Source organism: Candoia aspera, chromosome 10 (assembly GCF_035149785.1).
Source record: "Candoia aspera isolate rCanAsp1 chromosome 10, rCanAsp1.hap2, whole genome shotgun sequence".
Taxonomy (NCBI): Eukaryota; Metazoa; Chordata; class Lepidosauria; order Squamata; family Boidae; genus Candoia; species Candoia aspera.
The window spans coordinates 14,053,413-14,125,049 of record NC_086162.1 but is presented as its reverse complement, the minus strand read 5'-3'; the positions used below and the strand labels follow the sequence as shown (position 1 = coordinate 14,125,049).

Below are 71,637 nucleotides of genomic sequence, written 5' to 3'. Positions count from 1 at the left end.
ATTAATTCAATGTCATATTGGCAACACTTTGGCTTTCAGGACACAAGCAGGCAGGAATTACTTGAATCCATCCATGACTGTAATAAATCATTGCTTCATAATTAACAATAATGGTTATTAGCTAGGCAAGGTGGAAAGGAGCAAACAGACTCATTCATCCTCCAGCCCAGCCCTTCTTTGGGGGAGGAGGGGATCAAGACTAACGAAGCCATGAGAACTTGCCCAGATTTAGAAAGTTCTGCACTTCCGTCTTTATCAAGCTATGGAAAAGCAGCACCATCTGCTGCAAGGGCACAGCCAGAAACTACATGCTCCTAACTATTTTTTTTTAACAGATTATGACTTAAAGAGATGAAAAGCTCTTTAGCATGAGAAATTGTGCTTGTTAAAAGAGAAGCATTAACAAAATAATCATAAATCATCTGCCAGTTCTGATTTTCAAATTCATCCATTTTGACCGATATGCTGGCGAATCTCATTTTGCTAAGGTAATTAGTTCCTTAACACATTTGGGGGGGGGGGAGGTCGGCGAGGAGACAGACAGTAGGTGAAAATAAACGCAGCAAAGAGACCGATTTTCTGCATGTAATGATCCTGATGTAGACATCAATAGGCAGGGAAAGCTAGAGATCAGAGGCACTCTGTTAAATATCTAATTCAGCAAAAAAAAAAAAAAAGTAATTTGGGATATTTTTGGTCAGCAGAAGTAAAGATACATAGAATGCAGAGGTATCATTAGCCCAAGATGAGTAGGCAGCAGCCCAGGACTGCAACAGGCAAAATATTACCCAAATGTAGCCGGGTTGACATACCACCGTTTAAACAAGTGAACCATTCACTTTGCTTACTGCAAACTGCAGTCAGCTGCCCCATACAGGCGAATGGAACCCAGGAGTTTCACTGTGAGGTCCAGTTCAAATGGCACCACTGCAAACAGATGGAAGATGTTGACAAGAGAAATAGTTAAGAGGGCAAACAAGTGCTCAATAGGACAATGTTAGTTCTTTGTGGAAAAAGGAGGTTACCTTGATACATCGTAAAGACAAAGAGTTATTACAGCCTAAGCTATTGTAGACTAGACTCCATCTATTATATAAAGGGAAAGCTTGCATAGTAAGACATCTGGAATGCTTTCCTCCTATTTTATTTATTTATTTTCTATCCCACCTTTATTATTTTTATAAATAACTCAAGGCGGCGAACATACCTAATACTCCTTCCTCCTCTTTTCCCCACAACAACAACCCTGTGAGGTGGGTTGGGCTGAGAGAGAGGGACTGGCCCAAGGTTGCCCAGCCAGGTTTTGCGCCTAAGGCGGGACTAGAACTCACGATCTCCCAGTTTCTAGCCTGCTGCCTTAACCCACCACCAGATTGGCCCTCTAGCAGAGGCTATAGGAGACACCTATATTTTATTCTGTCTAATGAAGTAATACATTGCATCTGTTCTTGTGTGTGAGAGAGTATATTTTTGCTTTCCCCTTGTGCTGCATCTGTGTATGTATACGTACACCAGCAGGCTCAGGATGGGCTGCGTATGCTCCATGCTGGCCCACACGGCCAGGAGGGAAGATTACTTAGAATGGAGCTGTCAGCAGTATACCAAGTCACTGCCCGACTGGCTCTCCCATAGAGATGCATTGGGGGGATTTTTTTCTGGAATATTTTTCTCCAGAGCCCAAGCCAGATCTGGCTTACTCAGTCAAGGACTACCTGTATTTATGTGACTTAGTCAACTACCACAATTGGGACCAGAACTTCCATCACAAAGTGAGGTGGTTGTTAAGTGAGTCACACCCAATTTTACAACCTTTTTGCCATGGTCATTAAGCAAATCATCATGGCTGTTAAGCAAACCTGGCTTCCCCCATTGGCTTTGCTTGTCAGAAGCAAGCTGGGAAGGTTGCAAATGGCAATCATGTGACCCCAGGATGCCACAATCATCATAAATACATACCAGTTGCCAAGCACCTGAATTTTGATCACATGACTGCAGAGACACTGACGGTCATAAGTGTGAGGACTAGTCATAAGTCATTTTTTTCAGCACCATCGTAACTTTGAATGGTCACTAAACAAATGGTTGTAAGTCAAGGACTACCTGTAGCTCTGCATGATTTGATAACTGAGTTAATTTTCTCAAGTGCCTGCAGTATATGTATGTTTCAACCCAAACCATATCCCATATACAATGCAGCTGCGTTCAGCTTGTTGCTCACATAATGTAACATTTAATATATCTGACTGTTCTGTTTCTTGCCAATATCATCCCCAGAGAAGGCATGACAAACTTGTTTTGCCTCTCCATGCTTGCTCGTATCAAATGATTTTCAAGCCAACTTTATAAGAGCACTGATTGACAAGCCACAGGAAAAGCAATAAAAGAAAGCACAACATGAAGGATACTTGGTATAACTGGAAATCCAGACTTTCAAACACAGTTTAAATGTTTTTGTTCTATTACTGCAATTCAGTTAAAGCACTAATGCAAAATCAATAAAAGCATCTTAAATTGGTAGCATGCTGTTGAGTTCAGTGGTGGGGCTCTGGACAAGGGCATTTTCTTTTCTCAAGTCCTTGCTAACCTGTAGGTGCAATAAATTTATAGCTATTATGACAGGCAACATCTGCCAAGGAAGATTTCTGGAGCAGGGACATTATGCTTCTGATACTGTAATCCAGGGTTTCTCAACCAGGGTTCCGTGGCACCCTAGGGTTCCATGAGAGGTCACTAGGGGCTCCCTGGGAGATCACAATTTATTTCAAATTTGGGCAACTTCACATTAAAGAAGTAGGTTTCATTCTTTATCTTCAGTTTAAGAACACTGTTAATGCATATATACAGGCCTACCCATGAAGCAAGTAGAATAATTTTGCAACTTCTGGCCTATATTAGAGCCCGAATGTGCAGGGGCCTGAAAAATATTTCAAGGGTTCCTCCAGGGTCAAAAGGTTGAGAAAGGCTGATCTAGTCATTCAGTCACTTGCAGTCTACAAATTTCTTCCCTTTCCCCTTTGCAACCATACAGCAGTTCCACAAGATTCCCAGGACCTATTGGCCAGTACTTACGTTCCTCAGGAAAAATGACTTGAAGTGCTGTTTTCATCCAGTATAGCCCAATTCTTCCTCTTTAGGAGCTCAGTACCTAAAACTATTTTTATATACCCACGTGTGAGAATAAGCAGTTACAGGAACAGGTGTTTCTTATAGTATCATAGATCTCAGTTCCATCAGCAGAATCATGATGACAGGTGTTGCAAGAAGACACTAAAGACATGCTTGTTTATTATGGCTCCCTATTAAAAAAGGGGGATTCAGACTGTTGTGTGAGACATGAGCTGTTTTGATCTGGTGAGTTTTTATTTGAGTCGGTAGACTTAGTTACTCATTTTATTATGATGTTCTGCCACTGTAAAAGTTAAAGACTGCTTATAAGAATAAAAATATATACTGGAGACTGCCATGCGTGGCTTTTACTGTACTTTAAAAAGGAAGCTTACCAGTAGATACCAAAAATGAATTAAACAACACTATAGTCAGAAAGCGTCCCGTAACTACAGAAGCCAGAAGGCAGAAGCCAAGCATCAATAACCCGTCCTAAATTTGATTGTTCACACATTCATAAGGCATAGTGTGCTTAATGGGTGGTTGTTGAATAAGCCATAGTTGACAGGATCCACATAACACACGGGGCATAAATCATGGTTTACAAACCACTGATTGTGTTGTGAAATGATTGTGAAAGTTATATGGTGATTCCAACCATATAACTTTCTGAACAACAACAAAAAATACTGTTTAATCCTATTGTATGATTCAGACTATAGTATTGCTACTGTTATTAAGAATATCTGGAGCCTTTGGAACGTATCCTGGGAAGCAAATCCATTATTTCATAGTGTCTTGTTTTATTTTGCTTTGTTGCTTACCTCTCAGGATCATAACTGGGAAAGTCTACCTAGACCAGTGTTTCTCAACCATGGCAACTTTAAGAGCAGTGGACTTCAACTCCCAGAATTCCCTAGCCAGTTGAAGTCCACCCCTCTTAAAGTTGCCAAAGCTGAGAAATGCTGACCTAGACTATAAAATAAATAAATCCAGTCTTCCTAACAGCAGTCACATGAGTAGGAAAAACATTATTCCAACAACAACTAGGCTGCAACTAATTTGTTTTATGGGTAAGGTTGTACTTCTGCTCTTATAGTTAGAGCTGTGATTGAGAGGATGCTTCCCCATAAGTAGGAATTGTGACATGCTAACAAATGTGCCCTGTACTTTCAGTCTTGGGCCTCAGACCAACCATTCCACTGCCCTTATCTTGATTCTGTTGTGTCTAGAGTAGGAGAATAGGACCAGCCCTAGATCCTTGCTTCTTCCAATGCAATGACATCCTTGAGTTGGGCCCCTTGGTTATGAAGCTTATGGAGATGTGGAAAATATACATAAATGCAGAATTAATCATGCTTACAAACATGTTAAGACTCGCTATACATTTGAGAATTATGAGCTTTGTGGCTTATAGCAAACTAACTGAGTTACTGCTGAGTTCAACAGTTTTGCTATCTATCATACTACATCTCACCAGTATTTTTCTTTGCTATACCACAACTAAGAGTGGAATGAGATTTAACTGCTTTTTCTTGTATTGGTAAAATCCTGCTTTCTTCAAGTGCTCTGGAGGAATCTGGTATTCCCCAGGTGTAATGGTTGCCTACTCCAAAATACTCAGTCTCACAAGCCAGAGCTTAAAGATAACTGATTTATTATAGGAATAGTGTGCAAATACAGAGAAAGCTGAGAATGAGCAAAAGCGCGCCAAATACAAACTAAAAACCCTTGCTTCCAAACCAATCCCGCCCCTATCCCCTCTTAGCAACCACCCCCTCCCAGGTGCTAGCAACCGTTACCCACATCGGCCTGAGAAAGTAACCTTGAACAGAGTTACAAACCCAAACATACATTCCCAAGCAGCAAGATAAGAAACAAAGAGAAACGGAAAAATACCAGCAAGCCTGCAAGCCTGTAATACACGGATCAGAGATGTGACATGTGAAACGTTACGATGTTACCAGAACGTTGAAACGGTGAACATGACACCAGGTATGTTAGCCTTCAACTTCCCATGCTGGCCAGGGATTCTGAAACCTGATGTTCAACACATCTGGAAGACAGCATCATATGCTGGAAGTCACATTAGGAGCGGTTTCCAACAAATACTGCATTTTCTAATCAAGCAAATATAAAAACAAGTAAATCCTTTTGAAAAGCAGTGGACTTTCTTCTAAACAAATGTGGTTGAATCAGGCTGTAAGACATTTGAACCGCCCTGAAATTGCTCATAAACACAATGTCCATAATTAACTCCTAGGCGATTTTTTAAAAGTTTGCCAATCATAAGTATTATTTACAATCTGGACAAATCAGAAAGGGGGTAATTAATTGGAACTGACTTGAGGCAATGGGCAATCAGTGATCTTTGTTTAAAATATAATCTAGATACAGGTTGAGTCTGCTCAATACTTGCTATGATCCCCATACCTTGTGCTTAAAAGTGCATTGCACAAGAAAACAAATGGGCAGAAAGACTGTCTAGATTGATGCACTATATGAATATTAATTCCATTCTTCAATATTCCATTAGGTGAAGATTTGATTATTAGCACCATTCAATGCCAGGAACCCAGACAAGGACACAAAGTCAGGAACGGATGCCAAGATCCAGTCCAGAAAATCTGGGTCAATGAGAAGGTTTCCTTGTATCAAGTACCCAAAGATCTACAGTGCTGGGTCACTTCTTTGGAAATGGCCAAATCTCTCCTAGACCCTGTCTACCACCTTCCGAACAGCTGATCTTTCTCTTAGACCAGGTTCATTCATTACCTAACCTAGGGGTGTTCAAATTTTTTCAGGCCCCAGAACCATTTTTTTCCTTAAGATTCTCAGAACCCATGATAAATTGGCATGCAACTTCTGAATGGCCACTGACAAGCCACTCCACCTTTTTTGTTGTACCTTAGTAACTAAGAGGGGACAAAATCTCTGCAAGGGACTATGCCTCAGTCCCTTGTAGAGAGGATCCCCCTCACTTTACTAGATTTTTCCCCCTAATTTTCCTTGCAGAGAGTTTTTTCTCTCCCTAGTGACTGAAGGAACTCTCCACAAGGGACAAGGGGAAAGAAAACTGTTTGCAGTCTACACTACCCAGAAACATTTCCCTGAGCAGTCAGGCCACTTTCTTAAGGCCAGCAAGATATCTACACCATATAACTGTCCCTCAACTCCAGAGATAGCTAACCTTAGCATGCTTTAATGTCCTCTCCATGGTAGTTCTTGAGGGCAGATACAAAACAATCCTTGTGGAAAAGGTCCATAGTCCACGTCCTGCTATATTGCATGCTTTATAAGGGTACACAACTCCATCTTATCATCCCTTATTTAACAAGGTAACCAAGCAATTCTGATCTATTTTAGGTACAGCTGCTGTTATTAGACCAGAATGATTCAGTTTCTATGAATGTGGCCAAATTTTGTTATACTGTTTGTAAAACCAGACACGCTTTGATTGGATGGATGATCTAACTGTAAACTCAACTGTTTTATTTGGTTCCATCTGCTGTTGATTTGTTGTATTCTGGTCAGTGACCGTAATAAAGGACTAACTAAAGAAATAACTCTCTGCAAGAAACTAAGGATAATTTTTCCCCCTTAGTCCTTTGGAACCTACTCAAATCCATACAGAATCATAGGATTCCATGGAACCCAGCTGGAAAAATTTGACCTAACCCATGATGCAGTATGTTTGGCTTTGGCTTAACAAGTTGTGTGAACCCAGCCACTGTGGCTGGTGGCAGTATTTACTGAATAGGTTTTTTTTTCCCAGGGTAAAGTAGGGATTGTGGGAAAAAGCTTAGAGATTCCACTTCAAGGGAACCTGATGGGACAAGCCATCACATCCCAGACATATGCTCTGCCAAAATTGTTCTTGTCATTTCTCAGTTGGTTTCTCTCCCCATGAAAGAGGCTCTTTTTATTTTGTTTAAAAACCTTATTCTTAGCATGCTTGAAAATTTCTTTGAATTTCTCGTAGTGAGTTTTTGGAACTTCCTTGATTGTTGATGGTGGTAGATGGTTTACTGTTGCTGGTGGCTGCTATGCTTTCCATCATTCTGAAGTTGCTGACACTTCCCAATCTGGAAAAAAACCCAGTAGAGGAGTTCTGTTCCCTTGGGATTGAAAGAAACATGGATGCTACAGGTTCTTGCTGGTTTCATTACTATGATGAAAGCAGCATTATAATATTGTACTTGCCCTTTTCATACATGCTTATGGCATCATGACTCACATACTGTAGGAAGACATGGAAATGACCTTGGAGAAGGCATCCAGAAGCCATGAGGACAACAACAGAGGCAGAAGAAACATGTCTTTTTTTATTGTTAATTTTTATTGAACAATTTTTTTACAGAATAAAAAGAATACGGAATTAAAAAGGAAAGAAAAGTGATAAGTAAGAAAGAAAGAAAAGGGACTGAAAAGAAGAAAAAAGAAAGAGGAAAAGGAAAAGGAAAAGAAAAGATATAAAGGAGTGGCTTCCGATCTTTAAAGCAGTTATGAATGCATTTATATTTCATCGTCTCTCTCAGAGGATGAGAGGAGGAGGAGGAGGTCTTAAGACCAGTGAAACAGGAAAACATTAGAAAGAGACTCAAAGTGCTTCCCCCCAGTTTTCTGGGGTATAAGAGGGAGGGAGGGAAGGGAAAACATGGGCAAACTTGAAAAAAATCTGTTCCTGTACCCTGTCTCAATAAAGTATTGTTCTAGTCATCTTGTGAAGACAGTTTCTAGGTTTGTCAAGTTTGTAGGGCTGACAACTACGGAAGGGGTGGGATTCCATCACGATGGCATGATGCCGTTTTTTGTCATTCCGACTCCCCTTGCCCGCCCCTATGGATGCTATCGGAATGAAGATGACAGAACTAGCAGAGATGGGAAAATTGACTTGTTTGATTAGAGAAAGATCAACAACTACACTGGTCGAGTAGTAGGTACTACTAGTATACTAGTGCCAACAACTACATTGGCCTAGTGGTTTGGTCTAGTGGTTAAGGTGCTGTTGTTGTGGGGAAAATAGGAGGAGGAAGGAGTATTAGGTATGTTTGCCACCTTGAGTTATTTATAAAAATAATAAAGGCGGGATGAAAATTAAATTAAATAAAAATAAATAAAAAATGTATCAGTGATTGGAAATCCCTTATGGACTTTTTGCTGAAAAAAGAGAAAAATGAACTTGTGATTTATGGGTTTGAAGATTAGACAGGGTAGTTATGGAAAGAAGGAAATTATAATGCCATATATATCTTTTTTTACCCTTAGACAGAGAGGGTAAAATATAAATGCATTTATAACCAAAGAACTTGGAAGCCGCTTCTTTATAATCTTTTCTTTTCTTTTTTATTTCTTTTTCTATTTTCTTTCCTACTTACTCACTATTCTCCCTTATTTTCTTTGTTTCTTTTCTAATATTTGTACTGTTTTTATCTTGTTAAAAAAATTCCTCAATAAAAATGATATTAAAAATATATATATTCCTCTGAAATACTCTTTCCTTTTGAAAGAAATTTCAGAAGTCAAAGCCCTGTTAACAAACTGTGAGAGGAATGTTCTGCACAGCATCCAGCCCAAGTGGGGAGGGCTGGAATCCAGAAGATCTTGGTACTCCAATCCAGCTTCCTCAAAACACCTTCCTGCCGACTTTAAGCCCATTTTGAAGCCGGAGTTCAGGGTTTGGGGAGGGCAGTTGGGGGGGGGTGTTTCTGGTTGCTTTTTTTTATTTTTAAAGTTGCTTGGAGAAACTGAAAGAAGACAGACTGCTGGAAGCTGTGTGAAGGATAGGATGGTAGGGGGAGCACATTTTCATCCAAGACAGAAAATAAAAAGCCTTGCCTTTGAAATTAATATTTGTGCAGAGCCGTGGAGTGCAGAGGGGGGAAAAGATATACTGAAATGTGCTTTTTGAAAGTTGTTTTTTATCTTCTGATAGTCAGCTCTTGGCAAAAGCATATAGCTGGATTCCTCCAAGGGCAGATATGAAAAACTCAGTCACAGCCCTGCTTCCAGGGCCTGGCAGCTTATGCATTGTATTGTTATCAGCAAGTTTGAACTCCCATCCCAAACTATTTGTTCTACTGCTTGGAGGCAGCTAAGCATCACCGGACTTTTTCAAAGAAGTGTACTGTGCCCAGAAAGCTAGGACTGAGTTCCCTACCACCACCGCTACCACCACACACTTGCAAAATACTGCACTGTAAATCAGAACTTAAACATTTTAGAGCACTTGGCATAATAATTAATGTCCCTACAGAAGTTTCCAGCTGCTATGAGTTCTGTGCAAAATGCCCCGTGTGCACCTCTAGGGGCTAAACAGGAAGAAGGATGTTTTCTAGCCCAGTGTTTTTCCAACTTGGCAACTTTAAGACAAGTGGACTTCAATGCCCAGAATTCCCTAGCCAGCATGGGGTGGGGAATTCTGGGAGTTGAAGTCCACATGTCTTAAAGTTGCCAAGTTGGAGTGACGCTGCTCTAGCATCTAGCTTCCCCATCCTTGCGCTAGACGCTGAGCGGAGGTCAGAACAAAGAGGCAATGCCATCCTTTGCCATAAGAGACATCTTTACACCAAATTATCGACTTTTTAGAAAAAGAGCTGAAACATTTTCAAGTCAACCTTGTTTGTTATCTTGAACTGAAAGTTACATCATCTGTCAATATTCATCAGACTCTTGTCTGGGTTCACACAACATGGTGAGCTATTTTTTGCTTCATCATGTTTCATTGACTAAGCCACAACTGGCTGGGTTCACACAACCTGCGAAGCTGTCAGTTTCGTTAGCTGTTTTGACATGCTTTGAGCCCCGCTTACTGTGGTTGTAAACCGTAGTTTCTGGCTTAGCATACAGTGCAAATCCAGCCAGTTGTGGTCAACTGAGCAAGTCATAGCTGAACAAGCACTGGCAGAGGACACTGCATGAACTAGATGCTTGTTTTGGGAGATCACAAAGCACCATCGAACAGTAGTAAATTAGCCCAGCTTTTTTTTCAGCCTTCTTCCTCCCAGCTGTGTGGTGTGTATCACTGTTCTCAAGCTGGCTGAGATTTATGGGTGTTGTGATTCCTACTACCGCTAGACACAAAGATGGGAAAGTCTAAGGTAAGTAATTGATGCCAAATCCAAAAACCTTGACAGTTTTTGGGTGAACTGTGGTTTCTGTTTGAACATTCTTTACTTTGAGATTGCCCTGAAATAAGCATTTAAAAACTTAAAAATATAATACAATATTCTTGCTTTCAAAAATCTGCACACAGTGCCCTGCAGTCTCTTTATGTTTTTAGACATGGTGAAACCTTTCTCCGCTACGGTCATAAGCCATGTTTAGGGACCTCGCAGGCAGGAACTTATCTCCAGTGACCAGAGGGAGCCAGGCTTTAGATCTGCCAGCAGAACTTGGCAGCTAGTTGGGAAGAAAACTCATTGAGCCCACCCCAGGCTTGTGGCATGGAAAATATTGTGCTCCTGGTGAATGCTGAACAGAACCAGAGGGAATCAGATTTACTATTCAAATTGTTAATTAACCTCTAGGAAGCTTATACTGAGCTCATCAAAGACATATTTACTTGGGTGTATTTAACAAACCAAACAGGCTGTTTTCTTGATCTGGTTTGGTATTTATATAGCTTTCAAGCAATTTGACACTTGCAGACAGGAGAGCTGTAGATATACTGTACTTGGCAGTAATATCTCACTTGCGCATGGGCTGGTTCTCTCCTTTTGTTTATTGGTTACATTTATATTCTGCCTATCTATGTTAAATAAATAAATTTTAAAAAACATAATAATTATTTATCGGATTGATATAGCCACCCATCTCATCTACGTGACTTCGGGCAGCTTACAGTTAAAACAATGTAAAAACAACCAACAGTATCTCAGTGTGTTGATTGTTTGGCTCGCCAGGCGTAACAGTTAAGGTAAATTGGCCAAACATTAATAAAATACATGAAAACATGCAAAAATCAGTAAGAACATTAAAACATTGCCAAACAATATCTATTTATCTATCCGGAAGCTTGCAGCAGAAGAGAATACTGTAGCTCAGGGTTGAACCGTGGAGTCCTTGGTGCTCTCCGAGCTTGGCTGTTTGCTTGCAGACATTTCATGACCCGACTGGGCAGCATGATCAGTGCTGGTGAGTGTGGGGTTTGCTCCCTGTTTATATACAGTCGGTTGCCCTGCCAGTGTTGGTGAGGGTGTGGTTTTCTCCTCGGTAGTTACTTTATTAGGGCATTGTTTTCTGCTTGATTGCTTGCCTGCTTGATTGTTTGTCTCCCTGGTCGTTCCTTGGCCGGGGCATTGGTTTCTGCTTGATTGTTTGTCTCCCTGGCCGTTCCTTGGCCGGGGCATTGGTTTCTGCTTGATTGCTTGTCTCCCTGGCCGTCCCTTGGCCCGGGGGGCATCGGTTTCTGCCTGATTGTTTGTCTCCCCGGCCGTTCCTTGGGCGGGACATTGGTTTCTGCTTGATTGTTTGTCTCCCTGGTCGTCCCTTGGCCCGGGGGGCATCGGTTTCTGCTTGATTGTTTGTCTCCCCGGCCGTTCCTTGGCCCGGGGCATTGGTTTCTGTTTGATTGTTTGTCTCCCTGGCCGCTCCTTGGCCCGGGGCATTGGTTTCTGCTTGATGGTTTGTCTCCCTGGTCGTTCCTTGGCTGGGGCATTGGCTTCTGCTTGCTTGTTTGTCTGGTCTTAATCCCTGCTTATCTGGGTCTTGGCTGCTGGAGAGGATGTGCTCTAGTCTTTTTGTTTCCTTCTTAGCTTTTTTTCAGTGTCTCTTTTGAATGGAATGTAAACATGGTTTATCTCTGGGTGTCTGTTGATGGCTGACTTGTCTGAATGCCAAGCTTCCAGGAATTCCCTAGCGTTCTTGGATTTAGCTTGGTCTAGGATGCTCATAGTTTCCCAGGTGAACTATGGTTGAGTCTGTCCATGTGTTGTGAGATTAAGGAGTTTTCATTGTTTCTTCTCACAGCTCAGCTCTCGAAGCTTGCAGCTCTGCTCTATCTTCCTCCCCTTTCCTTCATAAGACCCCTATGAAGCAGGCTTGCTTGGAAGCTAATAATGGATTTACTTGGCCTGAATGGGGATTGGAGGCTGAGCCACCGCCTGACAGTCCAGCTGCCTGGTTCCTCAACATTATCCCAGCGTTATTCCGCATAATGGCATAAACCAGAAACAATAAGTGTACATGGTAAGCCATATACAATGGCTGAGTAATGACAATAGCTCTGTTCACAAACCACATTCAGCCAAAACTACACTTAGGACATTGTGTGAAGAGTGTATATGTAGCTCTTCAAGTTCATTCACTGCCATAAACCACCATACAGTGTGTTTGATTTTGTCTTAATGGGTATGAAGCTGATGTTGTAAACCATATTTCATGGGTTTGTGTCTGAACCTAGCCAACTGTGGTTAACTCAACAATGGTAAAGGGAACCATGGATTTGCACAATGAATGTTTGCACTTGCCCATGGTTAACATAAGCATAGCTTGTTCATCTAATTCACGGTACGGGCTGAATCAGAAACTAAGCACACTGCCTGGGATCTCACAATATGCTAGGATAAAGTGGAGTTTATGGTTCAGTAGGTACTGCTTCGGCGGGCAGGTAATGGCGTTCCGTTTAGTCATGCCGGCCACATGACCACGGAAGTGTCTACGGACAAACGCCGGCTCTTCGGCTTTGAAACGGAGATGAGCACCGCCCCCTAGAGTGGGACACGACTGGACTTAATGTCAAGGGAAACCTTTACCTTTACCTAGGTCATATAAACATATCCAAAGTGTTAAGCCAGCCTCCTTCTCTCCTTCTCTCCCCCATTATGATGGTGGGCAAATTTTCCTTTGCAGTATTCCAGACTGTCAGCTGCATGTCACCTAGATGGCAGAATTGTCCAATACACATAAGCAAGATCCTCTTTTTTTTCTTTTTTTTTCAAAGAAACCCAAAATCAAAATTCCATCTTTTTCAGTTACATGCAGAAAGTCCACTGAAGAAGAATGCTTATTTTAGCAAGTAGCAAAAAGGAGATCCATCAATCCCACCCATTTCTTTAGAGGAAAAGCATTCATCTTTTAAAAATTAAAAGAAGCACCATGCCTGGGCTAGGGGAAAAAGCAATTGTTTCTGAGCCTCTGATTAAAAACCAGAATCTCCTAGAATCTGGAAAATTTCATAGAAGCAAGCAGGAAAATTTGTGGCTGTAATTCCTTTATCTCTAAGGATTAGGTAACAAGTTTGAGCTGGAAATACTGTATAAGGTTATTTTCATTTTCAAATCTGTAGTGCTATTAAGCTTTATGGTCTCTGATATCTGTTTTCTCTGATGTCTATTTTCTATGCAAGCTCAGGGACTGTGTGTCTTAGATAACAGACCAATCTTATGTATTTTTTCCATTAGACATTCTCTTGAGATCTGTCTGTGGGTTTCATAGCCTTCTACTTTTATTTCCTCTACCACTGGTTATTTCATGTGCAAATGCATAAGGTTAACAAGGATTTTTTTCTCTCTCAACCCCCTTTGTTTTAAATAAATTTTGTTTATACCTTGTGAAGGTGCTCTAACTTCCTAGTCACATACCTCATGCTATGACAGTGTTTCTGAACCCTGGCAACTTTAAGACATGTGGACTTCAACTCCCAGAATTCTTAAAGTTGCCAAGATTGAGAAGCACTTGATTAGACCAAGATCACCCTATTCCCTACACTTGAGCTCAGTTCCTGGTGGACGCATCCATGGCCGAGTTTTCTTGACAACAGTTAGGAAATGGCTTACTATTGTCACTTTCCAGGATACATTTTTTACTTCCCAGGCTTGTCTATAGCCCAGGGAATTCCTAAAGTTTCCCAAGAACTAACCAAGTTTGGTCCTGCTTTGTTTTTTGAGCTCAGTCAAGTTTGGCTCAGTGCAGCTGCGACATGCTTAATGGTGAAGAAGTGATTTGAACCTCCATCGTCCTTGCCATAATCATTATCCAGTCCAGATTTTTTCATCCGGGTAACCTATGGATGGATTGCAAGCCCCATCATCCCAAGCCTGAAAAGCACCATCCTGGAAAATGTTGTCCAGGCAACTATCCTTGCAAGGATGAAATTCTGACTCCTGAAAAATGAGCTTGCATTCAGACAATATGGTGACCCAAGTTTCAATCAACTATAGTTTATGGAATTGATCCTGTTTTCTGGGTTCTCACCACCCATTGAACTAAGAACTAATCAATATGGGCTGGGTTTGCATAACATCCTAAACCAAAATGTCGCTGGAGGTCCTGGCAAATCTGCATGCCTCATTAGCATGTAAATGAGTTCATCCCATGATGCAACTCTCAGTGCTTCTTAAGGAAGCAGTTTGTTGTCCCTCCCACTTCCTCTTTCTTCCTCCCTTCATCTTGGCCACATACTTGGGCCTTGAATAAGGAGTTTTCCCCTTTTCTCCACGCAGCCTTCAGCAGCAATTAGGACTGAGGGTAAATTAAGTTTAGGGAACACAAAAGAACGAGAAGTCATCTTTCCCAAAGGAAAATGGACCAAATAAAATGAGTAAGATACTCTTTTACTTACTTTTAAACCCGCTTTGTCTAAGTGTGTGATTCTTTATGCTTGGGTGGCTAAGTGTGTAAGATCAATAACCTGTATTTCTCTAATGTGCTCATTAAAGCTATTTTATATAATATTCTTTTTCTGTGCGCAGCTTCTCTGTTGTGTTAAGCTCTGCTCCATTCAGTGGTCCTAGCCGCCCACTAATGGCTTCAAATGTAATTGTTTCGTTTGTGGTTCAGTGTGTCTTGCAAACAGTGCGAATGCAAAGCAGTTTCTAGCTGATAAGTGTCAGCGGGAAAAACCTCCCAGAAGAATTCCAATCCACAAGGTTCGATGATGCAGAGAAAAGAGTTTATTTGTAACGCGTTTGCAAAGGCGGGTCCCTCCATGCAAGAAGGAACCCTGAATGAAGTTAACACAAAACTTTTATACCCTATCTATCCTCCCCCTCTCCAGGGGCTCAGCTCACAACCTTACTTCACAAGTATCCTTGATTGCTGGATTTTACATGTCAGCAGGATGTTCCTGCCACTCTTATCACACTTATCACCTACTTGTTTCAGGGTCTCATCCTACTCAAGCATATCTTTGCTGGCACCAGCCAGCAGTTTATACACAATTAACTACAAATTTCTAACCTAAATAACTTTATCTAACACCCATATCCTCCACCCCATGAGTTCAGGGTCCGGTGGCATATTTCCCTTTTTCATGAGTTTGAGGCACATAGAGGGGTTTTTCTTTACCTTGCCCCCCCACTCACATAAGGATGCCCACATGTGCTGTGTAATGGCTAAAGGAAAAGGACTATGAGCAAATGATCACTTATAATATTGGTGCAGAATTTCTCAAGTGGGTGAGACCTGTCCTCCTTCATTTGCTTGTTTGGAGCAGTAATATTTCATTGTTGGGGGGACTGCAGAAGGGGGCTACCTGGATGTTACATATCAAAGTCACTCTTGCCAAGAACTTTCACAAATTCACAAGCTCACTTCCGCTATGCCTGCAGAAAGAATAGGTAGGGAAGCAATGATTTGATTGCCCTTTGTTTTCTTTCTATTAGAAGCCAATGGCACCAAAGCGATGAATGTCAACAGTGGGAAAAGAAAAATAATAGACATCTTATGAAGAATTTGGCTGGGTTGCCGTTTTGTGCTAAGCCATAACGTGGTTTTGTCAAGCTCTTGGCATCTGCCTAACCAAAAGTAATTATTTTCCAAGCATGGCTCTCACAGAGTCTCTTTAAGAAGTTTTATTGAGAAGAAAGGATTGGGATTACAAAAATTCCAGCAATTGACCAATTCCCATCTCCAATCATATATCCCACAGGACGCTGGGGCAGCACATTCTTTATCTTATCTCTAACTGCCTTCTTGGGAAGTAGCAAAGTGGTGTGTCTTCACTGATAACAAAGGAGCCTGCAGCTGGTTGCTTGGTCTCCAGGACCATGAGAAGTCTGAAAACCAACCGGTACAGTCTTCTTCAGCTTGGGCTTTGCATGTGGATGAACCCAGCCAGCAATAACAACATACAGTAGTTGTCCAAATCTAACCAGTTCTGGATTATTCAGTAAAGCTGTGACTGAGTAACCTATGTGTTAGCATTAAGTGTGAACCCAGCTGCTGATCTATGATGCTTTTCCCCTTGTTTGCTAGGAGACCATTTTGCATAAATACAGCATTCCTTTGCACCATTTTCTGTCTATTATATGCAGAAGAGCAAAGCGAGATTTCAACAGAATGTCAATTTTCAGCTTCTTGGTGCTGAGTATTCTGCTAATGGGCTTCATTTGGCCCAAAGAAAGTAGCACATTTGCATCCAGCTGATTTAGAAGCATTATGAAAATGATGTGTTTATGAACTTACATTAAAGCAAAAGAGGTCATTAATGTTTCATTTCTTTTTCCAGATAAGTCGGGAAATTACTAAATGCAAGATTTTAACCACAGCAATAACTTGGCTCCTTCTGAACATCTGGAGCTGATCCAGCAGTTTGTTTATTTATTTATTTAGGCAAAAGGAGTTGAAATGCTTGGGCTTGAGCACATGCAAGCCAGGGACCTTGAAACATATTGCTATTTTTGATGCAAGTCAACAGCCTGTTGAGGAAAGGAAAAGAAGTCCAAAAATGGAACACAATGAAATAGTAGACGTTTGTAATCTCTCCCAGGATACTTTTTCTGGCAAAGCAGCTGCAAATGGAAATAAATAGATAAGTGATCAGTTTTTCAAGGACTGGAAAGGTGTTCATGTAACTTGATCAGGTAACAAACACCCTGACTATATTTGATGGCTTCCTGCTGGGTAAGGCTATAGAATAAGCATCACGTCCAGTTAGCAGTAAGAGGAAGTTAAAAACAATTATCATTTGTTAATCGGTTTCAACAATTCCAGGGAATGCAAATTGGAAATGCAAATCCAGTCCTGGTTTGGATAAGACACTTACCCAATGGAACACCGCCAACTGTGGTTAAGGGGGATAGGATGGGTATACTGTGGGGAAGCGTTCTTTCTGGGCTTGATGGACCAACAACTCGAAAGAAAATATGGGACTTTGTTTTTGTATATGATAACAGCAGCAAGACTTTTGTATGCACAAAGATGGAAAGATGCGCAAATTCCCACCCCGGAAGAATGGATGGTGAAACTAATGGAGTTGGCTCAGATGGCAAAACTGACAGCACTTATAAAAGACCACAGTGGGATAGGATTTGTTTCTACTTGGAAACCATTTTTGGACTATTTGCTTGTAACTGAAAAAAAAATGAAGTATTGATTTTGAGTTTTGATGACTAATTGGTTGTTTTGATAGAAATAATGTTGGCTAAGGTTGAATTAGTGGGACGCAGTGGCACTGCGGGTTAAACCGCTGAGCTGCTGAGCTTGCTGATTGGAAGGTTGGCGGTTCAAATCCGCGTGACGGGGTGAGCTCCCGTTGCTAGTCCCAGCTCCTGCCAACCTAGCAGTTCGAAAACATGCAAATGTGAGTAGATTAATAGGTACCGCTTCAGCGGGCAGGTAACGGCATTCCGTTTAGTCATGCCAGCCACATGACCACGGAAGGGTCTACGGACAAACGCCGGCTCTTCGGCTTGAAACGGAGATGAGCACCGCCCCCTAGAGTTGGACACGGCTGGACTTAATGTCAAGGGAAACCTTTACCTAAGGTTGAATTAAGAGTAAGAGATTAAGATAGTTTACAAAGTATTTATATCTGTTGGAAAAGGTCGGAAGTCACCTTCTTAATTTCCTTGTTATTCTTGCACTTTTTAATGTTTTCTTTGTATTTTTTATCTCTGTACTCCAACTTTTCTGTATTTTATATTTTAACTTCTTCTGAAACTCTAATAAAGTTCTTATAAAAAAAGAGAGAGAAAATAAGGGCTTCCCAGTGTACCCAGACATATCCAGACACAACTCAATGGGAGAGTAGAAACACACACAGCTGCAATACAGTTTGTTTATTTATTTGTTTATTTATTTGTTTATTGAAAAGATTTATATGGCCGCCCATCTCAAACAACTCTGGGCAGCTCACCACAACAGTAAAACCAGTAACTATAAAACAAACATAAAACAGTTGTTCCTTATGCAAAGGAAACTGCCAAAGCCTCTTATGGACACTGTTTGTAAAAGGCTGGAAAGGAGTCCTGCTTTGCATAATTTCCCCTGCCTTGTTTAAATGTACATCTGGACCAATCTTGGGGGGGAAATAAGTACTGTTTTGGTCACCGGGAATGTTGGAAACAGTGCAGGGAAAAATAACCAAAACAGGAAAAGAAAAGGGGTTGAAGCAGCCTCTCTCTGAAAAAAAGACATTTTGGAACTGTATTTGTTTTTCTTTTCCTTTGTTTCATTGATTATGTGCCATCAAGTCATTTTTGACTCCTAGCAACCACACTGGTAGATTTTCTCCATGATGATCTGTCCCTAACCTGATCCTTCAGGACTTCCAATAATACTCCCAAAGCTGTTCTGAGTCTCACCTGGCTGCTGGCCGTCCTCTTCTTCGCTTTCCTTCCACCTTTCCCAGCATCAGAGCCTTTTCCAAAGAGCTGGGTCTTCGCGTGATGGGTCCGAAGTAGGATAATTTGAGCCTGCTGGAACTGTTTGGGTCAGAACAAAATGAGAATAAGAGGGGTAATTATAGAGGTTTATAAAATGATTCATGGCATGCCAAAAGTAGATGAAATATTTTTCCTTTTGCATACAGGTAGTCCTCGCTTAACAACCATTCGTTTAGTGATGGTTCAGACTTACGATGGTGCTGGAAAAAACAACTTATGACCGCTCCTCACACTTATGACCATCACAGCGTCCCCTGCGGTCATGTGATCACGATTTGGGCACTTGGCAACTGGTTCACATTTATGACCGTCGCTCAGTCCTGTGATCACATGATCACCATTTTCAACCTTCCTGGCAGTTTCTGGCAAGCAAAATCAATGGGGGACCATGTGATTCACTTAATAACCACGAGGTTCGCTTAATACCCATGGTGATTTGCTTAACGACCGCCACAAAAAAGTCATGAAATCAGGTTGGATTTGCTTAATGACCACTTCACTTAGCAACCAAACTTCTGGTCCCAATTGTGGTCATTAAGCGAGAACTACCTGTAGTGTAATAGAAAAACCTAGATATGGCTTTGGGAATTCTTTCTAAGACCTTCCTGGCAGCTGTGCTCTGGGAGGTGGGCTAAGAATGGAAACTCACCATTATTGCCAGGCGCTGCCTAGCTGTCTCTCCCATAGAAAGTCACTGAGCACTGATGGAATGGTTTCTGGGTTTCTTTTTCTCCGCAGCCCATATTTGAACTCAATCTGTCTTTTGTTGACTTCTCCAACCACAGCAAACTTGGTCCCATTTTACTCTGATTTTGGACAGTTATCCCACTGACGGTCCAGAACGCTTTACAAAATTACTTTTCCAACGTTTTGGGTTGGAAAGAATAAAAATCGCCTGTTTTGCACTCTAAGTATGGCAACCACGCTAAGCATCCAGTCGGGGAAGGGCACTTTTAACAAGCTCTGGCTTTTAAAAAGGTTTATTTTTAAAAGGTGCGCCACTGAGTTAAGTGGATTGTAACAATATTGGTGTCCTGCGATGCGGTTTTCATCCTCTGCGGCTATTGATATGTTCTTGTTTTTATGGCTGCGTTTTATTGTTCTGCTGTTGGAAGCCACGCGCAGAACTTGGTTTAATTTAATTAAGAAAATATTGCTGCAGCAAGAGACCGTTCGTTTCCTTCTCCGCTGAAACGCGCACGCTGCTGTATATATTCTTGTCTTTGCAATTACGATTGCATTTCCGTTTTAGGTTTGTCAGTTATTATGATAGGTTGCTACTGCGAGTCAACCATAAAACTTCGTTCCCTTTAATTTAATAACGTCTCGCTGCGGTATATAAGAGGCTGTTTTCATTCTGCGCGGAGAGACCCACACCCTGCGCTATAGGTTGCGATTTATGGCTGCATTATTTCACTGATTCCTGTTATTGCAAATCACCCAGAGAACTTGATGAGGGCATACAAGCACAGCTAATAAATAAATGAATACGCAGCCAATAGCACCTCCCCTTCCCCAAAACGCGATTTTCCCTCTCGCAGCCTTCTCCGAGGGGGCGGGGCTACTGCGCAGAAGGGCGGAACCGAGGGAGTCAGCTACACCGAAGCTTGCTGATGACGTGCACTTAAACGGCCCGCCGAGTAAAGTGGCGGTCGTCATCGCCGGTGCGCCCGCGGACTCCAGCGATGGTTGCCATGGGCATGGCGGTGGCGGGAGGAGCGCGGGCTCGGGCGCTGCGGCCCCTCTTTGGTTACGGCCTCCGCGCTCGGTCTGCCGCAGCAGCGACCCAAGCGGGGCCGCGAGGGTTGGTCTATGAGCAGCATGGAGAGCCAGCTCAGGTCCTACAGTAAGCAGAGAAAGGCCGGGCTTGGCGTCCTTTTGCCGCGAAGCGGGGCTGTGTTATTTGGTCATCTGTTGTTCCTCGGGGGCAAAACGCAAGATGCATAATTATTGTGGTTGATCGCACAGCCAGATGTTTAGACTGGATTTGGCATTTTTGTCCACCTATCAAGTCCTTTCCAAGGACTTGGGATGATGATGATGATGATATTTTATCCTCCTTTTATCTATCTATATCAAGGTGGCGAACATACCTAATGTTCCTTCCTTCCTCCTACTTTCCCCACAACAACAACCCTGTGAGGTGGGCTGGGTTGAGAGAGAGGGACTGGCCCAATGGCCCCCATCTGGCTCTCATGTGTAAGGGAGATCTAGAACTCATGGTCTCCTGGTTCTAGGCCAGCACCTTCACCACTACACCAAACTGTCTTTTTATTATTTGTATTGCCCCTTTTTATTTTTTTATTTTTTAATGTTGAGCCCCTTTTCCCCAGGGGCTCAACATTAGCCAGAGTAGTGGTGAAAGCAGGCTGTAAATGTACAAAGGACACTGTGCACCAACACTACTTTCACGAGAGGTGGATTACAGCAGGACAAAGGGGCGATCCCATGGATTGCTTCCCACTTTGCTAAACTGTCCTGTGGTGTGTTTGCTTTGGGTGTAGAGTGTTAACATTATTCCTATAATGAGGGGGTGCCTGCTACAATTGAGAACCATCAACCATGGTTAGGAAACCATGATTTAGAGTTGTGTGATGTGTATGAACCCAGGCAAATTATGGTTGAATCAATTAAGCAAAAATGGTTGTGTGGGGGGTGAACGGAGCCTCTGGTCACTCTTGGATTTCCTTTCATGGCCTGGCAGATAACTAAAGACTCAGAGGTATCTTGAATCTTCCATTTTATGTGATGGTGGATATGCAGATCTTCATCCCCCATCTACCATGTTCCTTTCAAAATCGATAGACCCAAAGGAGATCTATTGCTTACCTTGCAGGAGATCCTGAGTTCAGTCTTGAAAAAGTTGTCTGAAGTCTTAGGGAACTGTTACCCATCAGCGGCTTGATTCATAATGTGAATTGAAATGAAGTTTTCTGGTTTGTGATATAGTGTGGAGGGAAAACCAAGTCATTGTTTAAGTTTCAGAATATTGTGAGAATCAGTATCATGGTTATGTGAACAGTAGTATTACATGATGGGCAAACCCTGTTTCTTTTATTTTTTAAAATAATTTGCTTTTTACTACTTAAAAATAAATCCCAAAATTAAGTACCTGGTCCTCATATTGCACCAAGCCATAAACTGCTTAATTTCAGTAATACTGAACTGGGTAGTTCTTGTTCTTGTGTTGCAAAGGACTTCCTGTAGAGAGAACTTAAAGGGTATATAGCTTAACTACTGCAAATATCACACATAGTAATAATCCGTGTAGGGACTATATATTTTTAAAAAAAACAGGACAACTTTCTGTAATTTTGAGATTTTAAATTTTGATTGTAAAACTTTTCCTCAAAATTTGTAGCAGGTAGATCATTCTGACCCGATAAAAACATCTGCAGCTTTGGAATAGAGCTTTTGATTCAGGTCAAATATTGAATGCAATTTTTCTGTGTCCAATCTGGACCTAAGTTTTGGGTTTTTGGCATATTTTGTAGAAATTCTAAATCCCTATTGTAAGTAGTCAAATTGCCAAATTTTATTTATTTATTTATTCATTCATTCAATTTCTATAGCCATCTCAACCAGTGACTCTGGGCAGCTCACAACAATAAAAACCATAAAACAATTACAATTAAAACAATTACAATAAAAAATAAATATACATGGCTGCCAAGTAAACAATGTAAGATGTCAATACAACCAAGGAACGGGACCATTACCACACTCGGGGCCCCAGGCCCAGGCACGTAACCAGGTCTTCACGGCCTTATGAAAGGCCAACAGGGTTGGGGACATCCTAATCTCTGAGGGGAGAATATTCCAGAGGGCAGGCGCTATGGCTGAAAAGGCACGCCTTCTAGTCCCCGTCAACTGACATTCTTTAGCCGACGGGATCCAGTTAATTAATTAAAGGTGATGTCTTCATTTGCTTGGATAATGGATGTCAATTTTAGTATAGCAAGTTTTGAAGGCCTGAGGTTAAAAAAATGGAATTATCAGAAATTATATCAGCATTTTGTTGACGTTATAGAAAGCTGTGCTAGTTTAGAGTAATCAAAATCTAGAGAAGTCTGGTAGCACCTTTTCAGTCTAACGAATTATATTAAACAGCTTGTGTTTGATCTGAATGTTTGCTGTGTGCCTTGACCAAAACTTAAGTGTTGTAAAATGTGTAATGTTGTTGTTCTTCAAGCGATTGTAAAATGTATTAAGAAAGAGTCAAGAGATGTGTGGATTACCTCTGCCTAGTCAGACTAAACAATGTACAATTGACAGCCAGTGTGGTGTGGCGGTTGAAATGTTGGATTAGAACCGGGGGCGGGGAGGGGGACCCCCTACCATGGAAGCATGCTGGGCAGATAAAGCCAATAAGACAATAGTTAAGGTTGGTTTACATTACAGGAGTCCAGCAGGATTTCCTTTTCAATAATGATAGGAAAGAAAATTGAGAAGGAAGAAATGTTACTAATAAGGCAGTCTAAGGGGCTCAGGGTATATTAGGCATCTTAAAGCTGTGATTATTGAGCAATCTGCAGAAACAGGTAAGAACTAGACCAGTGTTTCTCAGCCTTGGCAACTTTAAGATGTGTGAACTTCAACTCCCAGAATTCCCCAGCCAGCATGGGGAACTCCCCATCTTAAAGTTGCCAAGGTTGAGAAACATCGAACTAGACTGACTAGGGATTAAAAGAGAGAGAGAGAGAGAGAGAGAAAACCAGCAAGATGAAATGCTGTTAACAAAGTCTAAGGTAAGAAACTGGGGACTGAACACTTGTTAGTACATTTTGCTTAGCTGTCATGAAGATTTCAGAAAATGCTGCTCAGGAGGCTTATTCTCTTTTTATTCAAGAGAGTTGTGCTTACAGTACAGTGATCCTATGCCACAGTTTCTCAAACTTGTTGGGTGGGGAATTCTGGGAGTTGAAGTCCACACATCTTAAAGTTGCTAAGGTTGAGAAACACCTTATTCCATCACCCTTTCTTTGCAAGTGGTGCAACACCTTATTCCATCACCCTTTCTTTGCAAGTGGTGTAATGGTATTTAATTTGTGTACAGAAACGAAATCAAATATATTGGCCATAAAATTCCCTGCCCAGCATCTCATAGATTAAGCAATAGGTTTCTTACACAATTTACATGATCCGTTGCGGCAAGTGACCATTATTCAGCTGAGTGGCATAATATATTTGAGCAAATTTGGACAATTAGGTTTCTGTCATACTTTGTGGGCAATGTGGTAATTAATGATCTGTCAGCATTTCCATTATAACATCAGTTTTTCAAGGGAGCTATAAATTATTGATTAAAAAATATGGTCTCTGCAAAAATAATGAGATGTGTCTCATGTGGAATTTTTCTCGATACTGGCTTTATTATACTTAATTCTTCATTAGCCACAAAACCTATTCATCCAGCATCTCCTACAAGCATAGTAATTAGTCACATACCTATACTGGAGGGGAAGAAGTCAGCTGACAAGCATCCTAGAATTGAGCTGTGAAAAGAAAAGGTTTATGCAACACTTCTGTGCTCTGAAATTTCCACTTATGGCAGCCTTTGCTTAGGCTGGGAAATGGTTTGTTTTGACTGTGGTTTGAATAGGCCAAAACTGCTTTGTTCACATCACAACAAACTACAAATCATGGTTTGCTAACTGAATGATTAGATTCATAGCAAACCACATGATTTAGTGCAATATGTGAATCCTATTATTAGCAATGGAATGCTTAGGAAGGTGGGATTGGAGATGGATGGATGGATGGATGGATAGAACTGAACACTGCAGAATGGATCCTTTTCTTTAAAGTATTAAGAGACTAGCATGTGCATTATTGGTTTAACATTAGTAGGACATACCTAAGACTTTGTTAATGACTTTTTCCTGGATTTGTACCTCTTCAGGTTGCAAATCAAAGTTAGTATAGTTGAATGCTACTCCATTAGCAAACTAAACATGTCCTCCCCATCCCAAAATGATCTTACATGTAGAAAGCTAATGTGGATAGACGTTTTCCTTTTGTCCCTATGTTATCTCTTTTTCATCTATAGTATAGGCAGAATATTTTGAAGGGACAAGATTGAAATGTATAAACTGATACATGCCTCCTAAAGTGGTTCAATCCAGATAAGGGCTTCTCCGTTATTTCTTGCATCATTTATGTCTGAAGTCATTTCCAATATTGTGACATGTTTAGCATCCCCCCAAACGCAATCTCATTTTGAGTTCCACAGGGAACAAATTTTGCTACAAGCCCACATTCAAAGATTTCTCCACAATTATCCCTATTTACTTGATCTCTTTTTTGAAATACACAAACTGACTTTGACTCAAGATGCCTTAGATGGATGTGTTGTATGTGTGTATTTATATATACACACACACACACACACACACACACACATACATACACACACACACACTTTCTACGTGCAGTTGCTTTATGAAGAAGGTTAGATCAAGTGGACTTTCCCAGCCTAAACTCATTCCCAAAGCTTGAGAAGCACCAGGGATAGAATCTCTTCTAAGGGAGCAGGTTGATTATTACATTTGCTCTTTTTAGCTGTTCGGCACTAGACTTTTTTTTTTTTTTAGGCCAATACAACTAGTTAGAAGTGTGTGCTGTTTTCCAGAACTTACAGCAAATGATCCCCTTTAAAAAAAATCTGAATGCTGCTTGTGTTACATTTATTTATTTATATTTCAAATTTCTGTCACCGCCCATCTCCCCCAAGGGGGGACTCTGGATGGTTTGCAACACAATAACAAATTAAAACCATAAAGCATAAATTACAATACAAATAACTATTATAAACAGATAAATATATGACCCTCGTGGCTAAAAGCTCTCATTCAATAGGGAGGGTTGCCCTTCCCATCCCAGTTTACTGGGTAGTCTTTGGATATTTTTTACTATGCGATTGGATTCATGCAGTGCACTAAGCCAAAATCGAACAAACCCTCTTATGTTTTAGGGTGATGTGGGAACCCAGCTGGTCCACTTATAAGTCCTGATCTTTTAACATGAATAAAGGGGGAGCTGGAAACAGGAGCTGCTTAAAAGAAATTGCTGAATGCCTGATGTGTAGTAACGATGAGTCTGTAGTTATAGGTGAGCTACTGGAAAGCCCCCAAGGATCCAGTGCTGCCAACAAAAACTGAAAGCTCACCGTAACATTCACGCCTAGAATATTACCCTTAATTTTTTTTCCCTTTTCTCTGGGTTTAAAACCAGCATCAGAGACATGTTGGTTGCTTGCGGATATAATATCAAGTCCTCGGCAAGCGTTGGAGATGAGCTTTTTCAGCCACGTCCCCTTCTTTGTGCAGCTTGGTCACAAGGGAGGAAGGGCTTTTTTTTTTCCCTTAAGGCTTTAAAGATCCATTTGTTTCTAATTACTTTTAGCTGAGATGCATTTCTTTTATTATTTGTTTGTTTGTTCAATGTACATATGTGACTCTGGGGGACTCACACAAATTCATTATATGGGCTGCCCTGGATTAATGATGGGTTATCTTGTGTTGGTAAGCTTATTATTTAGTGTCCTGCGTCTTTTGTATAAGACACGTTATATAAAAAGGCAATCTAGAAATACTTGAAATATATTTTAAATTAGACCAGCGCCATCCCAGTTGTTGAGTCTGTGAACTACTTGTAATTGAAGGGGAAATTATTTGTGGTCTCAGGGGAGGATAGAATTGAAAAGCAGGGAAATATAAAATAGAGTGCACGCTTTAATGATAGAGCAGGGCTGTGGTTCTGGGAGAAAGTAACCACCACAGCCATGTGGGTGATGGATAACTCTATTCTAATTAAGTTCCAACAGATGAGCAGTAATTCCAGACTGAAGTAAGCCATAAAACCTCATTGAGTGCAGCACAGATGTTACTTGGGATTTGAAAAAGGCTTTGGGTTCCTGTACTGAAGAACTTATACAAACATTCCTATGACTTTAAGAGTTGAAGCTGAGCAGTTGTGGTTGGGATCAGTTGGTTTAAAACCACCTCAGTCTGAACGCCTTTGAGTTCTCAGGACTGTTCTGTTGAAACAGCCAGTCCTATTTTAATTCTAGCAGTATGTGGCTTTCCTCTTTATGAAGAAATTAAACAATACTTTCTGTGTTCAAGTCTCCTGAGTAATAAGAGGTCTTGTGTTATCTGGCACGTCTCAGATGTCTGAAAACGGGTGTGATGGAGGGGAGAAATAATCTAAAACTAGATTACTTTATAATCTGATAGCAGGTTAGAGAATCTGATCCCTGTGGTCTTATTTGAACTGATTTTGCCAACCTGTACTGTATTAAGTAGTGTTGAAAGAGCTGGAATGTATTCTTTCTGTACATTGCTTCCTGTATGTTGGTCCTGGCTGAGCAATTTGTATTGAGAGATTCAAATCCATAAATAGGTATTTTAATGCAACCCATGAACTTCCAGGCTTATTGAGAATTATTTTTTATTTTTGTAATAGAATCAGCTGGCTTCGGAGACACTCCTTTCAAAATGAATCAGGAAGACAAAACCAGCTGAGCTAACAGATAACAATTTTAAAATGTTTAAAACTAAGTATAGCGCTTAAGAGAATAAATATAGCGCTTAAGAGAATAAATAAATAATAATATAGCATTTAAGAGAAACATAAATATACTAAAACTGCATTCCCCAGTCCTCTGTGTTCAATCTGATATCTTTGCTGAGATGTGACATTAACGTTACTTCTATAGTTTGGGTACTTTTCATTTCTTTATTTAAAAAGGTGGTTGACTCTAAACTTTTTCAGTAGTATTTTGCTAGAATTTAATAAGCTGACGTTGTACTAAATAGGGGATGGAAGAATAATAATCAGAAATTAGATTTTAAAGGGGGAAAAAATGGAAGGGCAACTTAAGAAAAGAGGCTAGCAGCTGTATTTTCTGGGTTGTCCGTCTGTCAGAATTCATCCTAGACTAAATATTAAATCTGTAACTATACATGAAACTGGTTTTTAAATGAAAGAATAAAACCTATAAATACTGACATTGGCATAAAAGGAAGAATGGTGCTTAAGTGTATTGCTGGGTTCCCATCACACAAAAGCAGGCTGTAGTATGGTTTAGTATAATCTGTATGTGCACCTCATGTATGTTTTCTTTTTTGTAAAAAAGGTTGGTGCTGATGAGCAAGCTGATAGAGCTTGTCTTCTGACAAACTGCCCCCAAGTGAAATGCTTGCAAATCTCTTGGCTGGCAAAGAGAAGCTTAAGAATAATAACTGTATTTTGCCTCCTTTCCCTTGCAGCCTAAAAGACATAGGTTTAGCAAAACTGGGGGGTTCTGGAGTCCATGTGAAAATGATTGCAGCTCCTATCAATCCATCAGACATCAATATGATTCAAGGTAACTTTGACATAATGCACATGGTTTAATTCTTGCCTCCCATATTCTTCCTTTATATGGTGCTGTCAAGTGACAATTAAGCAACTAGATTGTCCACATTTAATGGTATCCCCAGTGAGATAGTACACAGGATCGACAGAGTTAGCTTTCCTACTCCTGCTGCTACCTCCATCAATTCAACTTAGGCTATATTACTTTGCATCTCTGGAAACATTCCGAAGAGCCAGTAATAAAATGACTAGGTTTGGAAATTGCCACATGCAGAGGGCCTCTGAATGTGGCAATCTAAATAGCATTTTGAGCACAAAATATACATACATGTCAAAGCTACGTAATATATACACACTATCCATAGTAAGTGGTATTATTCATATAAACTTGGAGATGGCGATTATACCAAACATTGAAGAAGAGAAGGGTGGGGGGTGTTTCTTTTTTGTGGGAGTACAGCTGTCTATTAACCCTGCAGGATCTTTTCTAACCAGAGTTCTAAAACCAGACCTGATTGGCTAGCAGAATCAGGAACTCCAAGGAGAAATTTCAGCCACTCCATGCCTGGATATACACGTTACATTAAGATATAATATGATTTGCTTGATTTAAGTTTTTTATGGTGTGTGAACCATTATGTTTTTTAACCTATGGTTTTATGGCTTAGCGTTATAGTATGAATCCAGTCCAATTGTGTTTTAAAAGGCAAAATTGCCTAAAGTTTTGCTTAATGGAAATACTTAACTGAGGCTTAATAGAACATTTCATCCATTAAGAACCCTGAAACCCTCTTCCAAGATTGGAATCTAAGCCCCACCCATTTGAGAATGCAGCCTCAGCCTACTGGGTGATCCCAGTGTGGCCCAGGGCTGAGAGTCATAAGTGAACTGATTCAGTATTATTCCACCTTGAGTTATTTATTTAAAAAAATAATAAAGGCAGGATATACATACATGCATGCATGCATGCATGCATGCATACTTTGTTGTGATCTAACTTGGAAACCTTTATGGCTGTATGTGTTATGTGCTATTGGAATTTTCTACTGAATAAGAAAATCATATAAATGTCGAAGCAAGCTTGGATTAATTAATTCATATCCCAAAATTGCTTTTGTTGCCTTACAGGAACCTATGCCATTCTTGCTGACTTACCTGCGGTTGCTGGGAATGAAGGAGTTGGGCAAGTGATGGACACAGGGAATTGTGTGACTGCTTTGAAACCAGGAGACTGGGTGATTCCAGCTGATGCAGGACTTGGTGAATTTTTAAGTTACCATCAAACTTTTAAAAAAGAAAAAAGGACTAGATCTCACCACTTAATAAGGGAACCAGGAAAGAAGGGACCTCAACAAGATGCAGAGCTTATCAGACAGTCAGATTCTCCAAATGAGAAGCTTCCTCCATCTGCTGCACTCTTGCCAAGAGTCCAAGCAGCTTGCCTATAGAGGCTTCTATCGGTTATCCTCTGATAGAACGTTTATATCTACTTCATTTTTGCAACAAACTAGAAATTTAGCTGTACAATAGGTAGACTGAGATAGTGTTGTTCAGTGGATAGTACTTTTGAATTTGGCCATGATTCAGGATGCAACTGTTAGCAAATGTATTTGTATCCTTCCCTACCCTAATATATGGGCCACAAAACAGCTTTGAGATAGTGAGAAGCCTTATGTTACGAAAAAAGCAGAGAGAGAAAAGGTGCTTCTTTAGAAAAGTGCCCTGTACCATAACCCTGGTCCCGGTTAGGAGACCTCATGGCTTTGTTTAACATTTTAACAGTGACACAGGAGAGCAAACCGTAGTTCTCTCCATAATTCATCTCTTCTACTAAACTGTTGTTTCCTTAACCATGGCATATTGGGTAAAACATAATTGCCTGGGCTCACACAACAAACTAAGTTAGGGGCATGTAAACGGTTTCATACGTAAAACAGGTGGTTCACGCCAAACCAAAATGTGCTTTTGGTTTGGATGCAGAATGAAACAGGACTGTTTAGTTCCAGACACATACCAGGACCCAGATGTTGGGCAGAAGTGTTTTGTGGGGGGGAAAGCAAAAGCCAACACTCGGGTGTTTCCTTGGTAATGGTGGAGTAGGGAGTAGCAGTGCCAAATATCCTTCTTTTGCAAGTACAGGAGAAAGGAGGTGACATACACTCTCCTTGCCCTTCAACCAATAAAATCATTCCAGGATCCCTGTGGGTTTGGTTTCAGCCAAAACCTGTGCCAAACCACAACTGATCCAGAATTGTTTGGCAGAACTCCTGGAACACAATGTGCTTTTTGGGAATTGAAGCAAAACACATTTGTCCATTTTGTCCAGTCCCTCTGCTAAGCCTTAAATCTTTGTCTACAAATCATAGTGGCCAGATCGGCAGAACACGTTAAGCCAAAACTGAGGAAATCATGAAAGCTGGCTGGGTGACCTTGGGCCAGTTGCTCTCTCTCAGCCCAACTCACCTCACGGGGTTGTTGCTGTTGTGGGGAAAATAGGAGGAGGAAGGAGTATTAGGTAAGTTCGCCACCTTGAGTTAATTATAAAAATAATAAAGGCAGGATAGAAAACTAAATCAATGAATAAAATTTTTATGGCATAGCCCAGTGTGTGAAACACAGTGGCTGTTTGGAAACCATAGTTTATAACTTAGTATGTTGTGCATACCCAACCAGTTATTACCTTTTCAATGGTTTATCTGTTGAGTATTTCATGGCAGTACTTTAGACCTCTTACTAGAGCTGAGAAGTTCCAAACTGTAGTTAGCTGTTCCATAACCTGAATCATGTCTTTCTTCATCCGTTACAAAAGGAACTTGGCGGACCGAAGCGGTATTTGATGAGAAAACTCTGCTGAAAATCCCACCGGATATTCCATTGACTTGTGCTGCCACATTGAGTGTTAACCCCTGCACAGCTTATCGGATGTTGTCTGATTTTGAGATTTTGGCTCCAGGTATGTATTTATTTAAATGAAATTTAAATAAATAAAGGGACGCGGTGGCGCTGCGGGTTAAACCGCTGAGCTGTCGATCGGAAGGTTGGCGGTTCGAAACCGCGCGGCGGGGTGAGCTCCCGTTGCTCGTCCCAGCTCCTGCACACCAAGCAGTTCGAAAACATGCAAATGTGAGTAGATCAATAGGTACCGCTTCGGCGGGAAGGTAACGGCGTTCCGAGTCGTCATGCTGGCCACATGACCCGGAAGTGTCTATGACAACGCCGGCTCCAAGGCTTAGAAACGGAGATGAGCACCGCCCCCTAGAGTCGGATTCGACTGGACTTTCCGTCAAGGGAAACCTTTACCTTTACCTTTATGTATTTATTTGATTGTTTGTTTATAGAATTTATATGGCCGCCCACCTTGAAAATTGCAACTTTGGGCAGCATACAGGAAAACATACAAAAAAAAACCCTTCCAAAAGCATTTGCTGTAGCTGACCAGAATAACTTCACCTTTACCGACGTGAACATTCATATAGCTGTTAGTTAGGCAAAGGGAAATTAAGGGCTAAGGCTTATATTTTTTTAAATTTCATTTAAAATGCTGGGCCTTTTTTTAAATATGCCAAGATTAGTCTGCAAGTTTACAGCCCAAACTTTCTTGGGAAACAGAGCGGTTACATGCTTGAGCAATGGTCAGTTCTGTACACTTAGCACTAGTTTGTGCGCCTTTTGCACAGGTTCTTGGTTTTGTCATTCATATTTTGATAGGTATGCTAGCGAGCAAGAGCTATAGCAGATTTCCAAGAAATATCTGGCCTCGAGAGGAGCCTTGAGGGGCCTTCATTCTGAGTCAGTAGGCTTGTTCTTTTAACAATTTGTGAAATATCTGTGGAATTTCCAGCCATGAGGCCTGAGGGAATATGAACAAGGTACAAATAATGTCTTAATTTGATTTGTTCATTTTAGTGACTAATGAAGTCTAAAGTTCAACGGTATGTAGGATATCATTTATTAATAATTAATTTTGCGCCTCCAGAAAACCTGCCAGAATCAAAGTTTGAGCATCATCCTGAAAAAGTCTAAGATACATTTTATCAGAGTAGTTCTTGATGGCCAGGAATAAGAAAGGGCAGCATGAAATATGGGTAGATGAATAATTGCAACTGGGATTGTACATTGGTTTTTTTGGCAAGATACTTCTTTTTCTTCCTGCAAACTTGTGAGTTAGGTTATATTTCTAGTACCCTTTCCTGCTATTCATGGGCTCTTCTTGAGATTTCTTTCTTTGCGTATCTGCAGATAATCATTTAACAAAGATGTCCATGACCGATAACAAAATACAGCCATTGGTAATAGAATTTCCATCTCTTTTCTAAGGCATACCTTTTAAACTAGGAATAAAATGTGTCAGCTAATATGAGGTACGGCACCGGTTGTGCTATTTTCTCAAACGAATAATGATGATGAGAGTGTCTTCCACTTGAAGGAAAGGAGAATTTCTTTCTTTTCAAAAAAGGAATATTTTTGAAACCAGAGATAGTGTGTCTGTTTGTCTGCAGGAGAGTCTGTCATCCAGAATGCAGCCAATAGTGGAGTGGGACAGGCTGTAATCCAGATTGCAGCAGCCAAGGGCATCAAAACAATAAATGTAGTAAGAAATAGGTGAGTGCCTAATAAAACTGTTTTTTTTTCCTTCCTTTTCTTTTTCCCTGTTGCTTTTGTCCAGTCAGCATCCTTCGGTTTATGCTAAATCTGCCCAATCAAGGAGGAGATTCTCTTAGACACACCTTTCGTTTAGATACAGATTACATGACTGCATTATATGATGCTCAGACAGTTTTTTAAAAGGTCACCAGTTTGAGCATTAATTTCCATTAGGCGCATACAAAAGGTTTCCAATTTGTATATCTGAGACGGTGTATTTTTAATTTGAATGCAGGACTTTAATATGAGAAGTTTTCATGTTCTGCATTCCACCTGATGTGGGACCTATGGCATAATGTTCCCCTGCAACTCTTGCAACGGTCTTGGGTGGTAGTAGTGACTTGCCTATTAGGACTGTGCAGTGCAATCCATGGTTTGATTCTGAAAAGATGCTTTGGAGTAGGTGAAGGCACAAATGTAGGACCTGTCTGCAGTTCCTTAAAGCAGCTGAGATTTTTCCTGGAATTGAACAGTAATTGTAGAGAGTTTTATATGAAAGCTTCAGGTTTTTGTGGCTATTTGATGCTAATTTTTGTTCACAGTAATTGATAAAATTACTATTAATCGCAAGCATTCTTTGTTTCTGAATGAGGGATATGTCATTTCAGCAGCTCTTTTCTCAGAAGATGTCTTCCTTTGTAGAACATGCATACTTTAATAAAAAATATATTTGAAAACTACTACATAATCAACTAAAGCATCCCTTCAGCTGATTAAAGAGTGTAAAAAGTTTCTTCTATTCCAACTCTTTAAAAGTAGGATCCCTAGAATCAATAGTGTTACATATTAGATCACATCCATTTACTCAGAATGCCTAGGATCTCTTCTACCCGCTTCCCAACTATACTTCAATGAAATGCCAGTTCTGATCTCCCTGGGCCTTGTAGAAAGGGTCCTAGAAGTGATCTGGCTGATAAATGGCAGAATCCACAAGTCCCCTGAGCCACTTCAGCAGTTGGCATGTGTTGTTGTTGTTGTTATTACTTGAACATTTATAATAGTGTGCATTCCCATATCAATTTAATGTTCTCACTGCCTTTTATGCCCCACCAAATCATCATCATCTGATCTTTTTTTTCCCACAGACCAAACCTCCAGGATCTTATAGATAGACTTAAGTCCCTTGGAGCAGACTACATTATCACAGAGGAGATGCTAAGAAAACCAGAAATGAAAGAGTTGTTTAAGGTATATACGACAACAAAAACACTGTGACTGTGAAATAGCCAAAGAAAGCAGGGTTGCTGCAGTGAATTGGACCGTGTTAGTTACTTCTTTCACACAACCTGCTTTAGCCATAATGCAGTTTGTTTGGTTTTGTCCTATGGTTTTGTATATACCTAATCCTTGAGATTTGAAGCTTAGTATGTTATGTTATGCGAGGGACGCGGTGGCGCTGCGGGTTAAACCGCTGAGCTGCTGAGCTTGCCAGTCGGAAGGTCGGTGGTTCGAATCCGTGTGACAGGGTGAGCTCCCGTTGCTAGTCCCAGCTCCTGCCAACCTAGCAGTTCAAAAACATGCAAATGTGAGTAGATTAATAGGTACCGCTTCGGCAGGCAGGTAACGGCATTCCGTGTAGTCGTGCTGGCCACATGACCACGGAAGGGTCTACGGACAAACGCCGGCTCTTCAGCTTTGAAACAGAGATGAGCACCGCCGCCTAGAGTTGGACATGACTGGACTTAATGTCAAGGGAAACCTTTACTTTTACCCATGTTATGTGAACCCAGGCAGTTTGCAGGACCTCAGGGAAATATATGAGGTAACACAGGCAGTGAGAAAGAGTCCTTTTTGAATGGCTACTGGATACAGCTCAGAAACATGGGTTTCGATCTTCTTTCCCATGAATAACTTATGGCTTAAATTCTTCACAATTCTGATGCTTGATCGTAAGAAATGCCAAGTTTGTGTCAGAAAATATAAGCCTGCTTAGCACGTTTGGTTCTACAAAACTGAAAAATCTCTAATCTCTAGATTTTTATTACTGCAAAAGATTGCAGTGAAACATCAAGACAGGTGTTTAGGAAAACAACATAAAAGAACTCCTCCAGCATGTGGTGAAAAGAAATCATATGGGTGCTGTTTACTTGATGGGTTTTTTTTTATATAAACCTTGTTTGTGATCAATTTTACAATGTTAAATTATAGTTTTAATTTCAGAGGAGATACCAAAGGGATATGGATATGGATATTGCCCTGCGCAATGATATTTCAGTCCTCTTTAATGAGACACACTGATTGGGATTAAGGCAAGAACACAACGTACTCTCCCCTGTCTTCCCTCTTTGGTTCAGGCTGCTCCCTGTTTATGCCACCCTGCGGGAAAATAATTTCCAGACTCCAGATAAAACTGTTCAGTGCATACAGGTGGCACACACTGATATAGTCCTAATAAAACGCTAAATGAGCAAAATCAACAACACTTCCCCACGCTCATCTTAGGTCTGCTTCAGGTTTGCCTTGCCAAGTATTAGGCCAAATCACAAACGTCTCGGCATTTCACCTTTGATCCTTCTTTGTTCTGCTGTTGCCAAAGTCACAATCAAGTGTCCGACTTCCCATTCTGTGCTGAAAGACTCCGAAGCTCTGTAAGATGAAAGCCTAAGAATTTCTTAGCAGAATCAAACATTTCTTTCTGTGAACGATTTGGAGGAGTTAAAGCAAGACACAACTTATTTCTTTATACTTTTCTCCTCCAGGAAATTCCTAAGCCCTCATTAGCTCTGAACGGCGTTGGAGGGAAAAGTGCTACTGAGCTGATGCGTCACTTGCGGTAAATTTAGCTTTTGTTTGCTTGAATTATATCTGTAGTAATTGTTTAACTCTACTTAAATGCTCAATGGGCAATTTGTTTTTATTTGCATTTTTGGTGTGAGTTGCCTAAGAAAAGTACTTTTGAAGTGTGGCATAAATGCCTTAAATTTGCTAGTCTGGATTAGTGCAAGGATTTGCAGATTTGTTCCGTGTGTATCATTCTTGTCTTGAAAATAACAAATTTGCAATTGCATTGAATACTGTCTAAAAGGCTTCGCTTGAGTGGCATTTAATAAAGAAATTAAGAAGTACTTAAGAACCTCATGAAAAACCTCCTTGCTGAGCTAGCAAGCTGCCAGGGTTGAAGGATTTTGTGCTACTTCCATAAAATATTTAAACTTCATAATTTCAGTGAAATCTAGCTCCATAGCCCTGGGATAGTCAGCAAAGATCCTGGTATCACCATTCCATTGTAGTAAGATGAACTTACTGTGCATTAAGACTAATTTTTTCGCAAATATAACTTCTCATGTTTAGACAGGGGGAGGAGACTGGTATTCTAAGCCAGTTGCCGGAATTGTAGGGAGTTTATAGATCAGAGTCTATCTGGATTTTGCACCTTAAGGGACTCCCTCAAGAATGCCTTGAAAACCTGAAGATACGTGACCAAACCCCCGTGTTGTCTTTCAAGAAGTCTTGAACCAGATCCATGGGGAAAAGTTCTCTGCAAAGGACAGCTGTGTTAAAGATTTTAGTGGGGGTTTGGAAGGGAACCCCTTCCAGCTTTCTCAGTACTTTGCATCATTTAAATTGGATCCTGTGAACCCTCCAGAAAAGGGCAGTGTACTTGCTGTGAATCGCTGGACTGCATGGTTTCCAATTAAAGGCTGCAGAAATTAACTAGGTGGCCAAAGGTCAAGGAAGCTAGACAGTAAACTAGGGTCTGAATGGAGGTAATTTGCCAGTGTAATTGCCTTTATCTGCTCCCTGATTCTTCCATTAGGCATAACGGGACCATGGTTACCTACGGTGGGATGTCAAAGCAGCCTGTGACAGTCCCTTTGGTGAGTAGCCATAAGGTTTTCTGGCCAGTCTTTTTATCCTGCACATGTTCCCTTTCCTCAGATAGTACAGCTATTTCTATCAGTACATCAGGTTTTCCAGTGCACTGAATTGTTAGAGCAGAATCTCTAGGAGGAGAATCATTCTGATATCCCCATGTTGTGATGCAAAATTCCCCCCATCCAAAAGATGTATTTCAGAACTTGTGAATTGTAATTCCTCTGCCTGTTTCTGCAGAGTGCATTGATCTTTAAGAATGTCAAGCTTTGTGGCTTTTGGATGACCCAGTGGAAGAGGGACAGTGGTCAAAGTAAGTGGTGTTTGTTTTTATATTAGTAGTCGATGAAATCTGCCTTCACCTCTAAAGAAGCTTTCTCATCTCTTTAATTAGGTGGATTAAAATACATGCTAAATAATATGCAGCCAATGAAAATAAAACTCCATACCTGAAAATTGAAAGTCAGCTGTGGGTATTAGAAAAATAGGGCTATGGGAAAAGAGGAGAATATGGTTCCTTAGCTAAGTGAAAAGGGTTGTGGCAGAACATCTGTGATGGACCTCTTTGCATCTCCAGTAAAAAGTGAAAGAAAAGTCACCGCCAGAGATATTGGTTGACTTTAATCAGGTCTTGACGATACTCTGCCGGCCACTTTATAGTCTTGAGTTAGAATTGGTGGTGGTTGGGCCTTTGGGATCTGGGGATTACAAAAACACATTAAGTACTTCCCACAACCTTGGTCTGTTTACTCCTTCCCTACCCAAAAGAGACAATTCAAACTGCATCATGTATTGAACTTCTGGGTATTGCTGATTTTTGTTTTCAGGCTGCCTGACTCTAGAGAGCAATTTATTTATTTATTTAATCAATCAATCAATCAATCAGTCCAGTGTGTAGAGTTGCCTAACTCAATTGATTCTGGGCTTACAGTCACTTACAGTAAAAACAACCAATAAAAAAAAACCCTACTAAAATGACATGACCTGATAAAACTAATAAACCCCCAAAAAAGAGCAAGGCTCAATAATACAAGAGAACCAAAGAGAACTACTTTTCATCCCAGGGCCTGGAGGGAGAGCCAGGTCTTCAAGGCTTGCTTAAAAGATGGCAGGGTTGGGCTTCTGGTGAGGACATGGTGGACTTGAACGGCTGTGCCCACAGGCTCAGCGGGCAGAGCTGACAACACGGCATTTTTTTCGGGCTCAGGCAGGTTTTCCTGAAGCCCAGGAGTGTTTTCCAGAAAAAGGAAAACACTTGGAATCACCCCATCTGCACTTCAGACGGCTGCTTGTAGTCAGAAGATCGCAAACAGCGTTTTGCGTTCGACTGGTAAGAGCTTAGCTGGGAGGCGGGGACGTCACCATTTCCAAGCCATGCTGTAGCCTTAAGGGGACACTAAGACCAGCCACCCCATTTCTCGATCACCCAACTTATATTTCTTTTAAGTACACATACCTTAAGAGAGGCTTTCTACAGCAAGGAGAAGCTGGCTTTCTTGGTGCTTATCATTATTTTGGGGGTTACTTTTTTAAAAATTCTCTTTAAGTTTTGGACTTTGTTTTCCCTCTAAATATTAAGGAGGATTGAGATAATTTTCTCCCTGTTACTGTTTCTGTACTAAATTTGAAGATATTGGTATTTCCCTACACGTTGAATCGGCTGATTTGAACCTTCGGCTTTCCGCTTCTACTTTCCCTTGAGAACTGTCTGCTATCTCACTCTCATTTTATGTAAACACACTTCAGAACTCTTCCATATCCACGAATTTTGCTGGTTAAGCTCCTGGGGGCGCCATAATCTACTGCATGAGACATGGAGGACTTAAACAGATTTTTCTCTGACTTCCACCAAGATTTTAAACAGATTCTTTCTGACTCCTACCAAGTTTTTATGCAAGACATTCAGGACATTGTGGAAAATATGAGGTCTAGAATGTGTCATCTGGTTGGGGATGTCGTGGACAAAACTGAGGATTTTAACAGTGACCGAAATGCCTTCTAAGAGTGAGATCGGGATTTCTATTGAAATGCTGGATGAAGAGTTGGAGAAATTTAAGGGAGAGAGTGAATTGCAAGCCACAAGTGAAATTGCTTTTCTGGTGGAATGCCAGGAAAAAGAAGGGGTTATTATGTATGGGAGGTCAGAAGTCACCTCTTTTTGTAATTTTGAAAAATTTCTCTCTTGTGTTTTCACACTTTTTTAGTTGTTGTTTTTTGTAGTTCTTTGTTTTTCTGTAGCTTTTATCTTTGCTTGAAACTTAATAAAATTCTTATTAAAAAAAAAAAGATGGCAGGGTGGGGCAACACAAACCTCTGGTGAGAATACCGTTCCAGAGGGCAGGCAGAAGAGGTATAAAGCAGAATTTATTGTACTAACGATGATTATTTGTTCTCTTGAATCTAAACTCAGTAGTACCCAAAGAAAGAACAGTTGATACCTGCTTTGTGCTTTCTTTTCTGTACACAGACAAGGAGAAGCTGGAAACAATGATAGCAGACCTGTGCAGTCTCATTCGAAAGGGTCAACTGGTCGCTCCGATCTGCCAAGAAGTCCCTTTGGTAGATTACCAAGCAGCTTTAAAGGTCTCCCTGGAACCATATGTATCAGTTAAGCAGATCCTCCGGATGTGACACTTCTGTAGTCTGATGGGAAAATAGCACGCAAGTGTTTCCAGTGGACTTCAGTCCCAGGAGGCCTGAGTGATTCAGAATTACAGAACTGAACTGAGTTATATCCCCATGTCCATCCTCCAGCAAACAGGGAAAGACAGAGGAACGGGGAGCAAACAGTGCGGGTTTAATGTATATAGGAGATCACTATCCAATAACAATGATGGCATGGTTTCTACATAACCAGGGAATCCTGGTAGACTTGATTGAAGTGTGGAGGAAAAAGAGTCATTTCAGCCCACGGAAGACCTGCTCTCAAGAGTTCTTTCCCTAGAGAAGCTCCATCTATGCTGATGTAGGTGTGCACATTCAGAATATCAGACAGTGTGATGAGACTTCCTCAGGAGTGGGATGAGATGGGGCAGAGGCTGGTCCCACTGGGATAAAAGACTTCATAGATATCTAATTCTAATTCTGCAGATTATAATGAATGAGCTGAGCTAGGTAGCTTTTAAGTATTTTCCCCCTTTACATATACAGGATGTTGTCGACAATCTTTGCGGCATTGGACAGATCCTTCTCTTTTCCTGAGCAAAAGGACTCTGACAAGTCAGTCATTGGACTAGAAAACCACAGTGGATGCACTGAGTACCAAAATTAGTTCTGTGGCTTCTAAGACAGCTTTCCCCAACTTCACATTTGACTTTCATAATTCTTGGGCCACATAACTGACAGCCATGCTGGCTGGGAATTATATGAACCAGTCCAAAATATTTGGGGGACACCAGGTTGGGGAAGAATGTTCTAAGCTATTCTCATGCATTCTCAGAGGTGCAGCAGCAGCAGCAGGTGTTAGAGAGTGATCTGTGCTGTAAAATGCAACAAGGAAAACTAGTTTCACTTAGTAGGTTTCTTACATTTGCAGAGTGCTAGAAAGCCTTTGGCCCAGGAGAGATCAGAAAAGTCACACACCAGGCATTTCTATAAAAATAATTTTATTTACAGAAAGCAAAACATATTTAAAGGCTTTTTGCTGAGAGGAGAGATTTCTCTCAGCTGCATATTCTCTGCAAGCCTACACAGAAGGGAAACTGAAACTAAAACAAGTCCAGGCAAGTTCCTCCCTTAGGCAATGCAACCATTCACACAGTGAAAAGGGGACAAATTCAACCTCTTCACTCGCCAAAATGATTAGTTACCATAGTAACCTTAATCTGTAGTAGAAAAACATATTAACATCTTAGTCACTCCTTTTCATTCTAATGAGCTTTGTTAGTTTATTAAAGGTGGGTGGCATAACTCAGGAGTTGTAATTAGCCCACCAGGGTGTTCTCCTTGGAGCCACCAGCATGCAAGGGAGTAACAGCTGCTATGTAATCTGAGAGCCCTGATGGGTCAAATGTAGCCTGCAGCATCGAAAGTCCTTTTGGGGATATAATATCTGAAAAAGAACAGTTTTGAATTGGTTATTTATATCATGATGGCTGTAACTGAAATGAAAGCAAATTGCATTTGATTACAAACCTGTTCTTGCAAAACCACGAAATGGCCATTGAAATGCCAGTGATTTTCATCTCCAGTAAAATGTTCTAGCTCTGACCACTGATGGGGTTTTTTCTTGGCCTTAATAATAGGAAATGACAGCCTTGAAGCCGTTCAGTTGCCCAGTGTTCTGCATCAGTTTTGAATCTCTTCCACTGTACTGGTTTAATAGTTTGTGTCATGCTTTCAGACATTAGATTTGGTACGTAGGAGTCATGTGCTCTTATGCCTAAAATGCAAATGAACGTGCTGGACTTAGACAAATGCATGGCATGATTAGAATGAAATGGTAGATTGGTCCTACATAAGTTGGGTATGGCATGAGAAAGACATGTGCATTTTAGTTTTGGGTGGCTTTGGTTTGCTTTATTATGGTTTGCATTTACCATTCCATAGCGTGCAGTGGGAACCAAATACAGGTAGTCCTCACTTAACAACCATTCGTTTAATGATGGTTCAGACTTACGACAGTGCTGAAAAAATTGACTTACAACCAGTTCTTGCACTTACAACCATTGCAGCATCCCCGTGGTCACATGATCATTATTTGTGCTCTTGGCAACCAGTTCACATTTATGACCGTCGCAGCGTCCCATGGTCACGTGCTCGCCATTTTCGACCTTCCCGGCTGGCTTCTAGCAAGCAAAATCAATGGGGAACTGTGTGATTTGCTTAACAACCACATGGTTCACTTAACAACTGCCCCCAAAGTCATAAAATCAGGTCAGGTTTGCTTAATGACCACTTCACTTAGCAACCGAAATTCTGGTCTCAGTTGTGGTCATTAAGCGAGGACTACCTGTAATTAGACCTGTTCTGAAAATGGTCTACATTTTTGCTGTATTTCAAAGAATGGCATTCAAATGGAAGGGCTTTGTATGCCTCAACTGTAACCATCCCACCCAGATTTGGGACTCTTCAGTTTGAAAAGAGAGTCATGGAGGGCTTGAAGGAAAAAGTAATGTTATATTTCTCCCTTTCAATTTAAATGCTCCAGTCCTTGTCATGTTCCCTCTGAAGCAGGAAAGAGAAATCTGAGAAAACCTATGGTTCTAGGATGCTATCCCATGTACCACTAGACCACAACTGACATCTTTATAATCCATTCTTCCATTGTAGGAACTTCAGTGTTCCTCCATCATTGTGCATATAATAATCTTAATTCAGCAGAAGGTCAAAAAAAAAAAAAAGATCCCTGCTAAGGTCATTCATATCAAAGCAAAGTAAATCAGAAGCTTAGTGTGCAAGGTATTTTCTAACTTAATCACCAGCTAATTGCTTATAATATGTTGCTATCCTGCTTCTCTGTTTAGTAATAGGCCTCTAAAAAGATACCCTTTAAATGATAAATCATTGAATTAGCAGCAAAACTAAAGTAGAATGCTTGGTTTAAAACAATTGGAGCCTAAATAGTATTAAATGACAGGGGCAGGAAAATTACATGGATTGTCTTTGAAGACACCAGTAGTAGAGTTCAACTCCAAAAGACTTCATTTTTCTTATACCCTGTGAGTCTACACCTTGCATTAAACCATGGTTTGCACAGCAATGTTTTTTGGCTAAGCCAGCCTAGACTGAATTTCCATCACAGTGTGCTAAAACCACATACACACACACACACACACAACACATGCACACGGAAAGCAGCATTACTTAATTTACTGGGTCACATCCTGTTGAGCTGTGGATTGCTTGCTTGCTTTATTGGATAGTAAAGGTAAAGGTTTCCCTTGACGTAAAGTCCAGTCGTGTCCGACTCTAGGGGGCGGTGCTCATCTCCGTTTCAAAGCCTTGGAGCCGGCGTTGTCCATAGGACACTTCCGGGTCATGTGGCCAGCATGACTCACGGAACGCCGTTACCTTCCCGCCGAAGCGGTACCAATTAATCTACTCACATTTGCATGTTTTCGAACTGCTTGGTGTGCAGGAGCTGGGACGAGCAACGGGAGCTCACCCCGCCGCGCGGTTTCGAACCGCCGACCTTCCGATCGACAGCTCAGCGGTTTAACCCGCAGCGCCACCGCGTCCCTTTTGCTTTATTGGATAGGTCACAATTATTTGGGTTCACCCCACATGCTAAGCCATAAATTTTGCTTTGCAAGCCATAATAGCTTTTTCACACAACACATCAAGTCAGAATTAAATCACCTTATGGCTTATTGAGATGTGTGAAGCCAACTGCTTGGTCCTGGTTTCCTTCTTGCCTTCCAGCTGAGTGTATACAAAGACCAGAAGGGCTGAGCGTCTATCCCTACGTTTTCTGGGAAAGTAGATGGCTACTGTGCTGTTCTGGCAGAGATGCATCAGGGTGACTGGACTTGCTATCTGTTTGCGAGTCCATCCGTCTCTTTGTGCAACTGCTCCAAATTCCTTGTTCTGACTCATCCATCATCTCTTAATTGGCCTCTTACTCCTTTTGCCCATTAATCTCAATCTTGGAGCACAGAAGTTTGTCTTCATTTAACCAGAGACTTGGAGACAGAAAGCAAGCTCACAGGGTTTGCTTTTGCAGTAGAAGCAGCTGCAGTTTATCATACGTGAGCCAGTGAACACAAAACATGGCTGGGTTGGGAAACTGATTCAATGTCCCTCATCAGGAAAAGCACGACAACCAGGGCTAGGAAGGCAGGCTGCCCTTTCGGTGTGTTCCCACTCAACAGAACTGTTTTGTTTATGCACAAGCAATTAGTTTTTCTAGAAATATTCTCCCCACCCCCCACAGCAATCTGGCAGGAGGTGCTTGTCGCCCTTGGGGGACGACAAAAGTGATGGGTCTCTTTCCAGACCATTAGCACCAGCAGGCTGCAGATGGTGATGGCTGTCTTCACTGAAGTTGTATTGCAAGAGAAATGAGTGCCATTTTCCTGTTATCATTGCTGCCATGATGGGTAGGAAAGGAAGAACAGTTCCACATGGCACAGGGACTAATGGGACAGAACAATAGCTAAAGCAGGGGGGTGGAAGGAAAGATGGCCCCCAAGCCATTTTAAACCCATTTAAAACAACTTCCTTAGCAATGTTCATACTTGCTTTAAAACAGTTTCCATTTTTGATTTTCCTGGATCATTAATTTGGGGAGAGTGTCTCAGAAGAGAGAGAATTAGCACAAGAAGCTGGAGCAGGAGGCAAGGGATGGCATGGCCAGTTCTGTCACCCAAACAGCCAACGTGGTGTTTCTCAACCTTGGCCGCTTTCAGATGTGTGGACTTCAAGGCTGGCTGGGAAATTCTGGGAGTTGAAGTCCACACATCTGAAAGTGACCAAGGCTGAGAAACACTTAGCCAAGGCAAAGCAGCATAGGGCACTCTCCATTATGCAGACATGTGTGCTTAACTTCCTCATCCCATCTACATGCTGTCTATATATCAAGGATTTGAAAAACCTTATTGTTGTCAAATACAGGACATTGCTCATTAGGAGTAGAAGCAAGCTGTTGTCATCTGCAGTGGCAGGCCATGGTTTTAGAAATACACTAGACAACCCATGACCTGCTGGGTCATCGTTTCAGAGATATTTCCTTACCAGATTCCTCAATGCCTTCAACAATGGCAGAGCTTCTAATGCACTGGAAAAGTTCTTAAAAATTCAGAGAGAGATGTATCTGCCTTGGAAGTAGGCCATGCTGACCTGCATAGCACAGTCAAACATCAGGAGTTGACCACAGGAAATGTTTCATGACATTTTGTATCATGTCATGAAATGTTCTATGATAATTTTTATGTCAAAAAATGTTTTATAAAGTTTGCCAAATGTCTATTCCAAAATCGTCCCAGATTTTGGACGCATTCTGTAAGTTAGCCCATGTGAGGTACCTTGGTTCAAAAATTGTTGCCCTATGATGCACCATTTCACCCAGTTAAAGCTTAGAAAGTACAAATAGATACAAGAGTTTTACTAGTGTATAGATTTTGGGATTAACATTAACTGAAAGCAGGTTTAAAAAAATTACTTAAATTAAGAGAATCGTGCTTGCTCCGGCTCATGAGAGGAACAGGAAATAGAACTTCTTGCCATGTAAGATTAGGGTTCCTAGAAAATATCCTGATTTATCTACATCTTGGTATTTAAAGATACAAGTGATTCTTGGCAGACACAGACACAGTGGTAATGAAAACAAGGGCTAAATTATTGGCGGGGGGCGGGGTTGCCATAAGCAGTGTACAACTGGCTAAATTTTATCCTGGGTCACATGAATTCCTTGATTATAACACCTTTCATTTAATCATAATTCAGATTAGATAGGCTTATCCTGCACTCAATGCATTTCGTAATTTTCCTGTCTGATCACATATAAAATTACTACTTGGTAACAGCTTTTTCAGGTCTCTGGGAACGGCAACGCAGGCTTTCAAAATGAAAATGCCATGCCACAGGCCCAGGGTCTGTATCACTTAATGAAAAGGTGGGGCTTGGGGGAGGATTTTCCCCCCCCAAAATGCAACAGATGTAGATCACTAAAATGTGAGTTTATTTGTGGATTTCTGGCAATATGTCCATGTTGATGGTGGTAATCAAGCTAGCCCCGTGTAGTCTGTGAAACTCATTGCCCCAATTCGAAGCAGAGTTCCTTTTCTATTATTCAAGGATCCTTCCTATGTTTGTACTGAACTGGCTTGAATTCAACAGCAAAAGCCAAGAGGGTATGGATCAAAATGATAAGCCCACCCCCTCATTTCAGCAGCACTGGTTTGCTGAAGAGGGGAAAAAGACAAAATCTTTCATTGATGTACTGCCAAAATGAGCAGTAGAAATTATTCTTTTTCACTGGCAGCTGATGAGGAGACATGATAGCTTCTTACAGTCCTAGTTTCTACTTTTTGAGATCTATAAAAACAGGGCTCAAAAATGCATTACCATAATAATGTAGGTAACAGCCACATCTTTTTTTCATGCGTGTGTATGGGAATAAAAGGTACAGCTATCTATATGTACACATACACATAAGTGGGTAGATAGGAAGGCTTGTTTTGTTTATTCGTTTAGTCGCTTCCGACTCTTCGTGACTTCATGGACCAGCCCACGCCAGAGCTTCCTGTCGGTCGTCAACACCCTCAGCTCCCCCAGGGACGAGTCCGTCACCTCTAGAATATCATCCATCCATCTTGCCCTTGGTCGGCCCCTCTTCCTTTTGCCTTCCACTCTCCCTAGCATCAGCATCTTCTCCAGGGTGTCCTGTCTTCTCATTATGCGGCCAAAGTATTTCAGTTTGGCCTTTAATATCATTCCCTCAAGTGAGCAGTCTGGCTTTATTTCCTGGAGGATGGACTGGTTGGATCTTCTTGCAGTCCAAGGCACTCTCAGAATTTTCCTCCAACACCACAGTTCAAAAGCATCAATCTTCCTTCGCTCAGCCTTCCTTATGGTCCAGCTCTCGCAGCCATATGTTACTACAGGGAACACCATTGCTTTAACTATGCGAGCCTTTGTTGTCAGTGTGATGTCTCTGCTCTTAACTATTTTATCGGGATTTGTCATTGCTCTTCTCCCAAGGATTAAGCGTCTTCTGATTTCCTGACTGCAGTCAGCATCTGCAGTAATCTTTGCACCTAGGAATACAAAGTCTTTCACTGCTTCTACATTTTCTCCCTCTATTTGCCAGTTATCAATCAAGCTGGTTGCCATCATCTTGGTTTTTTTGAGGTTTAGCTGCAAACCAGCTTTTGCACTTTCTTCTTTCACCTTCATCATAAGACTCCTCAGTTCCTCTTCACTTTCAGCCATCAAAGTGGTATCATCTGCATATCTGAGATTGTTAATGTTTCTTCCAGAGGTTTTAACTCCAGCCTTGGATTCCTCAAGGCCAGCTTGTCGCATGATGTGTTCTGCATACAAGTTGAATAGGTAGGGTGAGAGTATACAGCCCTGCCGTACTCCTTTCCCAATCTTAAACCAGTCTGTTGTTCCGTGGTCTGTTCTTACTGTTGCTACTTGGTCGTTATACAGATTCTTCAGGAGGCATACAAGATGACTTGGTATCCCCATACCACTAAGAACTTGCCACAATTTGTTATGGTCCACACAGTCAAAGGCTTTAGAATAGTCAATAAAACAGAAATAGATGTTTTTCTGAAACTCCCTGGCTTTTTCCATTATCCAGCGGATATTGGCAATTTGGTCTCTAGTTCCTCTGCCTTTTCTAAACCCAGCTTGTACATCTGGCAATTCTCGCTCCATGAACTGCTGAAGTCTACCTTGCAGGATCTTGAGCATTGCCTTACTGGCATGTGAAATGAGTGCCACTGTTCGATAGTTTGAACATTCTTTAGTGTTTCCCTTTTTTGGTATGGGGATATAAGTTGATTTTTTCCAGTCTGATGGCCATTCTTGTGTTTTCCAAATTTGCTGGCATATAGCATGCATTACCTTGACAGCATCATCTTGCAAGATTTTGAACAGTTCAGCTGGGATGCCGTCGTCTCCTGTTGCCTTGTTATTAGCAATGCTTCTTAAGGCCCACTCAACCTCACTCTTCAGGATGTCTGGCTCTAGCTCACCGACCACACTGTCAAAGCTATCCCCGATATTGTTATCCTTCCTATACAGGTCTTCGGTATATTCTTGCCACCTTTTCTTGATCTCTTCTTCTTCTGTTAGGTCCTTGCCATCTTTGTTTTTGATCATACCCATTTTTGCCTGGAATTTACCTCCAATGTTTCTAATTTTCTGGAAGAGGTCTCTTGTCCTTCCTATTCTATTGTCTTCTTCCACTTCCACGCATTGCTTGTTTAAAAATAATTCCTTATCTCTTCTGGCTAACCTCTGGAATTTTGCATTTAATTGGGCATATCTCCCCCTATCACTGTTGCCTTTTGCTTTCCTTCTTTCTTGGGCTACTTCTAGTGTCTCAGCAGACAGCCATTTTGCCTTCTTGGTTTTCTCTTTCTTTGGGATGTATTTTGTTGCCGCCTCCTGAACAATGCTGCCAACTTCTGTCCAGAGTTCTTCCGGGACCCTATCTACTAAGTCCAGTCCCTTAAATCTATTCTTCACCTCCACTGCATATTCCTTAGGAATATTAGTGAGCTCATATCTAGCTGATCTGTGGGTCTTCCCTAATCTCTTTAGTCTGATCCTAAATTGTGCAAGAAGAAGTTCGTGATCTGAACTACAGTCAGCTCCAGGCCTTGTTTTTACCGACTGTACAGATGTCCGCCACCTTTGGCTGCAAAGGATGTAATCAATCTGATTTCGGTGTTGTCCATCTGGTGAAGTCCATGTATAAAGCCGTCTCTTAGGTTGTTGGAAGAGAGTGTTTGTTATGCAGAGTGAATTGTCTTGGCAAAATTCTATCAGCCTGTGTCCTGCTTCGTTTTGTTCTCCCAGGCCATACTTACCTGTAATTCGAGGTGTCATTTGACTGCCCACCTTAGCATTCCAGTCTCCTGTGATGAAAATAACATCTCTTTTAGGCGTGTTGTCCAGTAGGTGCTGCAGATCCTCATAGAACTGCTCTACTTCAGCTTCTTCAGCATTTGTGGTTGGGGCGTATATTTGGATCACTGTGCTGTTAGATGGCTTGCCCTGAATTCGAATTGAGATCATTCTGTCGTTTTTTGGGTTGTATCCAAGCACTGCTTTAGCCACTTTATTATTAATTATGAAGGCTACTCCATTTCTTCTGTGGTCCTCTTGTCCACAGTAGTAGATCTGGTGGTCATTTGATGTGAAGTGGCCCATTCCAGTCCATTTCAGTTCACTGACGCCCAGAATGTCTATCTTTAATCTTGACATCTCACCAATAACCACATCCAATTTGCCCTGGCTCATAGATCTTACATTCCAGGTTCCGATGGTGTGTTGATCCTTAGAACATCGGATTCGCCGTTCACCACCAGCACCGTCAGCCGCTAGCCGTCCTTTCGGCTTTGAGCTAGCTGCGTCATCACGTCTGGGGCTAGTTGAGCTCATCCTCTGTTCCTCCCCAGTAGCATTTTGACCATCTTCCGACCTGGGGGTCTCATCTTCCGATGGTATACCGACATATCTCTGGTTGTACTGATCCATTTAGTTTTCATGGCAAGAATACTGAGGTGGGTTGCCATTACCTTCCCCAGGGATCGCATTTAGTCTGACCTCTCTGTCATGACCTTCCCATCTTGGGTGGCCCTTCACGGTTTAGCTCATGACATCATTGAGGTGCTCAAGCTCCAGCACCACGACAAGGTAACGATCCTTTGCTGAAGAGGAAGGCTTGTAAGAAGTCCAAAATGTCTGGGAAACAGGCTGTCTATTCTTGCTACGTCTCCGGTTGCAGGGCCCTGAGTTTCTGCCCCACTTCGTACACCTGTGTTGACAATAAAGTTGGTTGAAGTATGGAAGATGGGGAAGATGGAGGGAAACAGTTCGTATTCAATGGTTCCAGGAACACATTTATAATGGTGGAAGGCCAAGTTTATACATACTTGTTGGAGATGTGCTTTCCAATCCCTGGAGCTGGTAGTCATATATATCTTGTAACAGCATAAAGCAAAAGGTACAGGTAGTCCTTGCTTAATGATCATCCGACTTACAACAGTGCTGGAAAAAACGACTTTGGACCAGTCCTCACACTTATGGCCATTGCAGCCTCCCCACAGTCACATGATCACGATTTGGGCACTTGACAACCGGTTCACATTTATGACTGTCGCAGTGTCCCGTGGTCACATGATTGCCATTTTTAACCTTCCCAGCTGACTTCTGGCAAGCAAAATCAATGGGGGGCTGTGTGGTTCACTTAACGACCACATGGTTTGCTTAACACTCATGGTGATTTGCTTAATGACCACCACAAAAAGGTCATAACATCAGGTCAGATTTGCTTAATGACGGCTTCACTTAGCAACTGAAATTCCAGTCCCAATTGTGATCGTTAAGCAAGGACTACCTGTAAATGAAAATAAATGACCTATGATATAATTATCATTATGCCAGAACCAAAGTGTACAATGGAATGGGAATAAGCATGCTCACCCCACCTGCCCTGAGCAACAGGAGGAAAACTACTTTTGGGAGGTGCAGGCAGAGGAGTCTGAATAACATCCTGAGTACTTCCCAAAAGACCTCTCCTAAATATCCTGCAGTGAATGCTTTCCACTGTGTAATACACTATGCAGAACCAAGGAGACACAGCAATATTTGAAAAATGATAACATGGAAATTAAACCGGAAGGAAAGCATCCCCAAAGTTTTAATGCAGTTTTTAAAAAAATTATATACGAATTTAAACCCAGCCCTGCAAACGTGTATGTATTGCTCAGGACATCTGATTAGTGTTTTTCATTTTTGCCTGATGATAAAAGGAAGAATGTGGGTTCTGACTGCTATGGCCCAGAATTTAGCCACCTTCCTAGAGACTTTGCAGTGTTGGTCTTTTAATGGGAAACACATAATTGCCTATTGAAATCAGCCCTGCTAATTTGTGATTAGAGTCCTCTAATGGTGATAAGATTGGTCAAAAGTACATATGCAACCATCTCAGTTTCAGTGTCTGACCTTATATATTAGCGCTCTGGATAGAGGTTATTCTTGAATCTCCTAGTCAATACCACAAGGGCAAAGCATTTAGACATGGCAGTGTGAGGGCACAGGTATATAGTAAATATTTGGGGATAGTGAGAGGTGGATACATGACCCTGTTATAGGAGAGAGAGGAGTTATTAAATCTATCACTTCGTGTGCAAGGCCAAAAGTTCTCTGCTTGACCTCATTCCAGGCTTTGTCTACACCCAGGATAGGTAGATATTAAGGGGAAAGCCCAGTATGGTGCAATATTTGCCGTGGAACCTGCCAGTGAAGGAAGTGTCATCCAGGCTGGGGCAATCAACTCTCCAACTTTCTCCAAACCTTTCTATCTTAGAGATTCTCTGTGTAGGTATATTAACGTCTCTTTATCAGAATTATATCCCATCCATCTGGACTGTATGCAACAAAGTACTTGCTGTAATTTGATATTGTACGTCTTTCCAGTGCCACAAGCCTTTCAGTTTGTGTGGGGATTCTTCACTTGTCCCCATTACCTACATCCATAATGTTTAAATTGTAAGACTTCCCAGCCCCTCTATTGTTCCATACGTCTATTTGGAGGGTCTCACGTGCTGGAATTTTTTTCCAAGAGTTTGGATAAAAACTTTGGAGAAAGTGATACTCTTCTAACTTATGGAAAGGAGGACAGAGAGAGGGACAAGAAAAGGGCAGGGGAAGGGCAGGGAAATTTATTGCGGTCAGTCACCAGATAAAACAGTAAAGATTTACAGTCATGAATGGATATACTCAGGGATATAAACAGCCCCAGTGGCAGAAACCTCTGTCTTTGGGACGATTTGCCCCCAGTCGTGTCCTTCTTTTCAAGATTTGCCTACAATTCCCGGCTGCATAGCAAGAGAATGCAGGCTGACAACATCTAGAGCACCGCACCTTGTCCACCCTTGCTACAGTGACAGTACAGTTCTGCTGACTGTAAACCAGACTTCTCTGACATGGTGCCTCCCGCGTGAGCTGAAACTCCTAGAATTTCCAGGCTGGCTAGGCAGTTTGTGAGGTGTAGCCCCACACAGCTGAAGGGCACCCAACAGGAAAGAAGGACCTATTACAAAATTCCCTGGAAATTACAGATTGAACTGGCACAGTACTGAAATGTTTCAAATAGATAAACACACAGGATCACACGATCAACGGGCAACCTTTAGCATGCTTCTCAGAGGAATAATTCCCATACCGGCCTTTCCCAACCTGGGGCTCTCTAGACATCAGCTCCCATCCTCCACTACCACCAAGGCTATGGTGGTGTTACTGTAATAATATAATAATATATGAATCGCTGAGAATTTAATGAATTATTAAAATACAAGTTTAATTATCGTGTCCACTGTAGTCCATCACACCAAAACAGTATCATTTCAGGACTTATAGGACAACCCCCCTCGCTTAATTAAATCCAACGCTGTTCAGAGGAGCGCGTCCCCTTTAAGAGCCGCCACCGCGTGCCGGAAGAAACTGGCGAACTTCGAAAGCGCCGCTGCAAAGGCTGCTTGGAGCCGCCCGACTCGCGGCGGTCATGTGACGTACCTACGTCAGCGCGCACGCCACTGCGTGCGTGTGCTACGCTAGCGAGAGGCAGCGAGAGGGAGGGGGGCGAAAAAAAAAGCGCCGCCGCCGCCGCTGCCGCCCCCCCTCACCCGGCCGCCCCCGCGTGGAGCTCAGCGCGTGCACCCGCCGCCCCTCCGTCGTCGTCCCCGGCGCGGGGTCCCGTGCTGGTTCTTTTTTGGAGGGGGAAATGCCTCGGGTCTATATCGGGCGCCTTAGCTACCAGGCCCGAGAGCGGGACGTGGAGCGCTTCTTTAAGGGCTACGGGAAAATCCTCGAAGTGGATCTCAAGAACGGGTGAGGCGTGCTGGCGGCTTTTCTCTTCACTCCGTCCGCCCAGGGCCGGACGGGCCTCTCTGGGCCTAGCCCGGCCCGGGCTTTCATCCCGCGTTTCCTCCTGTCAGTGCGGCCTGGCCCCAGAGCGCATGCGCGCCCTTTGCCTGTCCTTTCCCGCGCGCGCCTCTCTGTCCTCCCCCCCGCCCCCCCATACTCGTGCGTTTCGCCGGGATCCGTGTTGGGGAAGCCGCTCCTGGGCCAAGTCCGGCGGGCGGCTGCGCTTCTCCCGTGTTGTGGTCCGTGCGGTGCTGCTGGAGGGAGACACGTGCGCTTCTCTCCAGGTCAAGGCAGGCAAGGAAGCCGCCTTAGAGGGGCCCGCTCTCAACGTTCAATTACGTTGCGTTCCTTCCCTGGATTTCTAGCCCGCCTTTTCTCCGGGGGCGCTGTCTTTTCCGTTTCCACCCCCCCCCCACCCCACCCCACCCCACCCCGAACCCTGTAAGGTAGGCTGGGTTGAGAGAGTTGTCTGGCTCAAAGTCACCCAGTGAGTTTCAGTGGCTGAGGATGGACTTGAACCTCCATTTCTTCAGCACCTTAATGGTTTTGGTTTTCTTTTATTTTTTTGCCTTCGAGTCAGTTTTTGATCCCTGGCGACTGTCTGGACTAGTCCCTGCAGTTTTCTTGGCAAGGTTTTTCAGTAGTTTGCCACCTAGGGCTGAGAGGGAGGGGCTGGCCCAAAGTCACCCAGCTGGCTTTGTACCTAAGGCAAGACTAGAACTCATGGACTCCCGGTTTCTAGACTGATCCCTTAACCACTGCAACAGACTAGCTTTACTTTAACTGTTATGCCTGCCCAAAGCTTGGATGTTATTATTAGATTTTTATCCCACCTTTTAAAAATATATGTATAACTCAAGGTGGCAAAGATACCTAATACTCCTTCCTCATCCTATTTTCCCCACAACAACCACCTTGTGAGGTGGGTTGGGCTGAGAGTGACTGGCCCAAAGTCACCCAGCTGCCTTCCATGCCTAAGGGAGGCCTAGAACTCACAGTCTCCTGGTTTCTAGGCTTATACCTTCACCAGTGCACCAAACTGGCTCTCTTGCTGTCATCTAGTTTTTAAGTCTATCATAGGACAAAATGAAATGTCTTCTTTCCTGAAGGAAGACCTGGAGCTGGAAGTGGGTCCTGGATGAAGCCCTTTTCTTAATGAATGAGCAGTACTGGAAGCTGCAGTGGTACTATCTGGGTTCATGCATTGTGCTGTGCTTTGATTGACCATGGCTTATTGAATATCTAACAGCCAGATGCACAACAATATGGTAAGCCACAAACTATGGTTTACAAACCACAGTGGTTCGATTCAGGCAACATGCTAACCCAAGACCAGGCAAGCCAATTTTGATGTGGCATTTTGTACAATGGGTAAACAGCATCTTGCATGGACCATTAGTCCAATTTCAGTGTTAAGAAGGAATCTTTCTTTGGCTTAGCTGGAGATGTTAGATGTTGAGCCTGGGACTTTTTTTGTATGAGAACATCCTTTATGTCTAATCAGCCATTCTAATAAATAACTGTGATACAGTGCTTGGCATTTTGGACTTGGATCAGGAACATATCGGTTGCTTAGAAAAATTGTGCTATGCTGTCTTTTTTACTTACAAGTTAAATCTGATTTTAAAATGCCCTTTTAGCACTTGTAAAACAGTACAATTAGACACAAATGTGTTTAAAACCAAGCCCATTGAATTTTACAGAAATACTGCCTTTTGAGAGGGCTTAAGCCTGAGTTGAAGGGAGTAGGCTTCATTCCTTTGATCAGGAATTATTTCATGATAGAATTGTAGCATGATTTATAGAGCAGCCATAGGTATATTTATTTGAAAATTAATGTTATTTAATTTATTCTGGCTTAGTTTATTCTGCAAATATACAAGAGCATGTTTAAAAATATTTCTGAAAAAAATGAAAGTAGTTACAAAAATAATTATGTAGTTGAAATATTTCTCCTATAAAGGAGCATTGTGAAATTGATACAGTAATAAAGAGTGGGGCAACAGGAGAAAGCACTCCATAGTCCCCTATAGCAGTTGGTTAATCCAGGAAATTTTTCCCACATTGGGATAAATGTTCCAGGATATGCATATTATACATGATTAAGTCTTGCTTGGATCTCTTTAGATTGAGCAGGTTTGTTTTAGCACAAATTCTTCTAACAGCTGTCAGCAGATGAAAATGAGTCTCCTTCCCTGGTGCAAAGTGAAGGGTCTGGCATGGTGTTTCTTCAAAAGTTACCCACAACAGAGCTGAATATAAATTGAAAGTGTCTGCATGCAACAGAATTTTTAGGAATTTTGGTATACCCATAAATGAGTGGTATGTTAGTGCATGTTGCTCAGTGGCTCTTTTTTGGTACTTCCTGGTAAGGTGTAACTAATACAGATGACTTTACAGGTAGTTCTCACTTATCAACCACAATTAGGATTGGCAAGTCCCATTGCTAAGTGGCACAGTCATTAAGTGAAACATCACGTGATTGCACTGACTTAACAGCATCAGTTCTGGCTGAAGGTTGTAGGTTGGTAAACACAATGTCATGTGACTGCAACTTGCAACTTGCTGACGGCTTCCCCACTGACTTTCCTTGTCAGAAGCCAGTTGTGAAGGTCTCAAACGGCGATCGCAGGATGCTGCGACTGTCATAAATGTGCGCCAATTGCCAAGCACCCAAATCATGATCATGTGACAGCAGGGACGCTGCAGCTTTGAGGACCGGTCACAAGTCTCCTTTTTTCAGCACTGTCGTAACTTCGAACAGTCGCTGAACGAGTGGTTGGTAAGCAAGGACTACCTATATTATCCCTTATTAGGTGTAAGATAAATCTTCAGTTGTAAGGACACCTATTTAATAGTCTTTAACTTCAAGTATCAATATTTACCTCTGTCGTTACATTTGTAACATACAAATGATACAAATTATGTACTTTGTTTCAATTCATATCATTTGCATAATGTCATTACAGACATGATGCAGGCTGATGCAAATTTCCATTTCAGGTTTAACAGATGTTTGGTAATAGTATGTTAAATTGAGGTTTTACTATATAAACAAACTAGAAACAAGCAAAAATTCTTGCTTTAACAATAAACTAATGGTAATGCCATCTGGGTTTATCAGTGTCATCCACTAATAAAAGGAGCCAGATAGAATCAGTTGTTGGTATTCAACCACACATCATTATGTACCATATTTCTCCTCATTTTCCTATTTGAACAATCTTAAAAAAATTGGCTTAGATTTGTATGGAGATAATACTGCAGTTTACAGTAGAAAATTGTTATGTTACGTGCATGCATCTGGAAAAAGAAATTAAAAATGTTTCCCACATCATCATGGTAATATGATATATTTCTAGTAATGCAGAAGTGCCTATAGCTATAGTTCAGAAAAAGTTCAGCTAATAGGAAACATAATAGAGAATAATATGAACGTATGAACTCTGGAGGCAATAAATCTGTGGAGGCTTTCACAGTTGACCATTTGGAGGACATACATTTTTTTCTTTCCTTCAGCATATTAGATCAACAATATCCCTTCAACATAGAAGATCAAACTTCATTAAAATTCAGGGAAGATGGGCCTAGGGTTAACTATTAGTCTCTTGTTAAATTGAACTCATTTGTTGAAGTTTCTAGTTACCCAGAAAGTAAATGTGATATTTAGTAGCTGAAAAATTAAGTCATTTTGCTTGGTAAGAATGATGGTCCATAATTTATCCATTCTGATTCTATAAGCAAAGAGCAAACAATGAGTTGTGATTTAAGAGTTTATGAAACGAAGTTTCACAAATAAAAGATTGTTTTTGGTTTTCAAATGTGCCTTCTTTATTGTCATCTTCACAATTAAATAAAAGCATCTAAGATGAAAAAACAAACCAATCTCAGTGAAAATATTTCTTAAAACAATCCCTAGTCAGATTGTTTGGAAATATGAATTGGAGACATAGATGTCGATTCCAGTTTGTGTATTATTCCTCCTTTTCTTGTTTATTCGTTTAGTCGCTTCCGACTCTTCGTGACTTCATGGACCAGCCCACGCCAGAACTTCCTGTCGGTCGTCAACACCCCCAGCTCCCCCAGGGACGAGTCCGTCACCTCTAGAATATCATCCATCCATCTTGCCCTTGGTCGGCCCCTCTTCCTTTTGCCCTCCACTCTCCCTAGCATCAGCATCTTCTCCAGGGTGTCCTGTCTTCTCATTATGTGGCCAAAGTATTTCAGTTTTGCCTTTAATATTCCCTCAAGTGAGCAGTCTGGCTTTATTTCCTGGAGTATGGACTGGTTTGATCTTCTTGCAGTCCAAGGCACTCTCAGAATTTTCCTCCAACACCACAGTTCAAAAGCATCAATCTTCCTTCTCTCAGCCTTCCTTATGGTCCAGCTCTCGGAGCCGTATGTTACTACGGGGAACACCATTGCTTTAACTATGCAGACCTTTGTTGTCAGTGTGATGTCTCTGCTCTTAACTATTTTATCGAGATTGGTCATTGCTCTTCTCCCAAGGATTAAGCGTCTTCTGATTTCCTGACTGCAGTCAGCATCTCCACTAATCTTCGCACCTAGAAATACAAAGTCTTTCACTGCTTCTACATTTTCTCCCTCTATTTGCCAGTTATCAATCAAGCTGGTTGTCATAATCTTGGTTTTTTTTGAAGTTTAGCTGCAAGCCAGCTTTTGCACTTTCTTCTTTCACCTTCATCATAAGGCTCCTCAGTTCCTCTTCGCTTTCAGCCATCAAAGTGGTATCATCTGCATATCTGAGATTGTTAATGTTTCTTCCAGCGATTTTAACTCCAGTCTTGGATTCCTCAAGCCCAGCTTGCTGCATGATGTGTTCTGCATGCAAGTTGAATAGGTAGGGTGAGGGTATACAGCCCTGCCGTACTCCTTTCCCAATCTTAAACCAGTCCGTTGTTCCGTGGTCTGTTCTTACTGTTGCTACTTGGTCGTTATACAGATTCTTCAGGAGGCAGACAAGATGACTTTGTATCCCCATACCTCTTAAGAACTTGCCACAATTTGTTATGGTCCACACAGTCAAAGGCTTTAGAATAGTCAATAAAACAGAAATAGATGTTTTTCTGAAACTCCCTGGCTTTTTCCATTATCCAGCAGATATTGGCAATTTGGTCCCTAGTTCCTCTGCCTTTTCTAAACCCAGCTTGTACATCTGGCAATTCTCGCTCCATGAATTGCTGAAGTCTACCTTGCAGGATCTTGAGCATTACCTTACTGGCATGTCAAATGAGTGCCACCATTCGATGGTTTGAAGATTCTTTAGTGTTCCCCTTTTTTGGTATGGGGATATGATTTTTTCCAGTCTGATGGCCATTCTTGTGTTTTCCAAATTTGCTGGCATATAGCATGCATTACCTTGACAGCATCATCTTGCAAGATTTTGAACAGTTCAGCTCGGATGCCGTCGTCTCCTGCTGTCTTGTTGTTAGCAATGCTTCTTAAGGCCCATTCAACCTCACTCTTCAGGATGTCTGGCTCTAGCTCCCTGACCACACCGTCAAAGCTATCCCCGATATTGTTATCCTTCCTATACAGGTCTTCTGTATATTCTTGCCACATTTTCTTGATCTCTTCTTCTGTTAGGTCCTTGACATCTTTGTTTTTGATCATACCCATTTTTGCCTGGAATTTACCTCCAATGTTTCTAATTTTCTGGAAGAGGTCTCTTGTCCTTCCTATTCTATTGTCTTCTTCCACTTCCGCGCATTGCTTGTTTAAAAATAATTCCTGATCTCTTCTGGCTAACCTCTGGAATTTTGCATTTAATTGGGCATATCTCCCCCTATCGCTGTTGCCTTTTGCTTTCCTTCTTTCTTGGGCTACTTCTAGTGTCTCAGCAGACAGCCATTTTGCCTTCTTGGTTTTCTCTTTCTTTGGGATGTATTTTGTTGCCGCCTCCTGGACAATGTTGCGAACTTCTGTCCATAGTTCTTCTGGGACCCTATCTACTAAGTCCAGTCCCTTAAATCTATTCTTCACCTCCACTGCATATTCCTTAGGAGTATTAGTGAGCTCATATCTAGCTGATCTGTGGGTCTTCCCTAATCTCTGGTCTGATCCTAAATTGTGCAAGAAGAAGTTCGTGATCTGAACTACAGTCAGCTCCAGGTCTTGTTTTTACCGACTGTATAGATGTCTGCCACCTTTGGCTGCAAGGGATGTAGTCAGTCTGATTTCGGTGTTGTCCATCTGGTAAAGTCCATGTATAAAGGCGTCTCTTAGGTTGTTGGAAGAGAGTGTTTGTTATGCAGAGTGAGTTGTCTTGGCAAAATCTTATCAGCCTGTGTCCTGCTTCGTTTTGTTCTCGCAGGCCATGCTTACTTGTAATTCCAGGTGTCATTTGACTGCCCACCTTAGCATTCCAGTCTCCCGTGATGAAAATAACATCTCTTTTAGGCGTGTTGTCCAGTAGGTGCTGCAGATCCTCATAGAACTGCTCTACTTCAGCTTCTTCAGCATCTGTGGTTGGGGCGTATATTTGGATTGCTGTGCTGTTAGATGGCTTGCCCTGAATTCGAATTGAGATCATTCTATCGTTTTTGGGATTGTATCCAAGCACTGCTTTAACCACTTGACTATTAATTATGAAGGCTACTCCATTTCTTCTGTGGTCCTCTTGTCCACAGTAGTAGATTTGGTGGTCATTTGATGTGAAGTGGCCCATTCCAGTCCATTTCAGTTCACTGACGCCCAGAATGTCTATCTTTAATCTTGATATCTCACCAATAACCACATCCAATTTGCCCTGGCTCATAGATCTTACATTCCAGGTTCCAATGGTGAGTTGATCCTTAGAACATCGGATTCGCCATTCACCACCAGCACCGTTGGCCGCTAGCCGTCCTTTCGGCTTTGAGCTAGCTGCGTCATCACGTCTGGGGCTAGTTGAACTCATCCTCTGTTCCTCCCCAGTAGCATTTTGACCATCTTCCGACCTGGGGGTCTCATCTTCCGGTGGTATACTGTCATATCTCTGGTTGTACTGATCCATTTAGTTTTCACGGCAAGAATACTGGGGTGGGTTGCCGTTCCCTTCCCCAGGGATCGCATTTAGTCTGACCTCTCTGTCATGACCTTCCCGTCTTGGGTGGCCCTTCACGGTTTAGCTCATGGCATCACTGAGGTGCTCAAGCTCCAGCACCACGACAAGGTAACGATCCTTTGCTGAAGATTCCTCCTTTAAATAGATGTATATGTATTTATGGAATGATACCAAAGTGCTCAGAGGATTTAATGGGATATACAGGGGGTTCATATGCTAGATCTTAACTGTGGGTTCAAAATCTGCCAGATTAGACAGTGAAAAGAAGTTTGTTTCTGAGCTCAAAGTTTGGCTAGGGACTTAGAGTACTGGTTCTATTTGTTGAGTAAGGGAGTTCAGTCACATTTTAGAAATATTTTTCCTATCTTGCATGCTATCGTTTGATAGAAAGCTCTTTTATTCCTCTAATTCTTTTTCTGTAGCATCTCATGGAACTAAAATAATTCCTAATTTGGTTTCAGCATAAGGTATATAAAACAAACATAGGATTTTGAGTACCTTAAAGAGTGCTAATACTACAATTAGTTTAGAGTTGATTTCATTTGGAACATAGATTCTTTGCCCATCTTCGGATATCATAAGCTTTGGAAAATAAGATTGAAAGGTTCCCCTTTTAACTGAGGTTTGTGCTGTCTAATGGAACAAATTGGGTAAAGCCAACTGGCTAATTTTCAGAAAGCCAGCTTCAAAACCTGGTAGGAAACGAGTTTATTGAACTGTATTTCTGGCTCTAGACAGCACAATAAACTAAACGATTAAAAGTAGAAGCAAAATTTATCAAATTCTCATTGGTAGTACAAGGTCGGAGGCAATTCAAGAGTTTTTGCATATTACACTAAATTGTTTTGTTATAATGTGAGCAGTGACCTATTTTCAATAATTAGCCAAATTTATTTTTTTGGCTGGCTATTGTTAGTAATGGGCCTGGAGTTTTAGTAGCTAAAACAATATTCAAGTCTAGATTATAATACCTTTGACTTTTTGGAGAGTAGTTTGTTACGTGTGTTCTAATTTTTGTAATTTTTAATAGTGGTTAGCAAACTGCAGATGGTATACTGAAGATCATAATTGTGTATTCTATAAGAAATTAGCAATATGGGTAAAACAAGCTGTGATGTGTAGGAGAAAAAATGAAATTGGGGTCCCAGTTTCAAAAAGTCCATAGTTTTTGGCTTGTCTTAATGTCCAGGCCAATAGTTTTGTTTGTGCAGTCTAATCCTTTACCTCATTCTGAATCTTTGAAATGGCAGCATGGTGTCAAGTACAACTCTGTGTTTTATTCCAGTTGGCAGTATCAGGGCAGTAGAAGCTTGCTTTCCTGCTGCACTAGTCTACCATTCAAAATTCCAACTGTTGAACAACTTATAGCATCTCCTAGGCTTATATCAGATATTGATAGAATAGGTTCAGACCACTGGGGCCATGTCATCAGAATCTGTCTCCAGCACAAGAAGGAATGCATTGCAACTAGAAAAATATATTTTCTGGGAATTTGAAAGTTTGAAAAAGCATTTTTTTCCATTTGGGGGAAAATTGAAATACATGTAATTTTTTGTTATCAACCCAAATATTTGTTTTACTGCTTTAACTACATTAATTATTTTAGCTAGCATGTGCAGTTTGACTACCTGGCTTATTTGTAAAGTCTGCAGAATAACAACTCATTTTTCAGAGACCTTTATGGAAAAGTTATCTCAAGATAACTTACAGAAAAGAATCCTGTCCATATATTTACTTGGATGATATATTTACTTGGAGGTCTGTCCAGTGAAGCTAACTCCCAGTTAAACATGCATAGGATTACAGACTCAAAGAATAAATGCTTTAACTTTTTGCAACCAAAATTTCAGATATATCTAATTCTAGAGAATGCTACAAACTGTTTCACCATATGCTACCCAAGCATATGTATCTAGTAAACAAAAAAAACCTCTTGTACTATTATGGCATTAAAGACTAGGAGCATAGTTGGATATTGTGAAAGGTTCTGGAGTTGAAGTAAATAATAATGAATTATTAATACTGAAGGTTTCCTTTCATAAAACATTCCTAATACATTTTTAATGGGCAAATTATAAATTTGGAAAACATTTCACTCATTTCAAAAGAGATTATGTTTCATGATAAGGTCTTTTTTAGTATTCCCCTGATTTTCTGATTTTAGGGGAAAAAGAAAAAAGTAACTTAGAAAATATGGAAGGCATAACATTTTTTTTCCATTGAATTGTCTCAGTTTGCTTCTTTTGCTCCTTCCTTCCTTTCCTCATATTTGCAAACAGCAGCTCGCTTTAGTCAGCCCTGGTAAGTAAAAATTTCTTATGTACCAGATAGTCAGGTAAGAATTTCTATCCAGAAGCTGTCCACGACAGCCCAAATGTCATCCTTTGTTTTTGTTCTTTGGTGAGTTCTAGCCTTCAAGCAACGGCAGTTACCCAAAGCGACTCCTTAATGAGGGGAAACGCAGGAAGATACTGTACAGAATTTCCATATTGTCCATTTGTATCAAAAAATTTCAAGAGTCAGATTGGGCTCTTAGAAGTTACCAGCCTCCAAGCTGTGTTATGTTGCGTATTCTACTTGCTGTTTATAATGTGCTTTAAATAATTGAGGGTTTTGTTTTTTTTAAAGTTGTAAAAGCCTTAATGCCAGAGAGCAGTTTGTCTCTGTGATTCCTTTGGCTATTGGTACATGCTGCCACAACACACTTTTTGCTTTGTACATTTTGTTAATAGTTACATTGAGCTCTTCCTGTAAGGAAAAGCGTTTGTTCCCACCATCAGGCTGCTTAGTTTTTGTCTGGAAGAAGATGCTTTCTGAAATAAGTGGCTCCCACATTCCCTAGGTTGTCAAGATAGTTCCTACAGCCAGTGGGATTGCTGAGGTAATCGGTGACATATTTGATTCTGGAGTAGCTTTTTCTCTTCTCAGGTATGGCTTTGTTGAGTTTGATGATGTACGTGATGCAGACGATGCTGTTTATGAACTAAACGGCAAAGATCTTTGTGGGGAGCGTGTAATTGTTGAGCATGCTCGGGGCCCTCGCCGTGACAGCAGTTATGGTTCTGGACGCAGTAAGCACTACATACCGTTGTACCAGTGACTTTTTTTTTCTATTTAAAATAGAACATTTTAAAAACTGTAATTTTTTAAAAATGTAAAGTTTGACTACTGTAGTTTCTGTTAAAGTAATATTACCTAGATGTTAATTTGTATTCAACTTTTATTAATGTAATTAACTAAATGAGATTTAATTTTCATTATTTTACTTTTGTAAATATATAAATGGTTTATTTGTAATGTGATTGTTTAACATAGACTTAACAAAGACTCAATGTTTCAATTAAGAGTCCTTTGAGGCTAAGATGACTGCCTGTTCCATTTGCTGACCCTGGGTTGCCTTTCCATGAGTGGCTCTTTGACCTTTGTGGCCCTTGGCTGACCAAAAAAGGAAGCCATGTGACGACCGCAACCTTTTCCCATTAGACCTGGGTGGTGAGGACCCCAAGGGTTAGAGACAGATGTGATTAATCTGAAATAGGTGCCTGAAAACCATTATTCATGTCAGATATTCAGAAAACTTTAAACCAATGTAAGTAACATTAGTAACTGACTATAGTGATTTGGTTATTTTGTTTTCAAAAATGTTATTTTTAAAAAAGCTTAACTGTAGATGCATGTTCAATATTAGTAGTTAATGTAAAATATACAGTTTTATTGTAATATTCTAGACATGTATGTAGATGTCTGGCTGGCTCTATTAGTATAACATTTAAAGCAAGGAGAATGTAGTTTAGGCTATGGGTGGGGGAGGGAAATTGTTAACTTTTGGGTAGACTAGTTCTTATATTGTTTGTGGGGGGCGGTGGGATGTAGGTTTAATTCCTGACTCCACTATATTAGCTAAAGTACTGCATCTGCTTATCGCCTCTAAAGGTGGATATGGTTATAGAAGAAGTGGAAGAGATAAGTACGGGCCTCCGACCCGTACTGAATACAGATTGATCGTTGAAAATCTGTCAAGCCGTTGTAGCTGGCAGGATTTGAAGGTAAGCGGCCTCTGGGCTTCTGCCAGTTATGATTTAGTGATAAATAGTGAGAATGTAAATTGGTCTTAAGTTTTGCTGTATGGTCCATACCAAAGGAAACAGGTACTTGTTTCCCATGGAAATTCTTTCTAGGGTAGTTTCTATTCAAAATCTTAGTGCACTATACTAAGCACAATGGTGAAGTGTCAGTTTCTGTGCTTTTTTATTACCTGTATTGCATTACCTATCTTATCATTGCACTGTTAAATACAGAGAAAGTGCTTCCAAATGAATAGAAGTCTACACCAAATCTCGTGCATGACCTTGATCTTTTAGAAGCTATTCAAAAAAGCTAAGGTGTATGTATGTATGTATGTATGTATGTATGTGCAATTGCATCTTTCAGGCACTTGCTACAGTGGCTTGCTCTTCTGTTTAAGATCAGATCACTGTTAAGTATCCTGCTATTGGTACATCTGAACTGCCTAACCTTGTCACGGTTACACCCAGGCCACTGGAATAGTTCTTTATCTCTAGGAACTCGAACTGTTCTTAGGTATTCCCTTGGGGTAGATAGATGCTTTTATTACTGATGCAGAGTAGCCCTTAGACAAAGATCAGATTCCAAATAGTCTAAAAATCTAGCCCTGCGTGCGTGTGTCTGTTGTCCTGTGTCCCCAAGTTATAAATCCTGAGTTCTTTTTGGATTGCTTACAGTGCATTTCTCTTGCAGGGCTGTTGATTACACCGTTACTGTAATGGTGTACCTAATGGTCTTGTCTAGTCCCAGGGTTCTTGTTTCCCACCTTGCCAACTCCAGACTTCATTACTACCTCCATTTTTTACCTCTCCCCCCTCCATCTATTGATTTCTTGTCCTGTCCCTTTTAAGATTCTGCAAAAACGATGACCTGAAAGGCAAGTGTGTTGATATTTTAGGTAAAATTAGTAATTATCCATTACACTTGGAGGGAGGGGAGAGAGAGAGAGATGGAAATCTTGATCAATAAATTATTGGTAAAGTTGTTTTAGACATACAGATCCTGCACGTGCACATGAGTACATGCCCAGGTGTGTGCACGTATATATGTGTGCACCTAGTTTTTTCCTTTGTAGCCTCTAACAAAATGTGATCAGACAGTATCAGAATTAAAGACAAAGGTATTGAAACCCTGTATCTGTTCTTAGGATTATATGCGTCAGGCAGGTGAAGTGACATATGCTGACGCACACAAGGGGAGAAAAAACGAAGGTGTGATTGAATTCAAATCTTATTCAGACATGAAAAGAGCCCTTGAAAAGCTGGATGGGACAGAAGTAAATGGTAGAAAGATAAGATTAGTGGAAGACAGGCCTGGGTCCAGGCGCCGCCGCTCTTATTCCAGAAGTCGCACTCATTCAAGGTAGGTTTGTTCATAGTATCTTGTTTACTAGGGCAATAGTTCAGTATAGTTAATGAAAAATAACAGGATATTCCTTTTCAGGAAAAGCAGTGGAGTGTTAAAAGAATTGAAATGGTCATAATGAGTTGTGCTGGTGGTATAGAAGTAGAGGTGTGGTTTGGGAATAATGCCAAGTTATGGCTCGGTATTACACCATTGAGCAATCGGGACAGTCATGTTTGCATTTATTGAACCTGCATCTCCACTCTCCGTTAAGGCAAACCATAGTCATTTCAATTGAGGGAGCAGATAAATCACCTGTCTGAGGAAAGGACTGTGTGATCCTCTCCCAGAGGGGTTGTTGTGAAGCTGTTCTAGAGAGACAGTTGTATTAATTATCTATATATGGAAGCTGGACCCTGGTGAGGTGGTGAACAACCTTATGTTTTAAAGCCACCTCTTACTGTATAAAGTTTGAAAATGTTGATAAAGAAATTTTACTTTTTATTTAGAATATCAGTATTCTATATAAGTATGATGTGTGACAACCGACAAGAAACTCTGGTGTGGGCTGGTCCATGAAGTCGCGAAGAGTTGGAAGTGACTGAACAAATGAACAACAACAACATGATGTATTATAATCTTGCAAGCTAGAATCAGAATCCAGGGTGCAACTTGAGAATAGTTATGTCTCATTGGCAGAATTTATACTTAGGTTGTAAAATGTCTCAAACTCAATTCTTGGCATGTTTAGATAGAGTTTTGAAAAACAGCCTATCTAAAGTCTGGAAAGTTATTGCCAATTATTGCAGAGAATAATGAGCTAGGCTGGTCAATGACTTGAGCTCTTTTCAAGCGTTATCTTCACATGTTCAGTCCAACAGTCAAGTAGTACTGAGCAGCTCTTAACTCCATAGTATATCAGTTGGAACCCTTATAGTGGAGGGTTCCAGGTCAAGCAGAAATATTTGTATGTACAAAAAGTGAGTTACCCTGTAAGCATGGAAACTGTCTCTTTATGTACGTCATCAGTGCAACAAGATGATGGGTTGCTCATCACTCTTTGCCTGTTGGATAGAACATGCAAAGGTATTGCCTGATCAAGAATTTAGTGTAAAACAACTTCCTATGTCCACATTCACAGCTTTGGTCAAAACAACTTTAGTTTTTTCTTCAAATTACAAAAAAGGTATAGAGTGTCTGTGTGGGAGGAAAACACACAACTAAGCCAGTTCACATTTTCTAATCCTCATGTTTTGTTACATCTTAACAAGCCTGGAAACATGGATATTTTTTCTGTTATAGGACAGAATGGTTTTACTGGAAGATTAGTTATGCATTCTGTCTAACATCCGTGTAGTCATGCTGGCCACATGACCACGGAAGTGTCTACGGACAAACGCCGGCTCTTCGGCTTTGAAACGGAGATGAGCACCGCCCCCTAGAGTCGGACACGACTGGACTTAATGCCAAGGGAAACCTTTACCTTACTGAATGGTTTTACTGGAAGATTAGTTATGCATTCTGTCTAACAATGGACTACTTATAACTTGAGTATATTAATGGATAATATAAATGGGAAGAATCCATAAATGGGAAGAATCTGTCTCAGTGGGATTTCGGATACAAATTTTATTCTTTCTGCAATATTCTAAACAAATAGTAACCTGTCTGTTGCCTTGATTTGCTAAAAACTGTTAATCTAGCATACTTGTTGCTGCAATAGGATAGCTCATTTGCTTGGATTGTACAGCTCTTTGGACTTGGGCTTCCCTTCCCATAATCCACTAGAGCAGTGTTTCTCAACTGTGCTGGCTGGGGAACTGTGGGAGTTGAAATCCACACGTCTTAAAGTTGCCAAGGCTGAGAAACACTGCGCTAGAGGTACCTTGCTGGGCCAGAGATCTGTGCTAGCCCTTTGTACTTATTGTCAGTGCTAATCATTAATGGGCCATCTACATGCATTTCTCCACCAAAGCTTTATTTTGTGGTATCCTGCAAGAAGATGGGGATGGGGATATTGCCTGATAAGCTTGTTCTTGTGGAAACTTTGGCAATTGCTTCTTCAGCAAAGTTTAAGAACCCTTAGCCTATTTTCCACAGTATCAGCATAGCACAAAATGCACAACTTTTTCTTGATGATAAAAAAGCCATTAAAATAACACATTTATTCTTTCCCTGCCAACATAAAGTTGTTGGAAAAGCCTTGCGTCTCTGTAGTAGGAGTTGTCATAACAAAATTATTCATTGAACAGCTCCCTCCCTCCTGCTTTCTTTTCTTATCCCAGTGATCCCTGCTATCGTAGCTGCATTCTCTTTATTTCATCTGTTTGCATCCGTGCCAAAGCTGGCTTTTGTTTTTCTCTCTTAATGAGCCTAACCTCTCTTTTTTGCTGGCACTAGAAGACTTGACGTAGCCCCTTTTGCAAAAACCTGTTAGATCGCTTAGAAGTATATAGCCAGAACTACGCCGCCTCAGAAGCGCTCTAGGGAGGCAGCGCCTGTTGTTGTGCTGTTTTGTGCGGTTTGAAAGGGAATTTCCATGCCCCGCTCAGCTGATTCTCCTGAATGCCCGTGGAGACTTACAACTGTGGCGTGGTTGTTTCGTCTCCAGGTCTCGCTCTCGAAGCAGGCACTCTCGCAAAAGCAGGAGTCGTAGTGGCAGCAGCAAAAGCAGCCATTCCAAGAGCAGATCACGATCCAGGTACAGTAAAGGAAATTTTAGTTAATAGTGGACGTAATTCAGGCTTACGTAGTTCCAGCAATACACGCTCTAAAAAAAGTTGGTGGCATTGTGATAACTGCTCTTCGGGAGCAGTCACTGAATGTCTTATACGGTGGGGTGCAGGGCATTATTAAGCACGTAGAGCAGCATGGCTGGCCGGGGAATTCTGGGAGCTGAAGTCCACACGTCTTCAAGCTGCCACGGTCGAGAAACACTGCTCTAGAATATCACTGAAATCAAAATTGTGAAAATGAAAACGATGTTACTTAAACCGTTATTGTTTATAATGGCCTTTCTCGACCTTTTGACCCTGGAGGAACCCTTGAAATATTTTTCAGGCCTTGGGAACCCCTGCACATCCAGGCTGAAATATGGGCCAGAAGTTACCAAATTATGATATTCGTTTCAGGGGTAGGCCTGGATATAGGCACGAACAGTGTTCTTAAACTGAAAATAAAGGAACTTACCTCTTTAATGTGAAGTTGCCCGAATTTGAAGTAATTTTTTAAATAAATCGTGATCTCCCAGGGCACCCCTAGTGACCCCTCACAGAACCCTGGTCGAGAAACCCTGGTTTACAAACTGGTATTCAAGCAGTCCAAAGTCATCTGCTGAATTGCAGTGTGAAGGTTTAGCGCTCCCAAATAATTGAATACCTGCAAAACCTCCTGCATTTTTTTTCCTCTTGGATTACCAGGTCCGGATCTCATTCCAGAAGCAAGAGCCGCAGCCGAAGCAAAAGCCACGGCCGAGGCCAAAAGGAAAAGAGCAGGAGTCCGAGCAAAGACGATAAAAGCAGGAGCCGCAGCCGAAGCGCCGAGAAATCCCGGAGCAAAAGCAAAGACAAGCCGCAGGACGTGGTTCAAAACGACGGGGACCACCGGGCCAAGAGCAGGAGTCCCAGCAAGGAAAAGAGTAAGAGCAAAAGCAGGAGCAGGAGCGGCAGCAAGGAGAGGGCCGAGAGGGAGGAGAGGGGGAGCGCGAGTAAGGAGAGAGAGAAGAGCACCAGCAAGGCCAGGAGCAGGAGCAGGAGCAGGAGCCGGAGCAAGAGCAAGGACAAGAGGAAAGGCAGGAAGAGGAGCAGGGAGGCCAGCAGGAGCAGGAGCAGGAGCCACAGCAGGAACGAGAGGAGCAAGAGAAGGAATAAGCGTGACAGCAAGCCTGGTAGCAAGAAGAAAAAGAGAGAAGACCAAGAACGATCCCGGTCTAGGTCCCGGTCCCGGTCCCGGTCCCGGTCTCGGTCTCAGCCCAAGGAAAAGGAGCGCGTAAAACCCGACCCCGACCCCAAAGAAGCCAAAGGCGAGGGTGAGGAAATGGACACCAGTGGTAAATCTCGGTCGAGGTCAAACTCCAAGTCAAAACAAAATGTTAAATCAGAATCCCGCTCCAGATCCAAATCGGTTTCAAAAACCAGGTCCCAGTCGAAGTCTAGATCGAGGTCTGCCTCTAGATCACATTCTCGATCTAGGTCGCGGTCTTGCTCCAGATCCTAAACTCGCTGCAACCACCTTTAGAGCTCTATGAGAAGTCTTTTGTACATGTTTGGTAGTTGTAGCACAAGTGATTGGAGTAGAACACCTGTCCCTGCTGTACATTTTTAATACCCCCGATGGTGTGTCCATAAGTGTTCGACCCGGTGCTCCCTCTCTGTTGCGCATTCTGGAGCTTTCTCCGGACACCAGGCATCGTCCTACGTTTCCAGAACAGCCACAGAGACTGAGCACTGCGTTTCGATGGGCTTCTAAGATTGGAATGGTGACTCCTAGGTAGGTATGGTAATTTCAACAATTTGCCTTTAAATTGATGCCCTTTGATGTATGCCATTTAGTGAAAAGTGCAAAGTCTTAAAATTTCATAATACTTTTTTGTTTCATATTTTGGACTTGCAGAGTTTGTGAATAGCACAGTCAGGAAAATAGATACCTACAGTAAACTATAGGAAGGGAAGAAAAAAAAATAGAGCTCCACATTCTGGTATTGTGACAAATATCCTTGTTTTATATTTTTTATTTTTCCCCATCTTGCAAAGTACAGTGAGCCCTGTTTCCATTAAATTTGAATAAAGACTATTTTTGCTTGACCAGATGTTGTAATGCTTTTAAGTTACACTGCTTTGTCCCGTAAAGAAATGTACAGGCGTTTCATATCAGTCATGGAGTCCATTGTAGGCAGAATTTGCAGCAAAGATTTCTGACGTTTAATTATGTAACAAAAAGTAACAACAACTGTCTTTTTCCTTCCCATATTACTCTGCTATTTTGGGGGAGGGAAAAATATGAAAAGAGATTTGTGGGAGAAACAATTGGTGCTAGTTCAGATAAAGTCTCCCTCAAATCATGCTCACCTTACGGATATGGATCTGTCCATCTAGTTTTCTTGGCAACAGTATGGAAATGTTGCCATTGTGTCTTACACAATGTTTTTTTTTTTTTTTTTTCCTAAGTACAACCCTGGGATTCCAAGTAATAACCCAGACCATTTCTATGTACTAGCTTTTGCAACCAGTCCTGGTCTGAACGTGTTCTCAGAGGCATTCCATTTCTTAATTCAGAACAGGTAGTCCTCGTATAGCGATCACAATTGGGACCAGCAACTTGGTTGTTAAGCAAGGTCGCTAAGTGAAACCACAAATGTGCTTACAATCTTACTTCAGCTTTCCTTTGCTTTACAGACCTGTGAAGGTCGTAAATGTGGGCACTGGCCACAAAGTTACTTTCTCATCACTGTTGTAACTGCAGTCACTGTCCAAGGCAGTCACTAAACGAGGACTGCCTGTATTCACTTTCCTGAACCATTTGCACATGGTTCAAATTTTAAAAACAAAGGAGTTTCAATTAAATCTGAACTCTGCCTACTCCTGTGATAATCAAATGGTGATAAACTTCAAGCACAATTAGATTTCTCCCTAAGTGGAATATAGACATACTTGGGCAAATGGTTATTGTAACTTATACATCTGGGAAGGAATTGCTGCTATATACAGACTCCTGCAGGTGTTCAAAACTTACACTGCAGTAGCAGCAAATGGAATATTCAGAGGAACAGAGTTCCAACTGATATATCATCTTGGGAATTATATATCAAGTAGTCCTGGCTTGATCAAGGATTGGCTATAGGATCAATAGTCATCAACACCTGAAGGCTTTGTCAACAATGTTACAATATTACCTTCATTACCCAAAAGGAGAACTCAACTAAAGTGTAAACCTGTCTCTGTGTGTGTGTCTTTGAGTCAGTCTTGACTCCTGGTGACTGCCTGGACTAGTCCCTTCAGTTTTCTTGGCAAGATTTCAGAAGTGGTTTGCCATTGCCTCCTTCCTAGGGCTGAGAGAGAGTGACTGGCCCAAGATCACCCAGCTGGCTTTGTGCCTAAGGTGGGAGTAAAACTCACAGTCTCCAAGTTTCTAGCCTGATGCCTTAACCACTACACCAGACTGGCTCTCTAAAGTGTAAACCTAGAACAGTCCAATATAATCCAACAAGGAAAAGGCTGGAAAGAACAGAAAACATATTGAAACTTTCCTAATAGGTTGTAATGATGGAGCCTGAAAAACTTTTCTAGAAATGTATGGAGCTATTGCAGAACAGGAGCTGCAGATGAAGCCGCAATAATTCAACAGGAGGGCCTTTGCACAGCTTTGTGTTGGGTGCCAGTTGCGCCCATTCCTCGATTGGGAGGCTCTGCGCATGGTCACTTTCCAGGTAAACCAATGTAATATGCTGTACATGGAGCTGCCCTTGAAGAGTATCCAAAAGCTTCAGCTGGTGCAGAATGCAGCTGCGCAGGCAGTTATGAGTGCCCCAAGATGTGACACCACTGCTGCGTGAGCTGTACCGGGTGCCAGTTTGCTTCTGGGTCCAATTCAAGGTGCTGGTTCTGACCTTTGAAGCCCTTCATGGCATGGGGCTGGGTTGTTTGAGGGACCGCCTCTCCCCGATTATATCTGCCTGTCCCATCAGATCCGGCAGAAGAGAGATGTAGCGGATCCTGTCTACTAAGGAGTTACAACTGGCAGGACCCTTTTGTGTCTTGGCACTCACTTTGTGGAACGTCATCCCCGCCGAGGTAAGCTGGGCCCTTCCCTGCCATCCTTCCAGAAATCCCTCAAAACTTGGCTGTGCCAACAGGCCTGGGGGTCTCAAGGGACTGGTGATAGGCTGAGGTGGCTCCACTGTTCATAATACCCGGTGCTCTCGCCTGGCCTTTTTTAATAATGTCAGTGTTTTTAATGGTGGTCTGTTTTAATAGAATGGTTAGTGAATTCTGTTATTTTATGGTTTTATTTTACACCTCCCAGAGCCATGTTCTGTGAGATGGGCAGCCATATAAATATAAATAAAATTTGCAGAGTAAAAGTTTT

The 71,637-nt window shown here is 41.5% G+C and overlaps 2 protein-coding genes across 4 annotated transcripts; both read left to right on the top strand.

Moving 5' to 3' along the window:
• Nucleotides 1-20,390: 20,390 nt before the first annotated feature.
• MECR (mitochondrial trans-2-enoyl-CoA reductase) lies at nucleotides 20,391-40,739 on the top strand. Of its 2 annotated transcripts, none has more exons than XM_063312059.1 (10): nucleotides 20,391-20,559; nucleotides 27,986-28,083; nucleotides 29,202-29,333; nucleotides 30,883-31,026; nucleotides 32,573-32,675; nucleotides 33,803-33,905; nucleotides 35,417-35,490; nucleotides 36,475-36,535; nucleotides 36,771-36,843; nucleotides 38,998-40,739. In XM_063312059.1, exons 1-10 carry the CDS (start codon nucleotides 20,399-20,401, stop codon nucleotides 39,159-39,161), a joined length of 1,113 nt encoding a protein of 370 aa, XP_063168129.1. In that variant the 5' UTR covers nucleotides 20,391-20,398; the 3' UTR covers nucleotides 39,162-40,739. The 2 variants fall into 2 exon arrangements, with proteins under 2 accessions (XP_063168129.1, XP_063168130.1); XM_063312060.1 differs by lacking the exon at nucleotides 20,391-20,559 and adding an exon at nucleotides 22,145-22,225.
• An 11,016-nt stretch (nucleotides 40,740-51,755) lies between these two features.
• Nucleotides 51,756-69,356, top strand: SRSF4 (serine and arginine rich splicing factor 4). Of its 2 annotated transcripts, XM_063312462.1 has the most exons (6): nucleotides 51,756-52,043; nucleotides 62,074-62,216; nucleotides 63,079-63,191; nucleotides 64,358-64,572; nucleotides 67,166-67,255; nucleotides 67,974-69,356. In XM_063312462.1, exons 1-6 carry the CDS (start codon nucleotides 51,937-51,939, stop codon nucleotides 68,767-68,769), a joined length of 1,464 nt encoding a protein of 487 aa, XP_063168532.1. In that variant the 5' UTR covers nucleotides 51,756-51,936; the 3' UTR covers nucleotides 68,770-69,356. The 2 variants fall into 2 exon arrangements, with proteins under 2 accessions (XP_063168532.1, XP_063168533.1); XM_063312463.1 differs by lacking the exons at nucleotides 51,756-52,043; nucleotides 62,074-62,216 and adding an exon at nucleotides 62,281-62,734.
• The last annotated feature ends 2,281 nt before the right edge of the window (nucleotides 69,357-71,637 follow it).

Bases quoted from the DNA above. Each gene is read 5' to 3' on its own strand.
- MECR (XM_063312059.1), top strand. From the start codon at position 20,399: ATGGTTGCCATGGGCATGGCGGTGGCGGGAGGAGCGCGGGCTCGGGCG. The intron at 32,676-33,802 runs GTGAGTGCCTAA...TTTTTCCCACAG, and splicing joins ATAAATGTAGTAAGAAATAG to ACCAAACCTCCAGGATCTTA. The intron at 36,536-36,770 runs GTGAGTAGCCAT...CTGTTTCTGCAG, and splicing joins AGCCTGTGACAGTCCCTTTG to AGTGCATTGATCTTTAAGAA.
- SRSF4 (XM_063312462.1), top strand. From the start codon at position 51,937: ATGCCTCGGGTCTATATCGGGCGCCTTAGCTACCAGGCCCGAGAGCGG. The intron at 63,192-64,357 runs GTAAGCGGCCTC...ATCTGTTCTTAG, and splicing joins GTAGCTGGCAGGATTTGAAG to GATTATATGCGTCAGGCAGG. The intron at 67,256-67,973 runs GTACAGTAAAGG...TTGGATTACCAG, and splicing joins AAGAGCAGATCACGATCCAG to GTCCGGATCTCATTCCAGAA.